Below are 72,089 nucleotides of genomic sequence, written 5' to 3' on the forward strand. Positions count from 1 at the left end.
CCCAAACTTTTCCTTTGAAGCTAAGCCTTTACAGCGGCTGACGCGAAAGGATGTAAGTGATCCGGTACCATGGGACGACGACTGTTTGAAATCATTTCTGAGGCTGAGAGAAGCCTTATGTAGCGCTCCTGCATTGGGAATGCCGGATTACAACAAGGCATTTGCATAATTCTGCTGCGAAAGAGAAGGTTGCGCATTAGCAGTGTTAACCCAGAATCATGGAGGTGTCCGTAGACCAGTTGCTTATTTCTCAGCTACTTTAGATCCAGTAGCTTCTGCGTTGCCCGGATGTCTCAGATCCGTTGCGGCAACAGGTGTCAGCATCGAGAGATGTGAGAGCATCGTGATGGGTCATCCTCTTACTGTACATGTGCCACACTCTGTTGAATTGTTGATGACTAGGACTAAAACACAGCACCTCACGAATAATAGGCTGACTCGTTATGAGCAAGTTATCCTTGCAGCCGATAATGTGACATTGAAGAGGTGTGCTGTTTTAAATCCTGCTACATTGTTACCTGTTCCAATTATAGATGATATTGAAGATTGTGAGGACCATGATTGTCTCGACGTTACGGAACTATGCACCAAACCGAGACCTGACATTGTCGATGAACCACTCCCAGTGTCAGATGAGATTTTCTTTGTGGACGGTTCATGTTTAAGAGACAGTGTCGGTCGACTGAGAGCAGCGTTTGCTGTATGCACCATTACGGGGGTGGTTGAAGCCGCTTGTCTAGAAGGAGTACACTCCGCGCAGGTGGCTGAGCTCATTGCCTTGACTCGTGCCTCTTTGGCAGCCGACAAGATCCGTGTAACTATTTACACGGACAGCCAGTATGGGTTTGGTGTGGTTCATGACTTCGGACAACTATGGTCCCAGAGAGGGTTTATGACGTCTTCAGGTTCTCCTATAAGAAATGGTGAACATGTACTGAAACTGTTAAAAGCATTACAAGGTCCTGATGAAATTGCTGTTGTTAAATGTGCTGCCCACACAAAGGGAAATGATTTCGTCTCGTTGGGAAATAACTACGCTGATGAAGTAGCCCGATTTTGTGCAGAACAGGGATGCAACTTCACTGAGACCTACATGGAGGCAACTGGGGAGGAGAGGGTGTATGGTCAGATGTTAGCTATGGCAGACTCATGGGAGGAACTGAAACAGCTTCAGGAAGGGGTCTCGGATCAGGAACGTGACAGCTGGATACGAGCGGGATGTGAGAAGGGAGATGTGGATATATGGGTTTCGAATGATGGACGAGCGGTGTTGCCGGAAAGTTTGTTGAATCCCATGGCGAGGTTGATACATGGTGCTGTACATCTGGGTAGGGATGCCATGATGAGAGTGTTTCGTCAGACTTGGTACAACCCGAAGTTTCGTGCAGTGGCTGAAACTGTGTGCCAGAGGTGTGTCACTTGTCAACAGATGAATGTAGGGAAAAGAACCGCTGTGACGTTGAGCCACATAGGGAGGTCAGGGGGACCTTTCAATAGGATGCAGTTGGATTTTGTCGAAATGCCGAAGTGTAATGGGTTGAGGTACATATTAGTGATAGTATGTGTCTTTTCCAGGTGGGTGGAGGCGTACCCTACACGCAGATGTGACACACTCACAGTAGCGAAACTATTATTGAGAGAACTCATTCCAAGGTACGGGTTCCCGACGTCCTTTGAATCGGACAGAGGAACTCATTTCCACAGCGAAGTTATGAAGTTGCTTTGTGCTGCTTTGAATATAGATCAGAAGTTACACTGTAGCTATAGACCAGAAGCTTCAGGGATAGTGGAGCAGGTGAATAGAACTCTGAAGGCTCGGATGGCGAAAGTGTGTTCGTCTACGTCTCTGAAATGGCCTGACGCATTACCTTTGGTCCTTATGAGCCTCCGAAGTGTGCCTGATAGAAGGACTGGGTTGTCTCCCCATGAAATCCTCATGGGAAGAGCGATGCGTTTGCCTGCAATACCTGCTACTGCCCTGATAAATATCACTGATGATATGATCCTGGACTATTGTAAAGGCCTTGCTGACGTGGTCCGTTCTGTGTCTCAGCAGGTGCAGACAGCAACGGTTCCAGCTGCGAGTGACCGGTGCCACGACTTGGACCCAGGCGATTGGGTCCTAGTCCGAAAGCACGTGAGGAAGAGTTGTTTGGATGCTAGGTGGCGCGGCCCTTTCCAAGTGATCCTTGTCACGAACACAGCTGTCAAGTGTGGAGGTTTACCGAACTGGGTGCATGCTTCTCATACCCGTAGAGTTCCAGCACCCTTGGAAGATACAGCCCCTCTCGAGAACAAAGATCCCGGTGAGCCGACCGAGCCTCCTGAGAGGGCCAGTCAAGCTGTAAGGGTTGCTGAAGCGGCTGATGGTGCACTGAATCGTACTGGGGAAGAGCGTGAAAGAAGTACTGACCCAGAAACCGGCGAAAGAGCAAGAGGTGCAGTGGGTAGTACAGAATCAAGTTCTGCCGAAGAAGAGGAGGTCAGTGCACAGGGTATCGAGGGGAAGACCGGAGGTGTTACCGAAGCAGAAAGGGTTTGGCCCGCAAGACAGAACCGGGTAGACCTGAGGTTGGCTCCGGACACAGATCTTGCACCAGTTTCGGAAGAGCCAGAAGAAGAATCAGGAGACGAGGAGAATCCTCAAGGTGGTGTGAGAAGGTCCAAGAGAACTCGAGTGCCAAGTCGGAAGTACGCTTCACCAGAGTGGGCATATCAAGTGACTGATGCCAGGGTTACCAAGCACGGGAAGGTTGAGGTCGATGACATTGGTCAACAGTGTCCCGCTCCAGAGGGTGGAAGTGTTGCTGAAGGTTCCGGGATTGGAGATCGAAGGAATTTTGACGATTCATATTCCGAGTCCGCCATTCCTGAGTGTCATTCGAGGTATGATCTTGGACAATTTGGAGTTCCCGACGTTCACGACTGTGCCAGACCCACAAGAACTGATCATTCTTAAGCTCGAAATATTGCAGGGAGTCTTGGAACTGTTGGGACCAGCGCTTATGTTAGATTGATTTGAGAAGGTTGCAAGCAAAGAAGAAGATAACCTAGGCCCGAGCGGAAGAAGAACAAAATTAGGGATTTTTCCGTTATAGAACGAAGAAAAGTTAGGGAGGTTTGCCTAAGTTCACAAAAGAGACACTGATGAGAAAGAGACTTACCCTTTCAGAGACTGTATTGGACACTGAGTATATTCCGAAGATGGCAGATCCTGCAAACCCACACCGTAGGGCTAAATTGATAATAGGCACATTGATAGGAGTTGTGGTAGTCACCATATTTGCGGTAGTGATAAGTTCATACATGGTGGCTCACAGGCAAGAGGGGAAGGTTCAGGGAGCACCCACACCTATTACCCCAGGGCAGAGTGGTGTCAGTATTAGAGAACAGGAAATATCGAAGTTGAGGGATGATCGCAGACTCCACATGGATTTGTCCAAGGGTGATTTCAAGCTTAATGCGTATGCAAGGTTGCTGTATGAGTATGTTGATGCGATGGATGTGAAGGATTGCTATGTGTGCATGCAGTTGCCTGCTTCAGTGGATGAGGGTATCAAGTATCATCATCTCCCATTGACATATGGGATTTCTTGTAGTTTATTACTCAGTTTATTTTATGACAGGAGACAGTTCGAGTATTTCTTTTCAAATTTTGACACGGTACTTCCTGAAGTTCCAGCAATCAAGCATTTGAACAAATATGATTCTAGCAAGAAAGAGGACAGACTCCTAAAGTATTTTAGACCGACTATGAAGTTGGATACGGCGCATGCTCACAGGAATAACCTGACATGTGCGTTATCTGAGATAGAGAAGAAATTCATAGACCAGGTAGAGGACAGATACAGACAGTTGACCCAGACACGACACACCGGAGATAGTTCAGTAGATTGGACAGACGAGGAGAGGGCTCACAGATCCAAGGGAAGTTATGGACCAATAGCGTTAGATGAGGTACAGAGAGGGAATTTGTGTATTGGACGGCCTCAATCCGATACGGATAAGGTCGCAGTCGGACATAGCACTTGTTCTCAGACCTTCACAGTGGAAGCTTCTGCTAAGAATTTTATGGTAGGTCCAGTAGAGGTAATTCCGACAGTATATTATGTATGTGGGAAGAATGCTTATGTCAGGCTACCTGCGAATTGGTATGGCATATGCTATTTGGCCATTATATTCCCGAAGATCTATCACACCGAGGACTTGGAGTTGTTAGAGACGAAGCGACAGTCTAGGAAACGTAGGGCTACGAACGCCGGTGCAGTGATTGGGGACATATACGGAGCAATGATACCTAGTATGGGTGTGGTGTTGAATGATGTGAAGATTAGGAGGTTGGCGACTGTGGTTGATGAGTTGTCTATGAATACGGCGAGATCTTTGTTGTTGGTGGCTGGAGAGATGTTGTCGATACGGAATATGGTTATGCAGAATCGCCTTGCTTTAGACGTGTTATTAGCCAAAGAGGGCGGAGTCTGCAAATTATTGAAGGTTCAGGAATGCTGCACATATATTCCAGACAACACGAAGGAGATAGGGAAGTACATAGATAACATCACGACTATTCACAAGGAGATTATGGATTTGACGGAGGAGAATGTGTGGGAGAAGATTGGATTAGGATTTGGAAGAGTGGGAACTTGGTTTGCGAATCTGGGAAGAGGATTTCTGGGATCAGTGTTGAAGCCAATTATCATTGCTGTGGTTTGCGTGATTTGTTTGTGGGGATGCGTGAAGGCATGGAAGTGGTATCAAGGAGGCAAGGTTGAAAGGGCTCTTAAGGCAAACGAGAAAAGGATGGCGAAGCTCCAGGAGCAGCAATATGAGAGTCTTAAGAGACTGGAGGGAGTTCGACATGGCAAAGTTATGACTAGCGCGGTCTAAATCAGTTCTAAAGAAGAGAAATGTAATGGTGTGATGACGGATGTCATCAAAGGGGGGAACTGATGTAGCGCTTAAAAGTTTGAAAATTGTAGGGGTGCGTTATATTCACTGTTAGTTGGCACCCGCATATAATCAAACGTGTACTCAGGTATTTTGTGTGCAATGTATTAAGAACTGTATAACCTATATCGATTTCCATAGAAGTGTTAGCTATGTACAAGCATCTTATGTATATATTGAAGCAATGCATAGAGCTTAGTCCTTTTTTTTTCGAACAATGTGATGTTAAAACGTGTAGATTAGAATTCGTGTCTGTAGACTGTTTAGTTTGACCACACATGAAAGAAAGACGTAAATGTCAATACTGTGATTTAAACCTGCTTGTGTAACCGAAGTAGTGGCCAGAATTCGCATATATCGTTGAGGCGAAAGGCCTGGTATTTTCTTATGTTAGCCAAGGGCAATAGGCCAAAAAGGATTTATTCCAGTAGGGGTTTTAGGCTGTAGTAAATTGTAACTTAAAAGATGTGAAGAATGTCTGCTTTGCATGATCTCACCCCAGGTGCAAGGACAGTTGCTCGTTAGTAGAGAAGCTCTTTGTTCACAAATTGACTTATGTAGTAAAAGCCAGACATGGGAGTGTATTGGAATGTGCCAATCGTAACTCCTAGTGCGGATGGCGTCTGGGACTCAAGGCCAAGCGATGGACGATGGAACTGGACAGCGCTCTGTGGAAATTTACTGAAAGACGACCCCGCAGAAGAGGAGGCGCAAAGGGCGTGTTCTGGGATTTGGGGTTCTGTATTAGGGACAGCGCCCCGAGGGTGGAGGCAGATCAGAGCAGCCCTGAGCAGAGGAAGGCTAGGCGAAGGGATAGAGGGGGCAACTTAGACCAAGCTCTCTAAGTGAAGTCTTCTTATGAAGTTTCACTCTGACACCTTTTATTCGATGAGGGTCTTAAGGGATTGCTAAGTAGGGATGTCATCTAGTGCAGAGTAGGGACAGAGATGGTATGGTTCAGTGTCCCTAGTATCGACATTTGCTTGGTGGTGTTCTACCTCATGCTTTTAGAGATTGTACTTTTAGTTATTTTTAGCCGTATGCGGATTCTCCGTAGAGTAGCTTTTGTGTTAGTGCCTATGTACTTGTTGTGCCTCGTATTGAGGACGTTGTATCTGCAAATCTTCATGCTGATAATAAAAACCAGAGAGCCAAGAGATTAAGTCTCGAGTCCGTGATTATGGCAATTTGTGGAAAGTAATTTTGATAATCGTGTTTTCCCTCCACGCTATTGGGCAAGTAAAAAGGTCCATCTGACCAGAGTGGGTTCCAGTAGATGATTGCGAGATACTAAAATGGGCCGGAGCACATCCTTAACTAGAACCATTGTCAACAATCCAGTTTTAAAGTCTCCTGCAGATTTGATAGCTGGCTTCAAGTAAACATATCTCTGCAGTCACCACATAGCATATACCTGTCCGACAGTCATGACACACAAATAATGTATGAAGAGAATTTTCTACAAAAGGTAAATGTGCCTAATGAAAGGAAGGAAAGAATGGAAAGTAGAAAAAAGTAAAAAGAAACAGATGAAGAAAGAATGGAAAAGAACAAGAGAGAAAAAAAAGAGAGACAAAGAACGAAATAGAAAAAGCGAAAACGAAAGAAAAGGATGAGGGAAGAAAAAGGGGGATCGAGGGAGGGAGGTAAAGAAGAGAAAGGAATGAGAGAAGAAAAAATATGGCAGTGGGATGCAGGTATGGGAAAGTAGGGAAGATTGGAAGAAAGGAAGGGTGAAAGCAAGGAAGGAGGAAATATGGAAATAGAAAGAAGGATGAAAGGAAGATGAGAGGAAGACACAAAAAGAAAGGAGATGATGAACCGAATAAAGCAAGGAAAAGTGGAAGAAAGAAATAAGAGGAAGGGAACAAAAACAGAGGCCTCAATCTTAATACTTACCAGTACACTGACCTGATTTCAGCTTTTTGGCATCTGCACTCATGTGTTCCCTCTGAGGTGCAGCCAGCCTTTCTAGAGACAAGGGCCTTCTAACCCAGCCCACAGCAGAGAGAACAGGGAGAATATTTCTGCAACTCCCTCAAAAGGACAAGTGAACAAGAGATGACACCCAAAAAGTACAGCATCCTTGCATCACACCTTGATTTACATGGAGCTTTCTCAGTTGGTTCTTTTACGTATTGTGATTTTATAATCAGTCCATGTAACCTCCGGGAGTCATCACCCAGGACAAAGAGTTTAAGGGCCACGTATGTCAAGCATTTAATGTGTCAAGTCTTAGAATCGGCCCAATTGCGAATGCAAAAAATGCTTTTCACATGTATCAAACCCTATTTCGCGATTCAGTAACCTGTTACCAAGTCGCAAAATGGGTTTGCCATTCGGTATTTGGAAGGGGCTTGTTTAAGGTGTCCCTTCCAAATACCGCATTGCTGCGTTATGTATGAACGTTTTGTGACTGCAGATGTGTTCGCAAAACATTTGCATTAACAACCAACTTCAAGTTGGTGGTAACCCATTCACAAACAGGAAGGGATCCCCAAGGGACCCCTTCCCCTTTTTTAATGTATGCAAACAAATTTAAGAGCAGGCAGAGGTCCCATGGATCACTGCCTGCCCATAAAAATGAAAAGTGTACAATTAATTTTTTTCTAAACACAACCCGTTTTCCTGTAAGGAAAACGGGTTGCGTTTAAATAAAAAGATTGCTTTATTTAAAAGCAATCATGGACATGGTGGTCTTCTGACCCCAGCAGGCCACCATTCCTGTGATTTTAGCAATTCCTCAGCACAGTACTCGGGCCCAAAAGCTCTGGATTAAATCCGAAGTAGGGCCCCTCTGTGTACGTGGCAGGGGGGGCCCCCTCAACTTTCGTTACACCACTGAAGGTAAGTTGTTTTGAGCTAAATTCCTGTCCCAGTCTGACTAGATGGTAGGATCCCCATTAGTCAAAGTGCCACTGAAAATTCCCATTAACTTTCTCATGCAGTAATTCCTTATATTTCAAATTGCTCTGTGCTACACTGCTACCCATAAAAAAGTTGTACCTATTGATATTGAATGGAAGCATTATATTCATGTATCCTTTATGTCATTTCAATGATTATTTGGTGGTAATTATATAACACATTTGTCCTTTTTAAGACTGTGATATGGATAATACAGTTTTTTAAGTTCAATGAAATTTTATTAGGGAATGAAAAAGGGAGAATCAATACACAATATCAGCAGGAAGGGGAGGGAAGAGGGAAGAGGGGGGAGGGGAAAGGAGGGGATAACAAATGCAATATGTAAGAGAGAAGAAAAATACCATAAAGCAGTGATCATGGGCATTTGAAAAGAAGCTATAAAAGGTATAAGAATCATAAGTTAAACAGCTAATCGTTAGAAGAATAAAAACAAAACAGTATGCTAGAAAATCTTGAATGTGGAAAGGGTATCATGGGGGTTTAGTAACTTCTTGTTGAGCAGGCATTGGACGGAAAGAACGGGCAACACAGTTATTTAAATATAGCGTAATGGGGAACCATAAGTCTGCACGTCTAGTTGCTAATTGAACAGGAAAAACAAAGGCATTATCAAGTCGATGATTATGGCAGACATTATACCACCACGCTTTGAAGGAAATATTGGATGCATTTTTCCAATTAACAGTAATCTGCTGAAAAGCTATAGCCAATAACAAATCAACAATGCGAACATGCATATCTACATTATCCCAGCTAGAAGATAAGCTACCCTAGAAAAGGTGAGTGAGAGAAAAAGGAATACAGGTATGGAAAATAACATTGACTTGAGCCCACACCTGTAACCAAAAATCATGCACATGTTTACAAAGAAATATCATGTGAAATAAGGTAGCATTAGGGGTACCACATGACCAGCATATGTCTGGGGTATTTGGAAATCGCTTGTTTAATGTAGAAGGTGTATGAAGTAATCTGTTATGAATAAAAAATAAGGATTGTGTCAAGGAGGCCGCTCTGGAAGTTTTACGGAGTTTTGCCCATAACTTATCCCATAGAGATATCGGCCAATCTATTCCGAGATCAGATTCCCACTGATGTTCAACCTTGGATTTAGGTCTGAGCAACTCATGTGTGTGGAGGTATTTATAGATAAGAGATGCCTTGGGGGTGTTGCGTAGAAGAGAGTGAAGTTGAGAAATGGGGACATGTGGAACAAGGGGAGGAGAAGAACCCGAGAGCCGTTCATAAGTCTCCAGGACAGCAGCTTTGAGTAGAAGATACTTGGGGAAAAAGGATAAGGGTAAACCAAAAGAAGAACAGAGATCAGGAAAAGAGAAAAAGGTGGAGCCAGAAAAAAGCTGCGAGAACCAAATCAAACCGCGGGTTCTCCGAGATTTCCAGTAAAAGGGCTTACGACCAATTAAAAGATATTTATTATGCCAAATGGTGGAAGAGAGGAAATCGTCGACGGTCAGAGGGAGACCAGGGGCAGCGGACATTAAGAGCTTGAGGGTATACTTGTGAATAGGAGTAGGAAGCGAAGAGGGTTTACGGGAGGAGGCAAGATATTCTGCAAAAGAAAACGGAGAGAGGAGAGTACGTTCAACCTTAATCCACAAAGGACAGGGGGAGGTGGGATCTTGCAGCCAGAGGGAAGCTTGACGTAACAAAAAGGCCTTCTGATATGCAGGAAAGTCAGGAAAGTTGACACCACCCTCAGAAGCAGGACGGATCAGTCTGGCAAGAGACATTCTGGATTTTTTTGAGTTCCATAAAAATGAGGATAACATTGAGTTAATCTTTTTAAAGAACCTCGTTGGGATGGATACTGGAATATTGGACAATGTATAGAGAATAATGGGGTAGATCATCATTTTAATAGTCTCTAGGCGACCCTACCAGGACAGGTATAAAGGATGCCACCTTGCACTGAGGTCCGCAATTTTTTGTGCGCACTTGGACATGCATAAAGAGACAGTGTCTGGAATGGAGGAAGTGATATATAATCCCAGATATTTAATGTGAGAGGGACACCAGGTGAACTGGGAGACGCAAAATTCTTGTTTGAAAGTGAATTTGGTCAGGGGTAGGATCTCACATTTATCATGATTAAGCTTATACCCAGAGATAGAGGAATAGTTTCGGACTTCGTCCAGAAAAGCGGGGATAGATTCTGCGGGGTTGGAAAGAAAAAGTAAAATGTCATCTGCATAAGCAGCGAGCTTAATTTGAGAGTCTGCAACCTGGAAACCATGGATAGCGGGATTATGACGTAGTCTGGACAAAAAAGGTTCTAAAGCAAGGTTAAAGAGAAAGGGGGAAAGGGGGCAACCCTGACGGACGCCTCTACCTAAATCAAAATAAGAAGAAATTTGACCATTCGCAAATACTGCAGCTCTGGGATGTGAGTATAGCAGGGAGACTAAAGAAATAAATCTAGGGCCAAAACCAAACCAAGTAAGGGTGCGAAAAAGATAGCGCCACTCAACCCGATCAAACGCCTTTTCGGCGTCAAGGGCAACCGCTGCAAGGGAGTGCTGACAGCGGGAAGATTTTGACAGTATGTTAAATAACAGTCTAGTGTTGTCCGTAATATGTCGGCCCTTAACAAATCCGGATTGCTCTTCACCTAGAAGATCGGGGAGAAGGTGATCCAGTCAAACCGCCAATGCTTTAGCGAAAAGTTTGTAGTCAATATTGACTAAGGATATAGGCCTATAATTTTTGCAATATTTAACGTCCTTCCCAGGTTTAGGTATTAAACAAATATGAGCATCAGAGAACGTCCCTGAGGAAGCACCTTGGGCAATAAAAGTATGAAGAAGGGAATGCAATCGTGGAATCAACAACTTAGAAAAATGAAGGTAAAATTCGACAGTAAACCCGTCAGGACCAGGAGCCTTATTGAGTTTGAGAAGTTGCAAAGCAGTGAGCAATTCCTTTTGTGTAACGTCAGATTCTAAAGAGGAAAGGTCGAGGGGGAAATTGGATGGTGTATGAATGGTAGAGAAAAAGCGAGCAAGGGAGTTGGGAGAGGGTTGAGTCTCAGGTGTGTACAAAGTCTCATAGAAACGTGAAAACTCAGCAAGAATGTCAGCATCCACATGTTTCAAGTTATCATCAGAGTCATAAATAGATTCAATATTTAACTTATTATGTTTAATCTTCAAATAGTTAGCTAAAAGCTTCCCTGCTTTGTTCCTTCCCCTATAAAATTTAGCAGTTGACTTCAACAAATACAAGGAGGCATCCTCTGTAGATTTCTCATTAAATTTCATTTTTGCTGCAACAAGGGCTGTCAAGCTATCAGCAGAATGGGAGGTGAAATATGCATGTTCCAATCTCTTAATATCTGAAAGGAGGTTTTTGGTGAACCGTCGAGCAGTTTTGCGTTTGTTTGCAACGTAACCAATAATAAAGTTACGTGCTGCTGCTTTAAAGGCATCCCAGATAGTATGTTCCGGAAGGGCGGTATTATCATCAATCAAAAAAAATTCATCAAAAAAGGAGGTGAAGGTAACTGTAAACTTGGAATCAGCAAGGAGGGAGTTATTAAATCGCCATCTTCTAGGGCCAGCAATCTTAGGGAATACATCAACACTTGTGAGAACAGGAGAATGATCTGAAAGCAGTATCGGGCCTATCTCGGAGTGTAAAAGTGATTGAGCAAGATTGTGGGAAACAAAGACATAATCTAGTCGTGACTGGGAGCGGTGACAGGGAGAGTAAAATGTGTACTCCCGTAATTTTGGATTACAAAGGCGCCAAGAGTCTACTAACTTATGCTGCGAAATAGCATGACTAAACAACTTGTGAGGTTTGTTAGGAATATAGGGGGTCTTGGAAGTCCTATCAATAAAGGGATCCAGAGGTTGATTACAATCTCCCGCCAAAATAAAATTGTAGTCCATAAATTTAGTTAGAAGTGGAGAGAAATTGGCCCAAAAAGAAGGTTCACCCGTGGTTGGGCCATAAACACTAAGGAGAGAGATTGGAACACCCCTGAGTGATAGCTTGGCATAAACCCACCTACCAAAAGCATCAGATTCTTGGGTAAGAACCTGAAAGGGGAGAGACTTACGACACAGGATTGCCACACCATTCCGTTTGCCGTCACCATGCGAATAAAAGAGTTCGCCCACCCATCCACGTTTGAGCTTAACGGATTCTATATCAGTTAAATGCGTTTCTTGGAGGAATGCAATGTCAACGTTCAATTTGGCTAGATGTGACAAAATCCTTTGACGTTTAATCAGGGAATTAATACCCTTCACATTCCATGACAATATATTTAATGACATAACAGTAATATTCCAACAAAAAATGTGGGAAACATGAGTAATGAATGAAAAACCCATGAAAAGAAGAGAAGACATAAAGAAAGAAGAAAAAATAGTGTAAAAATGCTGAAGGAGAAGAGGAGAAGAGGGCAGATAAGAGCATACGCGTTATCAAAAAAAGAAGAATATAAGGAAGCAATATAAAAATTTAAACAGAAAGCCACAAATAAGGAAACAGTTGAAAGACAAATGTACCTAAAGAGATAAGGAATACATCTCTTACACGAGCAAAAGGTTCCGATCAGGGGTAGGAAAGCAAGATAAATACAAATGGACAAAAATAAGAACAAGGGAAAAGGAAATAGGAAGGGACAGAAGGAAAGATCATCGGATACACAGGGAAGACAAATGAGGGAATAAAGAAAGAACATACCTACAAAGGAAGGGTGCGAGAAAGAGTGGAGGAGGGAAGGAACCACATGGGTGAGGCGGCACATCCAAGAGCAATGAAGCAGGGACCGGGAGACATCATTAAACACGAAAAAATTCCTGTAAGACGAAAAAAGAAGAACAGAGAATTAAGACATACCAGGAGATTATGAAGAAATCATGACTAACAAATAGCACAAGGGACAACCATCATGCATAAACAGTAAAACATCGGCAAAGTGAATAACCAGGAAATCAGAAGAACTCAGGGTAACTGCAACCTAGAGAAAGTCTCTAAACAAGAACAAGATAGAGAGAGAGAAAAAAAAAAACACAACAGCCATAAGAGAGTCATAAAAGCACCAGTCAACCAGGAGCAGAGGATGATGGTCCGGAGACATCCAAGGTAGAAGATTTGTGCGCATTGATGAAGCTTTGTAAGCGCACTGGATCTTCATAGGTTGTAGTCTTATTATTATAGGTAACTTTGAATAAACACGGGTGATATAGGCCATATCGTGCTCCCATCGCACGTAGATCTTCTCTTAGGCTCAGAAAAACCTTACGACGATTGGCGGTGGCCTTAGCATAATCCTGTGCAAAGAATAGGGATGATCCACACCAAGTCAGATTCGGAGAGGATTTGGCCGCCGTCAATACCATCAAGAGATCAGTATATTCCAAAAAGTAGATGATGACCCCTCTGGGCCTCTGTGAGGAAGAAGCAGAAGAAGGTGGCCGACCCAGTCTGTGAGCACGCTGAATGTTAAGAGCCTTGTCCTGTGGCAGATGCAGGAGCTTGGGGAGAAACGACTTGAAGAAAACGATTGGGTCAGACCCCTCAAGTCCTTCAACTAGGCCATAAATACGAAGATTGTTGCGTCTGTTTCTGTTTTCCAACTGCTCCACTTGTTGTTGAAGATCCGAGACTTGAGACTTCAGGTTCGAGACAACAGAGGATGTCTCTCGGAACGACTGAACAGATTTTTCGATCGATGTTACCCTTGTTTCCATTTGCGACCAATTGTCCGTAAGAACCTGGAGCTTACTATTAGTCTCTTCCATGAAAGGACGCAAGGATCTTATTTCTTCTAACAATAATGAGACTTCAGGTTCGAGACAACAATGGATGTCTCTCGGAACGACTGAACAGATTTTTCGATCGATGTTACCCTTGTTTCCATTTGCGACCAATTGTCCGTAAGAACCTGGAGCTTACTATTAGTCTCTTCCATGAAAGGACGCAAGGATCTTATTTCTTCTAACAATAATTCCATGGATACTGGACCAGAATGCTTTGGGGGTGAAAGGGAGTCCGACTTAAGCCTCTTCGTGTTAGATTTAGAATTGTCCTGCGAGTGCCTGGAAGGATGCATTGGTGAATCTGGGCCAGACGAATTAAGAGAGTCTTCCAATTGTGAAAGAGCAGAAAAAACCTTGGAGTTCTTCACAATCTGAGGTTTGGGCGGACGAGACGGATGCGACATTGACTTGAGCCTGCCCATGTGACAAAGCCGTGAAGTGGTTGACACAGTAGAGGTCACAGGAAGCTAAACCGAAGACAGCTCAAGAGAGAACACAGCAGGAGTACGAGGGTATTGAATACGTCAGGCAGGGAATGCAACCATCTCCATAATACTCAGATATAAATAGTCGCCAAGGCCCGTGAGGAAAAAACAGAAGAGCCGTCTGTGATATGACCAGGATGTTAGTCGTATGGCATTATACTACAGAATGTAGGCACCAACGCACTGCGTATTATGAAGTAATCTCAAACAGATTGGCAAGAGATGAAGTGGAATGTCCTCTCATATACCTCGCAGAAGCCTACAATAACTAGTAACATTGATAGCAGGGAAGCAACCAGGCGTGCACTCGCGAGGAAGGCAGAAGACAATCCAAATAGGGCGCTTATAGTATCATGGCTTGAAAAACAGCTCAATGGTAGTTATAGGCGAGAAGGGCGCTTCGTGAAGGAACCTTGTTGGTGCATTGTATAAGTAACAAGCGCTCCAAATAGAAGGCAAGCAGTGCCAAAATCGGTGCACAGAAGGAGAAGTAGTCAGGAAAGTAAATTATGAGCCACGAATAGTGTATAATGTCGTGCGCTCATAGCGCTGAGCTGATGATGCAATTACCTCAACACAACGCGCGTCATTCAACAAAGCTAAGATGGCGACCGCAGCGAGAGAATCCTGTCATAACTCACAAGCGGCAGTTGCAGCGTCGCGGAGACACGAAGAGACTTCAATCGATGTCGGGTGGGATCAGGGCATATTCCGACGCTCCCTCAGCCGTTCGTCTCCAGGATTGGGAAACAGGAACCGGCTCGTCTCACAGCGCCGCTCCGGAGCCTTACTCGGGCACCGCCATCACTCGCGGGCACCAAGCCACGCCCCCGATAATACAGTTTTTATTCTTTTAACTGTGATACTTCTTTGATCATTTGATCTTCAACATTAATTGAGGTGTCTCACAGGGTCAATCTTCTTGTCATTTCCATTGCTCATTCCTTTAATCAAGTAGGGTTACCAATTATATGTTGCTGATCATCTGCAACCTATCCAGTGCACAAGAGCCTCCTAATGAAAAGATGAGCCATTTAATCAAGACCTTCACTATTGTCATTGGATGGATGGCCAATAACTTCCTGAAGATTAACTCGACCCAAACGAAAATCTTCATTATGTACATTTTATTGGTAGGAGAATTGGATGCAAGCTCATGGCCTGATATAATAATCAGCCCAACGGATCCTTCAACAATGATGCAGAACTCAGGAGTTTTTTGGGGGCAGCACCCTGTCCCTGGTAGCCCAATGCAAAATTTGGCCCCCATCTTTTTCATCCACCTGATTGTCCATACAGAGATTTTACCTTTTATTGAACCCTATGTTAAACTCTAGCAATCAATCTTGACTTAGTTAAGTTACTTCAATCTACTTTGGATCTACAGACAAAATTTTACGCTGACTACAACTTGCTCAGAATTCTTCAGCAAGGACTAGTGGAGTCACTTATGGACACAAAGAATTTTCTACAGCAGCGGCCAAACTGGACCTCTCACCAGCTGCGGTTTTTTCATAGAAGCACAGGGCCTTGACCCCATACTGCTGCCAGCCAGTATGTACCAGGCTACTTTTGACAAATGAAATTACCCCTATATGGCCGTACCTCTATTCATTGTATTTCCTTATGGTAGGGCTACGGAGCTCAACGTGGGTGGGACCAGCAGCCGAGGCTGAAACTGAGCTGCGCATGCCAGACTGGCCTGTATTTTTGCTGTTGCCAATCTGACATGCACATTTCAGGCTTACACATTGAAGGCTACCATGGAGGTGCGTCAGCAAAGACACAGCCCCAACGGTCTTCAATGGAACATGGTGCTTGCATGCCTCAGCCAATCCTATCACTGCTCTTATGCTCCTTAGCATTATATGCAGCATAAGAGCAGTGCTTGGATTGGGTGGAGAGCCCTGGCTTATTATTCCTGGCTAAATTACAATTTTACAAGCAGGCAGTGCCAGGTGGCAGGATTAACCTCGGGACTCGGAGTGCTTGTATCATCAAGGTAAGTCTCTTTATAATATTCATATTTTTGCTCACCACTTTAAAAGTCAGCAGCCGCCACTGACTTCTCCCTTTGAGTCTGTGGACAAACGCAAATTTGCTTTGTGGTAGGTGCCAGCTGAAAACCTATTTCTTTAATAAATAAGTATCTTAAGGCCTTTTTTCCTGGTTACTGTTGGGTTTTAATGTTGTGTCTTCCTAAACCGCCAAGAACCATATGCCCTCTAGAAATAATTTGTAAAATAACATGACATCTGTGCCCACACTACAGTATCCCGCTTGGAGTAAGTCTGCAGCTTCATTCATGCTCCTTATCTTTAAGATAAGGATACTTTGAAGGAGCTTTTGTTTTGCCACTTAAAAGCCCTCTGCCTCTGAACAAGTTATTTTGGAAACTTAGCAACAGCTCACAGACACATTTCTGGTAACTCTCCTCAAGTTGCTTGAGGATTTAGAGCCTGGTCTAGAGTTTGGCAGGCAGGTACTCTATCACAAATAATATGGAGATCCTATCTGTCTTATTACAAGTGCATTAGGAGTAATCTTCCGACAAAATCAGGCCCTCAGTACTCAGTCTCTTTTACATGCATGTCTGAATGACACATGACAGGATCAATTAGTGTTGCCACGGCTTCATAAGTGATGAGATAATTGATTATGACATTGGGAAAGTCTTGCGCCCTGCGGTCATTGATGTGACTGAAGATGTTTTTTCAGCTTATATGATCTCAAAAGAGGGCATGACCAGCACATACATGGGAGTTAAGGCTGTGCTGCTTCCTTATCTGTCACTGTTTAAAAGCTCTTGGGGTTTTGTATCATTATGTTAACATTACTTCACCTAATACATTTTCAGTGAAGTTGTAATTTTTTTCACCCAAGAAAGTACCATCCCTTGGCCAGGCACAGAATCATGTGTGGATGTCTGCGCGTGTGTCTAGTGCGTGCTCACACATACATATATGTATAGTTGTGGTACCTACAGTCATTTAAAACTTTAAATTTCATGACAATGTGCATATGTGTAATCACTTGTAGTCGTGGCTATATTTACTCCATGCTCATACACATTTAATGCTTCAGGATAAAATGTAAAACAGACCCCTTTTCACAAAACAATATGCCATCTGTCTCCAATTCCTACTTGAAGAAAAGCTTTTAACATTCAGCCCTCGCTAATGTGACATGTTGAAACATTAATCACCCCCTAAGGCCGACATAATTGTAGCTCTATGTTAATTACCTAACAATTAACAGCAGTAATTTCCAAGGGAAAATCAATGAATTAGCTTGTGATTTTCCCACAGACTGCGGTCCCAAAATGCCAATCTAAATGCATTTCAAGCTCTGCAGCATGCTCATCAATGACACTTTTGGTGTATGAAGTACAAATTCATTTGCACCCTGGCTAATTAGGCTCAATTAGATCCCTGCGTGTAATACAAATGCCATTCACTTGCAAAGACTCTTTGCCACGGGCTTTTTTTCCTCGTTTAGAAATTCATTTTCTTTTAAATTAGAAGGTCACCTAGCAGGAAACTAACTAATCAAGATTTTATCACTAATGAATTAAAGGGGCTTAATAAGTATTTTTTAATTAAGTTATCCTAACAAGTGCCAACCAAGATCTACAATCTGTCGCTGTGTGCGAGACACACAACATTCACTAGGGCAACACTACAGACCATGCTACCAGACGTTTGCCCTATGTGCAAACTGAGCCAACAAAATGAAAATTAGGTGCGGTGTGAATACTTAAACCACAACGATAGAAGGAAACAGCAGAATACTGATATTACTCCTACATTTAGAGAAAATACTCAAGGTTTATATAATTTCGGAAGATTTTCATGGGGGTTGAAGGATATTTGTACATATGCGTGGGCACTCAAATGTGCAATCCTCTCTGAAAAGGACATGTAGCTGATGTACATTTACACATGAGGAGTGCAAAAATGAATAAATATGGTTTTCCCATTGAGAAACTCTTCCAATATAAGCACATCAATTGTGGGACTATCTTTCACTTTCTATTGCTTAAGTCCATTCATTATTCCATTTTCAGGGTGGTAAATTGACTGAAAACGTTTTGTAAATGCGAGCGCTTAAATCTTATATATATTTTACAAGTAGCTCAACTTTAAACTTACTAAGCGAACCTCCAATTTCCATGCTTCTTTGGATCGATGAATCTTTGCCTCTGTATTAGAATGGAGCACAAGCTAAATACATTTCTACATAATAAGCATCAACTAACAGCATTTAATGTTCAGTCAATGTTGAGAGGTTTGAAGAAGTTTTAAAAGATGTATTTCTCACTAAGAGATAAGTCAGTATTATTGTCTTTTTATTCCGATTAGTCAAATAAATCCATTTTCAGAAATATCTAGAAAAATTTAGTTAGCACAAGCATACAAAATAAAAGCGTGTTCCATAAAGGAATTGGTTCTTATGCTAAACTAAAGGGCCTAACCTATCAAAACAAGAACCCATAAAGAGTTCTTTTTGGAAAAGAGCAAGTAAGACTTTTGGGGCAAAAGACTGAGAACTATGGAAAGGTAGAACGCCCCATTAAGAGTAGTTCTAGAAACTCAGCAGAGTCTCCTAACAGCTGCAGTGGCAACCGTTAAAACAGGTATAACAAATGAATTACAGCAGTACCTATAATCAACATAAAAGATAGAAAGTCTCTTCATGAAGCATAGGAAAAGCAAAGAAATCACCATTAGCAGTAGCGTGTGGCAATTTGGGCTAGCACAATAAAGTGCTTAGGGACATGGCAGGGTAGGGGTGCATAGAATGCCGTAACTCTCTAGCTAGGAACATCTACTATAAAGAATGCATAAGACATGTTGCAAAAATAGGTGGTTATGTCAACTATAGCCAATGAGGAAGGACCTACCGACGGTCCGTCGTCTTCTCCCTTGATTTCCATGGTAAACGTACATGTCGACATGTAGGGACAAAGATGAGGTTTAAGGCCCAGCTCGATGGAGCATGGGGAAGATATACAGGTCGGAATCTCATTGTCAGAAAGTTACCTTCACATTTCTTACATTTTCAAGACTATAGTGTTCTCAGCGAGGCAGGCTGAAGGCTAGACTGGTTGGTGAAGGATGAGGTCTTGGTGATGCCATCGATAAATTTGAGAAAACATCTGAGTGGGATAAGTCTGGATTTTGTGCTCAAGAAGTTGTCGATGTTGATCGGATGCTGCTCGGCATCGGGCTTGTTGTAGTTTTCGGAATTAGTCTTGTGAAGTCAGAGTTCCTCAGTGGGCCAGGCTGCAGGCTGTAGCCAAAGAAATTTCAACATCTTTGAATGCCAGCTAGTGCTGGGCACACTGAAATAGATTTGGTGTTGTGGAGAACAATGCAGCAGATGCTGCTACGAAGTCAGGCCTACCGGCGATGCAGCCTCTGTGGATTGGCAGGTTAGTCCCAGTCCACCGGTAGTTCTCGAGAAAAAATATTTAAAAATGCTGATTTTAGGATAAAGCAGCACGACTACTTTCTGAGATGAGCCAAGGGTTCCTGGACCTCAGGAGCAGGACTTGGGGGGACTAAGACTAAGGGTGGGCCGTAAATTCTGTTCCGCTCACGGAATTTGTGAAATTTAGGCATTTTCACGTCCTGCGGAGAACGAGGACATGTTTTCCATGTTTGCACTTTAAAAATGCGTTCCTGCGCCCGCGGTTAACTTACCGGGATCCCTGCATTCGGCGACGAGTTTTCCGATCCGTTCGCGTGCGCCACAAGATGTTGGTAGCCGGTCGTGCTATCCTGTGAGAGTTTACGATCGCGAACACGTAATTCGCTGAGCCATCAGACACCGCAAGAGTCTGCGATCGCGAACACGTCATTCACCACCGCGAGAGAGAGCGTGTGATCGCGAACACGTCATTTGGAAATGACATCCGACATCCGGCGGAAGTGTGGTGAAGCTTACGATCCCAAACACGCAACATTTTCAATCTGGAGAAGAATACTATCTCAAGCAGCATAAAACCTTCTGTGAATGATAATTTGGATGAAAAAACTCCTCAGATTGACATTTGGCTGTCCTTTTTTGTGCAAGGAGTCCTTTTTTTGGGGAGAGAGAGGAAGTGCCACAGATTCTCCAACTTCCTGTTCCTGTCCACCAGGCTCCTCCCAGTGCTTTGTCCATCTCCTGTTCATTCAACCTTTGGGTTTTGAGCTGGAAGGATCACTCTTTGTGTCTGCTGCATGATTATTATTGGATTTGAGGATTTTTGAATTTGATATTTTACAAGTGAGTTGGTGTCGTTTGTTTGATTGGGACATTGCAGTTGCTGCAACTACAATTTTGGTACTTATCATAATTAGTTTTTTTAATTGTTGTGGGTAGCGAATAGGCCCAGAGCTCATCATGGGTGGGTGCATGATGAAGCAACTGTTCCTTTGGTGGGTGTTGAATTTATTTCAAACATCTTTTAGGGCATGGATGGCATTGGATTAAATTACAAAATTAGTTTTTTGGGGGGTATCTCTGTTTTTGGGTGTGTGCTAAATAAATGCCTTTGTTGTGTGTGTTGTGTTGCTGTGTACCTTGCAGACCTTGTTTAGCCCTGTGGATTTTCGTCTTTGCATTTTATTGCATTAGAGGCAAAGCAGTGTGGTTCAGCATGCATCCTTTACCTGGCTATTATAGACCTTTTGTCAGTACATTGTTTTCCAGGCCTCCTGCTTGTTGCTTGTGATTTGTGAGTGTCCATGTGGCTGGTGGCCATTTCCGTTGGGAGTTATTAGTGTGCTGCTTTTCCCATATAGGCCTGCATGTTAATCCTTTGTGGCCTAGGCTTCTTGTTGTTGTGGGCCTGGTCATGAGACTAGTGGCCATTTTGAAGACTTGCAGTGTGCTTTTTGCAATAAGCCTGCATTGTCTGTCTTCAGTTTCTTGTAGTTGTGTGGGCCTGGCCATGTGGCTGGTGGCCATTTTGAAGCCCGGTAGTGTGCTTTTGCCATAGGCCTGCAAGCTTGTGGCCTAGTCTGCCAACAGGCCTTTCATCCAGTAGGCTCAGAGGTAGTCGCAGGTGCATGAAACAACTGCTTCTGTGTGTTCTGTTGAATTTAGGCATCATTTAGGGCATGAATGGCATTGGATGAATTCCAAAATGTGTTTTTTGGGGGGTATTTCTGTTTTTGGGTGTGTGTTAAATAAATGCATTTGTTGTGTGTGTTGTGTTGTTGTGTACCTTGCAGACCTTGTTTAGCCCTGTGGATTTTCGTTTTTGCATTTTATTGCATTAGAGGCAAAGCAGTGTGGTTTAGCATGCATCCTTTGCCTGGCTATCATAGGTCTTTTGGCAGTACATTGTTTTCCAGGTCTCCTGCTTGTTGCTTGTGATTTGTGAGTGTCCATGTGGCTGGTGGCCATTTCTGGTGGGAGTAATTAGTGTGCTGCTTTTGCTATATAGGCCTGCATGGTTTTCCTCGTGGCTTACTGCTTCCATCCATCCCCTTTGCCAGCAGTAGCTCCCTGAATGATGTGATGAGCAAATAATTCAATGCCAAACAGGGTCCACTTCCATTACATTTGTATTTTTGTTGTTGTTCTTCTTCTTTCATATCTTTCATGAGAGTGTAGTGTACACAGTATACCATGAAAGCCCTTGTTGACAAAGTCTCACAAATGGCTACACTATATCTTTTATTTGTTTGTTTGTACTAGTAGTAATTGAACCACAACAACAAATGCAACATTTCACTGATGTTCTTCTCCTTGCTTCTTTGCTTTTAGGTGCAGAAAAAGACAGAGGAGGAGGTGTCATCATCATCACCGATTGTACTGCCAGACAGAAGTCCTGCTGCGCACCACATCACATCCACGTGTGGCCACAGACATCTCTGCAACTTGTGGACCTGCGTCCTGCTGACATCTGAAGAAGATGGGCCTAAAGAAAGGTAACTGGTCCTCCAGTACCAAGAAAGTTGTCAGTGAGAAGACGGAACGGAAAAAGGAAGTGGCACTTACCAAGACTGGTGTGCCGCCCCAGGTTTTTTTGGGGAAAAAGAAATTACGCCTGCAGCAGCGTTGTCCGGGGACCAAACTGGGAGCAGCACCTCCGCATCAGCGGGCCAGCCCCACCAACCTAGGCCCAAGCCCATGAGTGTCTCGGAGGAAGCCAGCCTACTAACAAGCAGCGATGTTGAAATGTCATTATCGCAAAGTAGTACACAATCAACACAGGCGGAAACTCCGCATATAAGTGTGCAGCAGCAGGCGCAGCAGCAGGCACAGCAGCAACAGTCACAAGAACAGCAGCAGCCGCAAGAACAGCAGCAGCCGCAAGTACAGCCGCAGCTGCAAGAACAGCAGCAAGAACAGCCACAACTACAGCCCACAATAGTAGTTGTTTCTCCTGAAGTAGGGGTATTTCAGGAAATCGAGCTTCCTGCAGAAAATGTGGAGCAAGCCACTGTTTCAGAAGATCCATTGTCTTCAAGAACTCCAGCAAGGAAAAGGAGGGTTAGTCCATCATCTTCTTCTTAAAGCCCCGCTTCTGATGATCAAGATGCCACTTGGATGCCACCAGCTCAGTCTGAGAGTGATGAATGCCACAAGACAAGGCTAGTGAAAAGGAAGGTTCCAGAAAGCCTTAGAGTTATGGAGGTAGATGTACAAGAGGGGGATGATGATGATGACGAGCCAGTCATCACGAACATCACTCCCATCCCAAAGGAGATGGAGACCAACATTATTACCCTATCCAAAATGGCTGCGAGGGATGTAGCACGGATACCACCAACACAGCTAACACCACCACGACCTCCAGCTTCCATATTTGCATTTGCAAAGGCCCGGCAGGGACCTTCATCCAGCTCAACCACCACCTCAGTAGGTAGTGGTAGTGTAGCTGTACAGAGTCACATTCCAAGCCCACCCTCCAGTTCATCTGGTATTGAAAGTGGCACATCCAGCAGCGCCAGAAAGTTCTCCTCCCCAGTTTGGGACTTCTTTTCGGTTAGCAGAAAGGAGGAGAACATTGCTATATGCTCAATTTGTTGACATGCTGTTAGGTGGGGTAAGCTTGGTACAAACTATGGTACAGGAGGCCAAACAAGTCATCTCAAAATACACCACAGTATCCAGTGGGAGGCTCACCTACTTCGCTTACAAAAAAGTAAAACTGAACCTATTGCTGTTGTTGAGGATGAAGAATTAGGGGAAGATATGATCGAGGTGGAAGGTGAGCAAGAGGGAGACATTTCTAGCCCTGTCCCCAGCAGTGTAGTGGTACCGCCCAAATCCTCAGCAACATCTCAGTGGCACCGCAGTAAGAGCCATACTCAGATTCATACTGAGACACCAAGGCGACCGAGTACTGCAATGAAAAAAAGTGCGTCGTTGAGCCTAACTGGGTTCAAGAAAACATCTGCACCACAAAGAAAAATAATCCAGCCTACCATTGAAAGCATGCTTAGGTTGGAGGGGCAGTACCAACGCAACCACCCAATGGCACGGTTGTACAATGCGAAGCTGGCTAAAATGTTAGCGCTGGGCCTTCTCCCTTTTTCATTTGTGGAAGGGGTGGGTTTATTTGAATTTGTGTCAGCCATCTGCCCTAAATGGAAGGCTCTCAGCCGGTCCTATTTTGCCAGAGTTGCTGTTCCAGCACTACATCACGATGTGCTGCAATTGGTTGGACAAGCTTTGCAGCATAGTGCTGTTCACAATAGCCACCTGACAACAGACATGTGGACTAGTTGCCGAGCCACTAATTACATGTGCATCACTGCATACTGGGTCTCTTTTGTGGGGGCTAGAGATAAGCTATCTGAAGTAGGTGCTGCTGACACAGCTGAGATTTTTAATGCTACTCTGAAATATGCAACTGTAGCCATGTTCGCCATGGAGAAATCTCATACTGCTGTAAACATTTTGGAAGAGTTTCACAGCAAGGTCTTTGAATGGCTGCGCCCAAGAGGGCTTAAGATTGGTTTTGTTTCCACAGATAATGACAGTAATGTACTTAAGGCCATGGAGCTTGGTTCCTATGTCAGGGTCCCGTGTTTGGCGCACTGCATTAACATTATAGTTCAAGACTTTCTGAAAAAATAAGCCATAGTTAGCAACTTACTGACCACCTGCCGAAGAATATGCGCTCATTTCAGCCATTCTTTTAAAGCTCGGAAGCAGCTGAGGATCATTCAACCTGACCATATAATGCCAGTCAAAGCACTCATCCCGGAGGTGGCAACACGTTGGAACTCAACTTATTACATGCTTGACCGTCTGTTTAAGCAGTACAGACCAATCAATGAATATGTCATGCAAAGAGGTGATGCTACTGTGAAAGGCATGGCCCTTCAGATGGACCAATGGTGCCTAGTTAAATGCCTGACTGAGATGCTTCTTCCTTTCAAGATCTTCACACGTGAAGTCCGCAAGGAGGACTGTAATATGGGTCAAGCTATCCCATTGTTGCACATGCTAGAGCAACAGCTGAAGGAGGTGTCTGAAGCGTACAAATGTGTAGAGGAAAAAAGAGAAGCATATGAGTTGGTGGAGAGCTTATCCCTTCGCTTAGCTGACAATACTAGGGTGCAAAATAAGATTCTGTCACAAGAACATTACATTTGTGCCACAATTCTGGATCCACGGTCCAAATCGGCACTGAAAAGTAAGACATTAATTCATTTTTCAGAGGTCGATTTTGCCAGGTACAAAACTTGGATAGCTGAGGCAGCCAGTAAGTTGGAAAATGAACGGCTGGTAATGAAAAGCCCGCTACATAAACACACAACAAGAACTGCAGCAGGGCATCCGGCATCAAGTTCAACTTTGAAGCCTGAGGGCAGTGCGTTTGGCACAGAACACTCACCAACACTACAGACAACAGCAAGAACTGGATTATCAGCCCCATTAAAATCGTTAAAGGATTGGTATTTACAGCAAGGACTTGCTAGGTCCAGTGCTGATGCAAAGACAAAAGAGGCCTAACAAAGTGTAGCACCCCTGAACATTGAGCTGATGGTCCAGGCCTATTTGGATGACCCAACAGAGGTGTACATTGATCAAAACCCATTGTGGTATTGGTATGGGAAAAGGGGCCAATGGCCACTGCTCAGCAGGCTGGTGATAAACTATCTCTCTTGCCCTGTCACAAGTTTTTCAGTGCTGCTGGTTCCATTGTAACAGTAAGAAGGACCAGTCTCTCGCCCAAAAACGTGGCGAGGTTAACCATGATCAAAACGAATCAGCACTTTATATCACCGAATTACACAATACATGAATCAACGCAGGAAGATGAGGACAGCGACTCAGGTGATGGAAGTAGCATGTTAGATGATGATTACCTACTTCTGGTTGAACCCCCAGAGTTTGAAGACGAGCTATACTTCCCTGACAACTACACGTCCACTTTTTACTGTCTTCCTACCTTATTTACTTTTATTTGTGTGTCTGTCTTTCTGGTTGGAAACTTCGAATCACAATAAATCCATCACCACCGTCTTCTAGTCTTTTATTGCCATATATGAGTTTCAGCTTTCTGCATTTCAGTCCACTCCTCCGAGTCCTGCTCCTTCATCCTCCTGAATCACCCTAAATCTATTGCCCTCAAGCTAGATGATTAGCATAATAGAAGAAAAAAGAAAATCTTGCCTCGTTGAGACCCTCCAAAAGAAGTGTAACATAATGAAGACTACTATAGCTATCCTCCTTTCCAAGCCGAGAGAGACTGCCCCTTAACTGAAGATGAGAAAGAACAGGTAATGAATGATGACATGCATTGGACGCTGACTGAGTGTTTTGTGTTGTTGTTGTTTGTAGTGCATGAAGTTAATTCATTTTGTACTATTATCTAATCTACATCCTAAAAGTAACTCAAGGCAATGTTTGTTTCCCTTCTTGTTTTTTAATAACAAATTTGTACTTCTACTGCAGGCTGAGCCATTGCATTTTGAACATGGAAAGGGGACTCAATCTGTACAATGCACAATGAGTTGGACAACATCATGATGATGACCACAGTGACATATTATCTTCGCAGTCACTCAGTAGGATCAAAGATGATTGATGGAATAACTCAGGGCGTTTCATGACTGGCATAAAATGTAAATAAGTCAACAACAACCACTGCAGACCTACATGTCTGTGTAATGGTGGAGTCGAGTGTGGTGGTATGACTGAGAGCGGTGCATTGATTTAGTCACTTAATTTGTAAAATGCTATGTTGCTGTATATGTGCTTTGTCTGCCTCTATCCAAAAAAAAAAAAGTACGCTAAATGGAGGATGGGTCACGGCGGGTGCCCTGGGCCTGCTCTGTCCTGTTATTGTTGGAGGTTAATGCTGGAAACAGACGAGAGTAGACATGATGTATCCATGCCACCTCTGAAAGTGTTCTTGTTGCACTCCACCGTAATTTATGTATTTTGTTTCTACTTGATTTTTCAATATCCCTTTTGTTTTTTCATCTACAATTACAGGCCGGCCCTTACCCTGTGCTATACTGGGAAAATCAACTCACACTTACCTTACCAATGAATCTACATCTGCCAGGCAGGCAGTGGCGTCACCCAAGATTGATGGCTGGAGCGTCCATGGAAGGGAGGACCAAGAGTAATGCTGAGATGCAACTCCCCATTTTGACCAGGATAACATACTGTAACAGTATCAACTTTCATCGGGCCCGATTCATAGAATTAACTTAAGACAAAATCCTAAGCTTACTACTTTTGGTATTCACAGAATGCACTTACTACTTTTGGTATTCACAGAATGCACTTACTACTTTTGGTATTCACAGAATGGTTTTACGACTACTAACTTTACGTCCGCACTCGGGCCGGAAATTCCGGCCCGGAGGCAGAGGTTCCGGCCCGGAGGCGGAGCTTCTGGGCCGGAGGCGGAGCTTCCGGCCCGGAGGTGGGGATTCCGGCCAGTGGCGGAGATTTAGCCATGGCCAAAATCTCCACCTCTGGGCCGGAGGCTCCACCTCCGGGCCGGAAGCTCGGCCTCCGGGCCCAAATTTCCGGCCCGAGTGCGGACGTAAAGTTAGTAGTCGTAAATCCATTCTGTGAATACCAAAAGTAGTAAGTGCATTCTGTGAATACCAAAAGCAGTAAGTGCATTCTGTGAATACCAAAATGGTAGTAAGTTTAGGATTTTGTCTTAAGTTAGTTCTGTGAATCAGGCCCAATATCTTTTAAATAATTTGATTCATTTTTTGTCTTCAATCATTACTACTGTGTGTTGTTGTTATTAGTATGTTTGCTCTCTGCTTATAATTCAAATTATCCCTACAGCTATTTTTGAATTCTCTTTGCTATCTTTAATAGTAAGCCCGGGTCGGTACAACAGAACAGAAACTGTATGTAATTTGAGAATCTTGGAGGGCAGACAGGCAAGACAAATTGCATAATATACTGCTGCCCTGTACTGTCTAATTGTCTAGTAGTAGTTAGTAAGTACTTCATTAACCATCAAGTTATCATCATCATGCATGCATTTCCTTTTTCTCCCTCAACAGATTTATGGATATGGTCGTCTGCCAAGATTGTGTTTTCTTTTGTTGTTGTCCATGCGTACTGTTTTTCTTTGTCAAACCATTCTGCAAACCCCCCTTCCCAACCATTCATCAAACCCTAACCCTCTTCCCCTGGGCTGTGTGACTTATTGAGGTGTGACTAAATTAAATGGACACCAATAATTTATCACACGCTTGCTGGGGCGGATGTGGCAAAAGCAACACTAATTCAATTTCAAGGCAGGGCGAGGATCTTCTTCTGCTTGCCCACCCATGAGCAGTATATTTGGGAGGTAATTTTTTTTACCAAAAGAACCTAATCCATCAGCATTAATTGCCATCTTTGATTGGATTTGTTGTCATCCTCCTACACAGCACTAACAGTTACACTTGTGCCGAGTGTACTGTAGGCCTAGTCGAGTGACTCGACACAACTAGTTTGTAACTCTATGCACTAGGCTATCCCCGCCACCATTATGTTTTATTGTATTTTTGCATATTATTGTTTGGCAGTAAGGTCAGTACTGTACTTCGTTCTACTACTCCTCCAACAGTCTCTCTCAGGCAACTGACTGTCTCATTTTCTTTTATTGCAAATGCTACTGCCAGTGTCTACCACTACAACCATGGCATGTTGGGAAAGAAAACCATCATCACCATGCAGCCATCCCTGTGCCTAAGTTAAACATCAAGCACAGGTAAGAGAAGAAGTTTGAGGGAGGCATAATTAATAATGGATATGTTTTCATTAATTCAATTTCACACACTCCTTTGAGTCCAGTTGCAGAATGCATAGACTAGGAGAAGAGACTGACAGTACTAGTAGGACAAGTCACTCAGTGGTGGGGTACCGCATCGATCTGTTTGTGTTAAAAAAAAGTCAGCCAATTATTTAAATTGAACACTGGCTGTGGCCCTGCACCAGCAAGGAAACAGTGTGACGTAAAATAGTAACCCCACCCACAAAACTTTAACAACATCGTATGTAAAGTATAAATATATAATTTAATCCCCTAACAAAAATAAACTATGTAAAAAATCCCACAACAACACCTGACCTACCCCTCTCCCTAACCCCAACCAATGTCCAGAACGAAAAAGTCCAACAAATTAAATGTCATATTGTCCAAATAATGTGAACCCCAACGCCTGATTCCCACCCACCAAAAGAAGAAATAAAAAAGGGGCAATTAACAGGGTCTGTTTATCGGTGGGCTCGCCTCTCCAGAAGGACATGAACTTGCTCCTCTAGACTGGCCATGCGGCGCTACAATGCTTGGGAATTGCATCCACGGGGGGGCAGCAGTGCTGTTAAAAGAGGAGGGGCGGCGGCGGGCGGCTGCCAGATGGTGGCGCTGTAACACTGGAGGGGGTGGCTAGGGCCTGGGGCAGTGGAGGAGGCTGCATCTGCTGAAGACTCATCCTCCTCCGCCAGAACCACCAGTCACCGGTATTCCGTTTGTATGGCCTCCAACTTCCGGCACTGGGCCTTCCTTCCTTCCTTTCTTCCTTCCTTCCTTCCTTCCTTCCTGTCCGGTTTCCCTTTAGAAGGAGTAGCTATGTCAAGAAGAAAAACCAAGACTATTGTAAAATATACTCTTAGCAAAGCAGTAAGACAAATTAATTCTACACATAGTGGCACGGTAGCACTAGCAAGCACAGTACATAACATTTGTGGTTTGTATCTATCCTCCCACTTCCTCAGCCTCTAACATTTGTGGGAGTTTCAGGCATTCAACCACCCATGCATCTGATTCCTATCAGCCACCTATGCATGCATGCAACCCACGTATCCTTTTCTGCCAGTCATAAATATTAAATCTCGCCTGCCCTTCTTCCTTCCACCCTTCTTTCCCTTTTCGTTCAACCGATCCATCAAGGTCATTTGATCTGACTTTTAGTGTTCTCCATAAAACTTTCACTGCTGAGTTGAAGTCAGATAGAAGAGGCCATTGGTTACTCTACACTCCCGCCGCTAATGCTTTTGCTAATGCTAAGTAAGGAGTGTCTTCTTCAACCGTTCACAACAACTTCTTACTTAATAAGTCTCAACAGTACAGTATACAGTACACCCTTGCAGTGAGTGTAATGTCAATCAGTAAGGATTGGGAATATAATTTACCACCGCCCACCACTGCTGCTGGCTCACCCCCTTCAGCTCCTCCTGCAACTGCCGCATCTTTTCCTGCCTCGGCAGCCGCGTCGCCTTCGCCGCTGGCCCCGGCACTAGTGGTCGGTAGTACGCCTAGAAAAAACATTACACATTTTTTAGATGCCATATACACCTCCCCCTATTTTTCACTAGCAAGATTGAAAAAAAAGTTAATACATACATATACAACATACATCACTAGTACAAATCAGGTAGTAGAGTGGACACTAGTAGTGTCATATGGTCCCTAGGGTCATTCTAGCCTTTGCTTAGTTAGCCCGAGCTATGCAACCATTTTAGCTTAGTGTCTTTTATTTTTGTGCACGTTACCTCGCAGCTTGTTGTATAACACGCCTTTGAGCTCACATGAACTCATACTGGTAATATCTGAGTGCTGCGTACGAGGTCAAAAAACAAGCCACTTTGTAATGGAGTTCTGGTGTTAGTCCATATTGCTTATCCATAAAAATGCTACACTTTTTGGCACGACTGAGAAATGCTTGCAAAATAATAACGCGCACCATTTTTCTCATAACAGACGGAAGATTCCATTCTACGAACCAGAGCTTTGCAGAGCTTATGATGTAACCAGTACTAGGTTCTTCTAAGGTGAGGGGTCCCCAGAATTCGCTCAGAGATCTTCATTCATAATTTTATATAACCTATATTCCTACCAAGGGGAGGGTGGTTCTTCCACCACTATTCAGTTATCATGATTTCGCCTTTTGTCTTCTATGGACTTGTAGTTGTTGTAAGTGTAACTAAGTGTAACAATGTTTATTGTTTTAATCTTATGCATTTTGCTGTTGGTGCTGCATTATAGAACAACATACAGAGCTTATCAGTTGAAAATGAACCTTTTGAACTTACATAGACTCAGTGGTATTTGGTGTGGACTTACACGAGTGAGTGAGCGAAAGGGTGTGCATTGCTTCCGCGACTGAGAGATCTGGAGTGTTATGTTCTGGGTTGTCTACTCATTGGGTATCTTGGGGGGGTTCGGAGAGCTAATAGTAATGAGACACTATAACCAGACAGTCAGGGGATTGTGGTGGGTTCTGATTGAGGTGTGAGGAAGGTCCAACCTCCCATCACCAACGTCCTATTTTCTTGTACAAAGTTCTGTATGTGAAGAATCCCTACAACAGTAGTAGCATGTCCTATCCTATCAAAAATAGTAAAATCTGGTTGGGCATTTTGTTGGTGGAAATTGTCGAAAAGCCTCAAGATTAGGAAGACTAGAAGTAGTAGAAGAGGACAACCCAAAGGACTGGACTCAATGGCTAGAGCTATTGGTGAATCTGAGTTTTATTTAAAACCTTTTAAATAAAGAGTGGCCAACTGGGCAAGCTTAGCTACAGACAGACTAATAGTAGTAGTACAGAGAGTCATAGCAGAGGCAGTTAGAGGCAGGGATAACAAGAATTTAGAAACAGATAGTCTAGATCGAAGAAGAATTGGTAAAAAATAGCATTAGGAAACGGAAACAATAGTTCAGAAAAAAAGGTGCAGTAAAAGTTAGGGAATAATAATTATTAATATTAACAACAGGAAAACTTACTGGGGCCAGCAGCAGAGCCCTCGATAGAAGAGTGGTCCTGGTCCTGTCCCTGGTGTTCTCCAGCTGCTCCCGCCGACTCCGACCCCATCTTCTTGCCCCTGGATGCTGATCATGAAAGATATAAAAAAGAAAGAGACAAACATTGATGATTGATGTGAAACAAATCAAATTTTTTTAAAACGGTCAAAAAACCATTTATGGAAACAACAATTGCAATAAAATTGACCTATCTAATCTGGTGGACTAGTAGTATCGGGGGATTCGTGGACCGACTAGTTATTATTTATCAACACTAATCCAGTGTTCCATTCTGATTCCAGAATACCAACTACCTAGCCCACCTATTCCAGACGGGCCAATTGTTCACTAAGTCTGCATTTCCATTTATTTCAGTCCTCAAAAATACATAGATGGAGAACACATGCTTAAATTTTTGCATACACCAAATTGTAGGTTGGTTGTTGCTGATGTTCTGCTAGTGCTAAGCCTATTACCACTCACTAAACAAACTACAAAAGGTTCTACTAAGGACTGGGGTAAGCAGCACTCAGCAGCACGTGACGTAACAGAGGGTGTGTTTATGTTTACTAGCCTGTGGGTGGCAGCGACTCCTGGTCCCTCCCTAGCCAATAGGGAAAAAATTCCCAGGGGTAACCCTATCCACTTTTGTAACAATTCCTGTGTGTCCTACTGCTACAAAAAAATCCCACATGGCACTCTCTTCTTTAAACCAAGGTGGCAGAAACCTTCCTCTATTGTGCATAGCTCCTGTGCCCACCCTAGAGGAGTGGCCAGGCAAATGAGCAGCCCGTCCTCTGTGATGACTCCAAACCAGTTCTGGGGGAGGCTCCTCACCCCCAGGGATTAGTTCATCCTATCTGAGGAGCAGAACACCTCCCCACACTCACGGTCTTGGTCTCAGCTCTGGGAATAATTTCACACCTCACCAAGGAGCTATTCAAATCCTGTGTGACTGCTGAAATCTCATGCAAATGGACATTTAAAGGCTTTAGGCACTCAAATTACATTTTTAGCTGGCTCCTAGGTGGATATAACATTATCTAACTTTAGTATTAGCTCCCAATGCTTTACTATGGAGCAACTAACCTTGCTACAATGAAAATAGCTTTTGGGCCCTGTCACTGTAAGGAGATGTATTACATTAAAGTTTCACCTGCTCCACCTTTAAATACAATGCATCATGCTTATTGGGCATTAACACAAATTTAGGAAGGCATTTTAATATTTAAAGAAAGGGCCTAGGACTCTCAAAAGGAGTTATTTTTATAGACAGAGTTTGCGGTTTAAACCTGCATAGTCAGGTACTGGTGGCAGGCCTGTAGTCATGTTTTGCACTGTCACTCTAGTGGTGGCACAATATGTGCTGCAATCTATTAGTGACAGTCAACATACAGGCCTGAGGCACACTTTGCAAGTTAAATATGCCAATTAAGAGTTTAGATAATTTCAATGTGTTTTAGGGATCAGAGCACATGCATTGGGGCCTGGTTAGCAGGGTCCAAGTGCACAGAGTCCAAAACAATCTAGAAGCCTCAGTCCTAAAATAATTTGGGAGATCATGAAAAAAGAGTCATTTTCCTGTCCCCCTCCAGATGAAAGGTGAGGAAAATCTCAGCAATGTTCTTGGTAGCTCTCATCACCTAAGCAGAAAAACCCAGAAGAAGCATCTGCATTGGCATGGTCATTCCCCGGTCTGTGCTCCACTGTAAAGTCCACGCTTTCTGGGAGATGGGCCACCTCAACAGTTTGGGGTTTTCCCATCTCATCTGCATGAGCCATCTGAGAGGCATGTGGTAATTTTGAGCCTGGAAGAAGGGAGGAACTCAGCTTTCTCCTGAACAATCCACAGCAAAGGGTTCCCTCTCTGTGGCACTCTGGCACTGCTTTTCAGGGAGTAGTCTCCTGCTGATAAAGGCAACTGGTTGATCCTGACCCTCATCATTTTTCTGTGATAACATTGCAACAATCCCATGTTCTGAAGCATCAGTTTGGACCGCAAACTCCTTTCTGAAATCAGGTGGTTTCAGTAAGGTTGCTGTACACACAGCCTCTTTCAGGGTGTCTGTGGTCTTCTGATACTCCTCAATCTATTTGACCTTCTTTGACTTCTTCTTTGAAGTCAGCTCTGTCAGGAGAGCTACAATGATGCCAAACCTGTTGACATATCTCTTGCAATAAAATGTCAGACACAGAAAAGCCCTGACCTAAGTCTGGGTTTGTGACACTCCCAAGCCATGATTGTTTTGATCTTGTGCTGGAGAGGATGCCCATGTCCCTTGCCAACTTGGTGGGCCAGGTACACTACAGACCCCTACTGTATCCGGCACTTTTTGGCCTTAATAGTCAAACCTACCTTTTTCAGCACCTGGAGCACCTCTCTGAAATAGGTGAGGGGTTTCTGCCAGTTGGAGTCAAAGACAGCAATGTCATCAATATATGGTGCACTAAAGGTCTCTAGTCCAGATAGTGCCCTATTCACAAGTCGCTAGAAGGTGGCAGTGGCATCCTTCAACACAAAGGGCACTGTTTCGAATTGAAAGTAGTCAGAAGATAGATCAAACAGACATGGAAGATCTTAACCGGGCAATGAGCTAATCAGCTGTGGGTTTGGGGTATGCAAATGTTTTGGCGACTGCATTTCGTCCTCTGTAGTCCACGCAGAATCTGCATTCTGGGACCCCCTTTTTGGATTGACATTGAGCACCAGTACCACTGGGCAGGCCCTGGGACTACCTGAGCACTTAAACCCCACCAGAGGCAACATTTTCCTTGATGCTGGCCGGTTAGACTTGTCACCCTTTGCCTTTCTCCTCCATTTTTGCTGAACTCATTTTTGCTGTCCGTAGGATTCTGCACCAGTTCTAGCCAGTGCTAAATTGCATGTGATTCCTCCTTAAAACATGATAACATTTATTTATCCCCAACTGGCATATTTAATTGACTTATAATTAAGTAAAGTGGTACTACTTGAACCCAGAGCCTGTAAATGAAATGTTACTAGTAAGCCTGCAGCACTGATTGTGCCAACCACATTAATAGCCCTTAAACATGTCTCAAGGGTTCCATTGCAGCCAGTGTGTGTGCAATTCTAAACTGCTATTTCGACCTTACAAAGTAAACCTTTTACTATGCTCAAATGTTTCTTTTTAAAGCATATAAGTCACCCCTAGGATAAGCCCTGGACAGCCCAGAGGGCAGGGTGCAGTGTATCAAAAATTAGTACACGTGCTTTGAAGTTTTACATGTAATGGTAGTGAATTACATTTGTTTTTTACTACTGCAATGCCTACATGTAACCAGTTCATGTTTGGTGTCTTTGGAATCCTAATTTAAAATTACAATTTAGAAAGATGAACTTTTCCTGCCTTAGCCATTTAGTGCCTGTAGCCTGTCTCTGGTCCCATGACGGGGTGTAGATGACTATTGGGCTTTGTGCATTCCACCTAGACAACCACACAATAGGGAGCATAGGTGTGACTGGATGGGCTATCACTCGCAGGATGGGAGGTAGAAGCTGGGCACAGCCCCACTTACACTTGAATGGGCTGTGTCCTGTCTCTACACAGGAGGCTGCATACCCCTTGTAGTTAGTCTGAAGCCAGGTCTAGTAAGGCAGTGCATCTGTGCACTTCAAAGGCATGTATCTAGAAGCTTCTCCCAACTTCAAAGGCACAACTATGTATAAAAGAAGGACCCCGGATACTAACTCTTCTGTACACTTATCGACTTTCGGATAATCTGCAGGAAGAAATACCGCTGTGCTACTAAAACTGCCGCTGGATTGCTGCTCTCAGGAACAGCAGCCCTGTTGTGCTGACCTGCTGCCCTCTTGCCTGGAGAGGTAGAACTGGACCTGCAACTTCATCTTGAACCTATGACACCATAGTGACTCAAATGACTACTCTTCTGGCCTCCTGGTCCGACCCTTGGGGACATAAAAGGCACCCCAACCAGCTCCTGGACCCAGCTGCAGCAAGTTCTTGACCACCAAGTAGCACCTCTCAGGTCTTGGCCCCTTGGTGTGGCTCATGAGCTCTTGAAATCAAGCTTTTGGACTCTTTATGACCCGAACGGACCAAGATCACGCCACTCGCACTGAAATTCAGCAGAAGATGCTGCCAGTTTGCCTCTTTGCATCACAGCATTGACAGCACATAACGGGCTGCCAGTGAAAGCTCCAGCCCACCCAACTGCGACACCCAGCCTGCTCTGCGCACCATACCGGCCTCTGCCTGCGACTCTCTCCTTGCTTCTCGCGACCCTCTCCAAAGCAAATGAGATTTATTGGCACAAAACTTGAGAAGGTAAATCTTCAGCTGGACTTATCTGGGGCTGTATCTGACAAGGTCTCCATCGCGGTCAGCCTTAACTTGTAACTTTGACCTGGTCAAGCATGACCAGATGGGTGTGGTTGGCGCTTTATGCTCTAAGGTGCTATTTTACAGTTTATTCTTTAAAAATTCATAACTCCGGGTTCACTTATTGGATTTTTGTTGTTTTGGGCCTGTTTTATTTTTTAAATGAAGCTCTATTGTTCTAACCTAGTGTGGGATCTTTTGTGTGGTGTTTTTACTGTTTTACTGTTTAAGTATTGCACAAATACCTTACACATTTCCTCTGATAGCGTGAAAAGAGTCCAAATTTACTCTCTGGTGTAAGTTCAACATTTTTACTTACAAGAATAGACTCCAACTACGCACTATATTTTCTTTCTTCAAGGCAACAGATCTTTGTCACCGCATATGAATGGAAACCAGTTCAAATCAAATCAATCATCAACATGATTTACAGTTTGAGTTCAGTATTCAAATTAGTAAATTCGATAATCTGTTTACAGAAAATATCAAGTAAAAATATGGTTAGAGTCAATCAATAATGTAAAATACTAGCATGTTCCATAAAGTATTAAGTCCTAATTCTATCTATAAGCAACCTAACCTAACAGAGCCCATGAAGAGTTCCTGGAAAAGAGCAAGATCAAAGGAGCATCAGTTGAATTCGAAAATAAGTCAAACTCCCCATAAAGAGTAGTTCTTGAAACTCAGCAGAGTCTCATCTCTCCATAAGCATTAGCATACAGTCACAGTAGCAGCTGCACAAAAATAAGTCTTGATCAGTAAAATAAGAAAACAGATACAGCATTAGCTTCACCCATCAGGGCAAAAGGGTAAAGAAATTATCTTCTACAAAGTGTCAGGCAACTAGACCTGGGCATGAAATTCCGCTATGCTTGTGGAGTTCCAAAAACTCCGCACAGTGTACCAGAGTGGAGTTTTATCCTAATTCATACTCACCAATGTTAAGTTGGTAAGTGCGAGCAAGGAAAATCTAACTCCAGACCACCTACCAGTGAGATTTCTCAACATGAGCGGCCACAAGTGGTCACTACCGCTCGTGTTGAGAAAACTTCCTTTCGTCTTGAGGAAGTTTCTGCTCGAGTAGAATATCTACTCGAGCAGCAGAAACAAGCAGAACCCTCTTGTGCTGCACGTGGTGCTGTTTGTGCTGATTTCACAGCACAGGGCAAACACCCAGTGCTAAAAATCAGCTTGAACGACACAATGTAGCACACGCCACCACTTGCGGAACTCCGTGTAGCGTGGCAGAGTTTTTGGGTCAATTCACGGAGTTCCGCATAGCGTAACTGTGTGAACGCCACCAAGTCATGTAGGCAACAGTAATCACTGTCAGCAGTAGCTCACAGCAAAAATCGCAAGTGTACAGGGGTAGGGCAAGAGAGGGAATAACAATGCTATGCACTAGCCAACTACAAACCATTATAAAAGACATTGGAACATGTTGTTACAAAGTTGCAGCTCCGATCGTTACCATCCACTGAGAAATCCTCTTCCACTGCATTTTTCCTTTCCCACGGCAAACATACGAGGCTCACCATCCAGTATCAGAAATTAATTTTACCATGCTAAAATTTTTACAACTGGGACCAGATAACTTTGTTCCCAGGGAAGACTATTGCAGTGTTCAGTCTGACATTTAATAAATGTTTCACTGAGCAACAATGAACTACGCTATAGACATCCTGTTAGGTAATGATATTCATATTTCTATAAACATACATTAATTGTTAAAACACAATTCTCTATTCAATATTATGTGAAAACATGACAGAAGGAAGTTTATAAACTCTGAATATTCTGCAGTTATGACAAAATCTAAGCAAGTCACATTAAGGTCAAGCTATTAAACTCACTTGTGCATAGTCCAGCATTTCCTAAAAGTATCTATTTTATAGAAAGGAGAGGGCTAGGTGAGGCCTATCAGTAGAAATGAAAGCCTGGTGCTTTTTGCACAATGTATCTACCTGTCATTTTTAAATGCATTTTTCATTTTAAAGCCTAAGGCAAGTTAGGGTTATCATCAGTTAGTTTATATGCAAATGTTCTACTTTTACAGTCTACTGTTTGATGGTTGTGTTAACATCACACTAAAGTCATTTCATATGTTAAATCCTTCAAAGAGCATTATCCTCATCTGTTTGAATCCTTTTCTCCTTTGACCTCTGTATTTGAGTGATTTCATATAATCGTCATTTATGATGCCATTTAGAGCCACATCTTTTGTAAATCTCTTTTGAGATTCCTTTTCCCTTCTTTTTCACAGCTCAATAATATTGTATAAAAAACAGCAAAGCCTATTATTATTATTGGCATTGGCACAGCTTTTAGAATTCCTCTTCCTGCAGTTGAAAACCAATTTCCAATCATTTGCACTCCCTTTCCAAAATGTCCAAATACACCAGGTGATTCTAATTTAGGTTTTAAATCTGAAATGTTTTTTGCAAAACCTTCAATCATCTTACTCTCATCAGGAATACATGAACAGCAATAGGATAATTTAAGCATCTTACAGACTCTGACTTTCTTTGTGAGTAAAATGTCTAAATGAAGATGATCCTGAAGTAACATGGACCAAATGGAGATTAGTTCAGTGTTAACTACTAGCAAAGCTCCAGAGGTGCTTTATTGCCATTTTGTTGACAGCTGTTGATGGCTTTCTAATCATTTCACCATTTAATATAACACCTTCATATGGTAAATTTTGGTAAATGTTTTTAATATGCATGATTAATTTAAACCTTTGCATACATTAAATAAATATAAGAATAAAAAGTCCTGAGTCTTAATAATGTACGTAAAACAACGATAAAAATCCACATTTGTACTGAGAATAAAGCAGCATTAAAATCCTCATAAGAAGGTGAACTCATGATTATTACAGTCTTCAAACACTAATAAGCTAGTGTGGCAGAAAGTTCAGCTACTAATAAATTGACAAATTGGGCTGCTGACCTATCCTTGTCCCCCCGCTATACTTGTTGACTATACTCCATACATTAAAGTTCCTAGGCAGCAATAAGGTGCTCTTAATAAGCTTGGCGGGATGAACATCGAATAGTGGCCGGTTTTAAAGTGCTTGTGCAGGCATGAAATGCACTTAAAAGGGTTTGCGGAACAAGTCTCAAGTTATGCCCAGTTCCACTGTATTGGGTTGACTCATGACCAGTGATGAAGAGTGTTTGAGTCTCTTTGCAATGATGTCCAAAAGGTTTGTGAGCCGGCAGTTTAGCTGCACGACAGCTGGGTTGAAGCACAGCTTTAATGCCTGCCTGCAGGTCCTGGTCCCATGCTCCTTAAATATTGGTTTTAATAAAGTACACCTTATATCCCTTAGATTGTGGCAAATACAGATGACTTAGATAAGGTCCTCAGGGCCGTGTCCGCACAGGCGGCAGGACTGCTTACCTCCTCTTCTTTCCCACAGTGGTAGAAATAGGGTAATTGGGACAACACCTAAGAGGAGCTTTAGAAATGTTTCCTTGGGTGCCGTTTTTATTCCTGTTTTAAAATAGGGTTGGGATTTAAGAGCTTCATAGTTGTTGAGCACTACTCAGCCGTGTGCTCGTTTAGCAAGTGTTTCTTTGTCCTCTAGGGCAGATATCAATCAAGATGCCTTTGTCACTATTTTTTTTAAATGATATATGCTCCATTGAAGTTTTCCAAAGGTCTGTCAGTCCCAGGAGATTGATGTAGTCTAGAAGATATTCTCTAGCTGGCGCTTTTCCTGGGTGAAACAGCTCAGTCCAGAGATGGAAGTTCAGGGATCCTTCCTAGGCTCTTCGGATTTTATGCCAGCATTTTATGTAAGCACCCCTTCTTTCCACCGATTGTTTTTGTAGCCCAAATTCCAACCATATTTGGGCCTGCAAAACATATCTGGGGAGATGATAAATCGTTCTGTAAGAATTAGAAATTATTGTATCCAGCACTGCAGCATCCTTTCCTTTCAAAGATTCACTCCCATAAGTTATCTTTGACTGTAGTTGAGCTCGCAGGACCTTTAGCAGGGGTTCGAATGATTGGAATGATTGCACCAAATATATCTCTTTCTAATTCAGCTCCAGTTTCAGCACTACATGTATGTCTATGTGCAGGTGTGATTCCTAATATGTCTAATCTTTGTACATAGTACATTTTAAGAACCAAAAGACATAAATATCAAATACCCTCCCAATCAGCAGGTAGTAGGAAAAGCATTTTGTCCACGAATAAAATAAACTCCAGGAATCATAGATTTTTCTCCCTATAACATTTACATGTCCCCCTATTAATTCAAAAGAGTGTTTGCAGCTACTAAACAGTACATGTCTATTTTGATTTGGAGTTCTTCTATAAATGCACATTTTCCCTTTGTGTTGACTGTCCAAACTTAATATTGGGTATTTCATTGTCTTTCTAAGTTCATCTTCTTTCTCCCATTTTCCAAAACATCACTATGTTTATCTTTCGTAGGTTTTATGTTCATGTATCTTTTTCTAAAGCAATAATGTAACTTGTCTCCAAGGGTTTTATCAACCAGGTTAAATTATTTGTGTAAGCCTCAACACTATCTATGGGCTTATGACTAAAGAAGTAATAACAACCAGTGTCAATTTCCTTTGCTTGGTTGTGTACATTCATGCATTCGATTAGAGGTACTCTTGAAAGAAGTAGATCAAATAATAAAAATATTCACAATGTTGTCATTTATACACAAGTAAAAACAGGATACTACGATGAATAGCATAAGATAATGGCATCTGATAATAGGTAACTTCTTCTGAAGCAGATGTAGGTAAATGAGCACAAATACAACAATCATTTGTATCTATATGATCTATATGGTGGTAAGTGTATTCTTGCACTAATCTAAAATAAACATTTGTAGAACAATTATCTTTCTTGTAACTAACAAAAGAAGCTCTCAGTTGATCTTCATCACTAAGGTATGAATGTGGCTTAGTAGTATTAATGTTTGTTTGTTCTGCTTCTGGGGACAAATAAAATCCTATTAATACTATTGTACTACCTAGTAGGTATCCTTCATCAAAATCTCCTTTTTTTTGTTGCTGGTATGTGCCACTGTGCCTAAAGATTTAAGATTCATGGGTACTCCCTGGATATTTGGCCACAATATCCATAGTGATGTTGTGTGCATTGCAGACAACCTGAATGTTTATGGCATGGGTGTTTTTATGGTTCCGGAATAAGTATCCAGGTGGGATGGGGGACATGTGGGCACATGGATCACGTCTATGCAACCTATTACCTGTGGAAATCTGGCCATCCGGTAGAACTACATTTTGGCATTTTGAATTTACACATCATCCCTGGGCAGGTAGTTGGTGTATATGGTGGATCATGGAATCCAAGAAATTGTAAACGAAATGTGATAGTGCACTCTGCAACACCCTTTCAGCCACTGCTATGGCATTTTGGTAACTACCACTGGCCAATAGATGGAGGGAGCACAACACCTGGATATGGATGGGGATTCCATTGTAGGTGTAGCTTTATGGCGGCTATTAGCTCCAGGATCACATTGCTAGTCAGCCTGTACTGCTCATATATCTCTTCCTCTGTTTTCTCAAACATGGTAGGTCTGACTCTGAAAATCCTCTTCTGTCTCCATCTCCTCTGCTGAGAAGCAAGAATCCTCATCCTCCTTGAAATCACATACAGGGCAGCAGATGTTGAAAAGTCTCTGATGCCTTCCGGACATGTTTTTATAGGTTGGGCACTGTTACATCCTGATTTGGATTGGTGGTAAATTGCATGTTCAAACATGCCGACTACTTGCACTTTGTGACTCGATTGTACATGCCGTTTTGCGATGTGCAGTTAGGTATTCTCTAATTGCGGCTTGCAAAACGAGCCGCTTGTTTTTACGAGTTGCGAATGCTTGTCATACTTCGGGCACAGCATGCGCAAACCGGATTGCGGTTGGTTTGAAACTCACAAAATGGTCGCACATCTAGCCCTTAGTCCCTATTCTATCTGTAAGGAACCTAACTTAACAGAACCCTTGCAGAGTGTGAGAGTCTGGCCTGGTATATGATGTCCACTAATGTGAGTGGGTACCCTGCAACAGTCCAGACAACCCTTATGGTGATTTAAGAGGTCTTAGACAACCTTAGAAAGCACTCAAAGTGGTAGCTGTGGAGAGCGACCTACAGGCTTAGTCCAGAAGGAGTGTAAAGCAGCTTGTTTTACCAGAATGCAAGCTTATAGTATAGATTAAATGAAAAAGAACAAAACAAGGTATTTATAAAAATATGTATTTATTATATAGTACTCTTTAACACGTTTATATATCTCCCACCTGGAGATAAACACAATGCACACAATCCTTTGCAAAGAAATACAGTAAATAGCACAGAATACACAGTGGATCAAAGGGGGGACCAAACCTATATACTAAGAAAGTGGTATAAGAACCACGACTCGGATAAAGACTGTGTCGAGAGAACGCAGAAGTGCTGGGGACCCAATGTGAGTAGATAGTGCCCCATGGAGAGTGTATGCAGTGTGGGAACATGATCGATTCTCCGTACAAGTCAATGTGTAAGTCGCAGTTGGATTTTTAAAGATTAAGGACCCTTCCCAGTGGACCCTGAAGAAAACAGATGGTTGGGGAGCCACCCCACCGTTGGATACCCTAGTACCCACGTTACCTACAGCAGGGGAACCGGGTGCGTAGGTGTGAAGTGGTGTCAGAAACTGCAGTCAAACCCAATGGAGGACTTCAGGAAAGTGCTGCTGCTGGAAAAGAAGAAAGTGTGCGGTGGAATCTGAAGGTTGATTCTAGTTGAGAGGTACCTGCAAGCAGAGGAGACAGAGTCTATGTCACTCAGGAGTGACTAGGAGATCTGGAAGACGAATGCCCGCCGATGTCAGGTGTTGCAGGAGAGTTGACAGTGATCTTGACTCTTGACTCTGCATCTGTGAGAACCGGTTGATGCTGAGGAAGACCAGGAGCTGTGTATGAGCTGTCCCATGTCAGATTTCGAATGCTGAGGGGTCGGTGTCCTTCGGAAGCCCCACCAGGCCATGGCAGCTGCAATCAAAGTGGATGTCAAAGAAGGTGCAATGTCGGGACCAGCAAGGTCCGGGGGACTCACCACAAGCAGGGGAGTCAGGCCAGGCCCGAGCAATCAGGGGAGCCCAAAAGAAACAAAGGTGACCCTCAACAGGACCCACAGGCCAGAGGCACTGGAGTCGCAAGAGGACCTTGAGCAGCTCAGCAAATTATGCAGACCACGGTGCAGGCAATGCAGTGTGGCTGAAGATTTTGGTCACTGGAGACGTTGAGCTTTGAGCCCGAAGATCTTGGTGGAAGGAAGCCAACAAGCCCTTGCAACAGCAAGTCAATGCGGTGCACAGGGGTTCGGTTCCTGTGGCTCCCACGAGAGATACTGGCCTCAAACTTGGTGAGAGGGCAGGGCAGGCCTCGAGAGCTGTAAAGAACCACCACATGTGTTGTTGAACCTTTCGGAGTCCATAGGAGCTCAGGATCAGCAGACCAGTCAGTTTGGTTGCGGTGTCTGCAGATGCAGGGAAGTGACTCCTTCACTTCAAGGGAGATTCCTTCAAGTGTCCTGGATGCCCACAGGCCTTGGGAGGTTCCTGTATGGTGCACAGGCACAGACGATGCAGCAGGCTGGAAGGGGGATGAAGTTGAGCCCAAACGAAGTTCAGCGAAGCCCAGAGTGCCCAGACAATAGAAGTCAAAGTGGTGTCAGAATTGAGTCTTGTCCTACGATGAATCTATGGACCCACCCACAGGTAAGCCCTTCAGTCCTCTAAGGAAAGGCTTGGGATGATTCATGGTACCCTCCCAAAGGGAGGGTTTGGAAAGGGGAGACGTTGACCCATGTCCTTTGTCCAGTTTCACACCAGAGCAGGAGCCAACAGCTCCCAGAGCAAGTTTGAATTGGACAATGCACGGGGACACCAAATGTGCCCCTCATGCAGACTGAGTGGCACTGGCAAGCACACCCACATGGCCCCAATACACTCAATCCTGTCTGGGAAGTGGTCACACCTTCCTGTGACAGGATACCTCTTGTTCTGTCTTTTCCTCCTCAAACCTGGCTCAGCAGCAGGAGGGCAGGATTGTGTCTCTGGTCAGCAGCAGCCATGTTGTGCTGTCCAGGTCTAGAAGACTGGTATCGTGAGCACTGAGAGCCAAAGGGAGGGCTCTTCCGGTGCTTGGAATCATACCTCTCACACTGTTTATGGTGTGGGGGATATGATTCCAAAATGTGTGCTACCAAACATGATAGGATTCGTTGCAGCCTATTTCGAGATGGTCATCACGTAATTACGTGATGCCCCTCTATATAGTATATGGCTGCTTCACTTACAACCTGGAAGTGTGCATTCCGCAGGCTGTAGGGGTGTCCTGTTCATGCAAGGGCACCCTCACCACTTAGAACCAAGCACCCTGCCGTCAGGATTGCAAAGGCCTGCAATTTGGGTGACGTATAGGTTTTAAGTGCAGTGATCCCACATATAGGAAACCTATATCTTTCATAAGTGGTGCAAGCACCAGTTTACACAGGCTGCAATGGCAGACCTGTAGTTACAGTTTGAATGGGCTCCCATGGGTGGCATAATACATACTTCAGCCTATGAGGGACCTCTAGCGTACCTATGCCCTGGGTACCCTATTACCATATACTAGGGACTGATAAGGGTACCTCAGTATCCAATCCGGGATGTACCTAAGTACAGAACATAACAATTGAAGGGAAAAAGCAGAGAGACTGTGGTCCTGATTAGCAGGATCCCAGTCAGACTAGTCAAAAACAGCTTAGCACAAGGCAAAAAGTAGGGGTAACCATGCAGAAGGATCTGACCTTCCTGTTCAGAGTTCCTGGAAAAGAGCAAGATCAAAGGAGAATCAATCAAGTTCTAAATTAAGTCAAACTTCCCATGAAGAGTAGTCCTTGAAACTCAGCCGAGTCTCATCTTTCCAAAAGCATTAGTATACAGTTGTAGAAGTAGCTGCACAAAAGCAAGTTTTGATCAGGAAAATACGATAACAGATACATCACAAGCTGCACCAGTCAGGGGACAAGAGTAAAACAATTGTTATCTACAAAGTGTCAGACAACAGCAATCACTGCCAGCCATAGCTCACAGCAAAAATTGCAAGTGGACAGGAGTGAGGCAAGAGGGAGAATAACAATGCTCTACTCTAGCTAACTAGAAACACACATCATTCTAAAAGACCTAGGAACATGTTATTACAAAGTTGCAGCTCCAACCGTTCCCATCCAACGAGAAGTCGCCTTTCACTTAATTCTTCCTTTCCCATGGCAAACATATGAGGCTCATGATCCATTATCAGAAATGTATCCTACCGTGCTAACATTTGTACAACTGGGTCCAGCTAACCTTGGTTCCCAGGGAAGACTATTGCAGTGTTCAGTCTAACATTTATTAAATGTTTCACTGAGGAACAATCAACTACGCTATAGACAGAAACATTCACTTGCAATTCTCCTGTTATGTAATGACATCCATATTTCTTTGAAATGTGTTGATTGTTAAAACACGGTTAGGAATGGGATTTCTGGTTGGCTGGGGCATGCGCCTAAGCCAGGCAGAAATCACCACTCTGGTCAGGGAAAGGGAGTTACACGCTGAAGATAACCCCTGATTCAGCCCCTTGGTAGCTTGGCACGAGCAGTCAGGCTTATCCCAGAAGCAATGTGTAAAGTGTTTGCGCAACACACTCACACAGCAGCAGCACACTAGGCACACTACAAAAGAAACTCCACACAAGGTTATATAAAAAATAACCTTTGTATTATGCAAAACACATTAGAATTATGCTCACACATATACACTGTGCCAACTGGCACTATGCAATATTTACAGGGGATTATATACACATGACAGGGCCAATAGGGTCACTGTCAGAACCTTTAGAAAGCACTAGTAACAAGTGTAAAACACAACCAGTAACTACTAGTACAACACTGTACTTAGCATTATCACCTGCAACATAAACGCATTATGTCTGCTTTACAGTAGGCATAAAACTCATAAGCATATTCACATTACTCAATCTCTGTAGACATAAACATATTATGCAATAGGCATCATAAGCATAAACACATTACGCATTCACATTAGGCGTAAAACACATGAGGCATCCACATTAGGCATAAACCACATTATGCAACAGTCATGGTGCAAAAATCACATTAAGGCCTTGCGCCCTCCTAGTACACTCAGGTACCAACCAGGACCCCAGGCCAACTGGCCTTTCTCTGAGGCTTAAAATGCCCTCTGTTCAAAATGTCAGGGCATTAATGTAGGGCCTCTCAAGTAGCCCTCTGGCTGCCAATGCAGCGAAGATACTGCGCAATGCACTGGGGGCGTGGGGTGCAACTCACCCCCTCCTCATCAGGAAAACAGAATACACCCATGTTGCAGCTGCCCGCGCTCTCGCGGTGCAATGGAGTGAATGACCTTTGGCTCTGCCGTGCATCCTTAGCCCCCTCTGGGACTCTAAAACAATATTGCCCAATAGAGAAATAAGCACTGGCACTACCGTGCCTCTGGGGCCCCACTCTGGGACTACTGCACAAAAATGCCAACTCGGTGCAGCTGCCCGCGCTCTCTCGGTGCAGCTGGGGGAATTGGCTTTGGCACCACTGTGCCTCTGGAGCCCCACTCGGGGACTACTATGATGAAAATACCCCCATATTGCAGCTGCCCTCCAACGGGCGGGTCATCTGGGAAAGGAAATCAGCTCCCAACAGCACTGGTACCAACCAAGTTGAGCACCACTCACCGGGGCTCTGCTGGGTCGTCTCCGATCTCCTCAACCTCTGGGGAAAAGCACTGACAATGTGCCTCGACCGTCCCCGTCTCCTCGCGTCGGCTCTGCTCACAGAGGGAGGGGCTGCAGGAATCAGCCAAGTGGAGCTCGCAAGGCTCCGGTCCCTTCCTCTGGCTTTGGAGCAACCTGGGAAGCTATGTCCTCCTCTTGCCGGTGCGCGGGACTCTCCACTGTGCCCGGGAGCCCCACCCACGCTCAGGGAAGAGATGCCTGACTTTCTACCGGCATTTTTTCTCTGCCGCAACTCTGCCCACAACCAGGCAGCTTTGCCTGACTTCTGGGTCATGTTGGCAGCAGCCCGGCGGCAAAACAATGCGGGGTAGGTTCCCACCTTTTTCTTGGAACGCCGCAGTGTGGGATGGGCTCCTGCTTTCTTCTTGGAATGCGGCAGTGCGGGGTGGGCTCTCACTTCCTTCATGGTGATGTGGGGGGATCCCCACGTCAGGATCCCCCCAAGATACTTTTGCAGCTCAGCGCTGCAGAGCATAATCGCTCCTTTTGACCTGGAGCAGCGCAGCAGGGGCCAGAAAAATGCAGCGCTCATGAGGTGCTAGACCCCTAGAGTTCAGAGGGGCAAAGCTGGGCCCAGGCAGGCCAGCACACAGGGCCCTCCAACAGGGAGGCAGTCCCTTGTGGTGGTTCCTCCTGGGGCCCAGCAGCAGCAGTATCCCCCTGTCACAAGGAAGCACAAAAAGCATAACATTTTCATGGGGTCACAGCCCCAATTTTTATACTACATTTCCTTTGTCTGCCCTTGGCACAGGGCTTGGGGGAACCTGCCTGAGCTGGTTCTGTGTTTTTTTGGAGCACTCTGTTTACAGGGCTCCTCTTCCCTATTGTCAGGTGGGGGCTCGTTATCAGACACATCACAGGGGGGCGGAGCCAGCATTCACCCAGGCAGGCACAGACCTATTCAGGGTCAGGGGACTACTCCTTTGACTACTCCAAATGCAGATCCCCTATTCAGCCTAGCGCTGACTATCTCTGCCCTCCCTGGAGCCACACACACCTCACCAGCCCCTGTCACCCCAAAGCCAGACATGCAATCCACATCAGGCAGGCAGACACATAGCACACAGAAATGCCAACTTAAAGAAGTGGCATTTCTAAAATAGTGATAATAAATCTGTGCACACCATTGCACAACATTTATTATTACTATTCCAACCGTACCAAACTTGACCACGCTGCTCCTCTCATATCAGGAATTACCACTGAAATACTTATCAGGGAATCCCCAATGCATTCCTATTAGAGGGGAGCCTCACAGCAGTGAGAAACCAAAATGGCGGTTTGTCACTACCAGGACATGTCACACTCTTAAGGTACATGTTCTACCTTTTACCTACAATGCACCCTGCCCATATGGCTAGCTAGGGCCTACCTTAGGGGTGACTGACATGTAGAAAAAGGGGGGTCACAGATGTGGTGTACATTTTAGGTGCCATTTCACAGCGGCAGTAACACTGCGTGCACAGTCCCTGCAATGGCAGAGGCCTGAGACAGGTTTGAAAGGCTACTTTGGTGGGTGGCGCAATCAGCGCTGCAAGCCCACCAGTAGCATTTAATTTACCAGTCCCGGGTATGTGAGATACCACTTTACAAGGGACTGACAGGTAAATTAAATATGCCAAACAGGTGTAGACAAATCTTTACCTTGTTTACCACAGAGAGCACACACACTTTACACTGGACAGCAGAGCTAACGTGCCCAGAGTCCTAAAACCACCAACACTATGTCCGAAAAAAGGCTAGGAGGAAAGCAAAAGGTTCAGGGATGACCCTGCAAAAAGGTCCAAGTCCAACAAACACAATTCTCTATTCAATATTATATGAACATATGACAAAAAAGGAAGTTTAGTTTTAGTTTATTGAGACTATGTAGCTGAAGAAAGTAATACATTTTATAAACTCTGCACATTCTGCAGATATGACAGAGGTCTAACCAAATCAGATAAAGGCTAAGTTATTGAATACTCTTGAGCATAGTTCAGCATTTCCTAAAAGCATCTCTAATAAAGAAAGGAGAGGCCTAGCTGAGGCTGAGTGGTAGAAATGTAAGCCTGGTAATTTTTGCACAATTTGTCTACCTGTCATTTTTAAATGAATTTTTGTTCTGAAGCCTAAGTCAAGTTAACATTGTTGTCAATTAGGCTATGTACAGATGTTCTATTTTTACATCTCTAAATTAAGCCTGACTGCTCTGTACCAAACTAACAGGGGGATGAGCATAGGTTAATTTGGGGTTTGCTTATGCCTTACCATGACTAGGATTGTGGTTGCTGCTTGACCAGTGCTCACACCCCAGATAGCTAGTAATAAAATGTCTAACTACCAAATGGAGGTCTCCACCCTGAGTGCTGATGTTCTACCATGAGTGCAGAAGTCCAGCCTCAAGTAAAACATGCTTGTAAATTACTTATAATGTCATAATGTAATTCTACACATTTGAGTTACTTTGAACTCTGGAAGGCGACTAGCCAAAAGTTGAAAAGTTACTCAAAACTGTAAAGTTACAAATGTAACTTATGCACAGGTGTATCTTACCTGAATCTTAATCTGCTGACGCTGCAATAAGTCATTCAGGACCCATTGTCATTGTATCTCTGGCAGACAGCATCACAGTGACTACTTGTTCCTTTGTAAATATTTCCACTTGTATCAGGGGTGTAACCATTGATAGTGCAGCACGCAAAGCAGCCTTGGGTCCAAGGATATGTAGAGCCAAATACATTATGGCAGAATGAATTCTGTGATTTGAATAATTACTGAAAAAATTGTGGTGACCTGCAGGTCACAACTTGGAATCCCAGCTTGCCCAGCTCGGCCTTCCATCCTTTCCAACGTAAGCAACTTTGGTAATAGTATAAAAAATGTAATATTGAGCATAGACACAGCAAATGTTAAGTATGAAGAGGCATATAAAACATTTAATACTGGGCTTCCCTCCTCTAGCCAAACATAAAGCAGTGGCCCGTTGAGGCCAGGACAACCTCAGTCACTCTTTTAATTCCATGCATACCTTGCGAGGATGGTCTCCTGTAAGCTGGCCTGGCTATAAAACAATGCAGTGGTGTCATAGGGTAGATTATGCAGAGGGGTCCAATCATGACTTTTCAGGAGAATATGTGTGTATTTCTTAACCTCGGACCCTCAGACCTTCTCCCCACTGCAGAATTTGGACCAAATCTGAAGAAAAAAAGGAAAGGTTCAGCGATCCATGTCTTTCTGTTTCATCTCTAATTCTCAAGAAAGGATCTTCATGAATCAAAATGCATAACCAGCAGCTAAACACCAGTACCCTACAATGAAAAGCATATCTTTACCTGCTTCTGTCTGGACACATCCCTGGCATTGTGGAGATGCTAATCTCAGGGTAATTGCGTTTTGCATGAGTTCAGGTCAAGAAAAAACATTAGAATACGTGTTATTGGTTTATTAAAATCATTTTTATTATCTTAGTTGAAATCGTGATCGTGAGAAGAAGCAAATATGTCTCACTTAATGTGTAGCTGTGCAAAGTGTAATGTGGAGATGCATGCCCCTGAAATGTTGTGAAGCTAAGAACAAAGGGGCATATTATCAAGACAAGCAATAAAATTATTGCCGCTTTAGTGGCAGAAAACTGCCGCTAAAACGGCGATAATGGGCTTGATAATATGCTCTATGGAACTCCAATTGAAGCTCAGGTTAGATGTCCTTCACATCTAACATCTAATATGCCCCAAAATTATTCGGTGTGACTGTTCTAGAAATAGGATTTTAACACAATTGCATATCATTAATAGAAATATTGCAGTTACAAGAATACATTAGATTTCTTACCAAGCCAGTACACTGAATATTCAAATAATGAAATGAAATTTTGGTTGACAACTACAGCACCAAAAGCTAAACAAAAAACTCACAGTTATATAAAGTTGTGATTTTATTTGCATTTACAATCATAGATTTTACAACAAAGCATGCTTTTTCATTTACATTACTTAAAAATGAATTGCAAAAATACATTCATGAAGCGTTTTAAAACATTAATGAAGTCAGATTACTTAAAATAAAGACAAAAGGTTGCCAGCAAAGACGGGACGAAAGAGAGAAGGTGGAAGAGAGAGAGAACTAGGGAGGCATTAAGAGATGAAGGAGTTCTGTGTGAAGGACTGTTATCTGAAGGGATTTCAGGGATTGCTTTTTTAACTCTTATGACGGGTGCCACCTGTTTTACAGTGGGTGCCAACATGACATTACTACGGTGTGGCTACTATGAAGCTGATCATTGATCTTTGGCATAATTCAATTTGCATCAGCAAGTTGAAGTTGACTTTTCAGGTAGTTACCATTATTCCTGCAAAGACTAGTGAGGAGAAATGACATGAATATTTTAAGGTTGCCACTATTGGAAGTCTGTCTCTTTGAGGGCCATGGACGGACATTATTTATAATAATAATAACATATAAGCTTCAATTATGTGATATGTTGATAGAAGCTTTGAGGCAACTCGCAAAATTATTATTGCTAGGTGGAACCAAGAGCCTACTACGCAAAGCATACCAGATGAACTTCTATATTAAATTCTGATAAACCCCATCTAGGAACACGTTCGTATGAAAAGGTTTCACAACCAGAGTTACCAAAGAAGACTTCATATTTTCCAAGGAGGAGCCCAAGCTGAGACAAAAAAAAATAAGTTGAGAATTAACCAAATCCTAGAGATTACAAATAGTAGGGCAGCGATTCCTAACTTGCTGTCTGTGGCCCTCTGGGGGTTGGCGATGCCTACTCAGGGGGTCCTTAGCTGTTGAGAAAATGAAATAATAGCAGATTAATAAACTACACATACATAAAAAAGCAACATTGAAAATGCTAAAACGCTCTGTAAATGTATAGGAATTTTACATTGGATGCTAAAAAAAGTTAGTGTCCTTAACATGATTTGTGGGAGAAACACAAGAACAGCAAAAGGAATTTAGTAGGGACATTGGGCGACCTCAAATGAAGTTATGATTGCAACTTGTTTATGAACTAGACAATTTTACATAATGTTTTAATTGGTCAAATCACTAATGTTGATTTTTAGTTTCATTAATACAAGCCAGAATGATCTTTTGAGTCTTCTCTTTCAATATGTTTTAATTAACTTATCAATAAAATCGAATTTAATTGAATCAAGGCGACCACTCAATAATGAGTTTTTAATTCCCCAGTCCCTTAGTGTATCCCATGTTAAGTATGGAGAATGCATAACTATGTCAATGGAAAATTCAAATCGTTTTCACTTCCTGCCAAAAGCATCTTGGTGCACTTCTAGTATCTTGTTAAAAGCATTGCAGTGTGATTAAAAGCCTGTTTTGTAAAACAACAGCAGGGCCTTTTCTACTATTCAATCCTAAAGATTGTGTAATAATATTCTGGCAAAGACTTTAGCCTGATTGTCTAACAGGGCTTAGAAACAACAGTTTGATCGCGATTCGGGATCTTTCTTGATTTCTGTCAATATACCTGCGCTATTTGTGTTTCAAGTTAAGTTTTCAACAAAGGAAACAAACTGGATGCCCAAAATGTGGAGTCTTCTTTACGGACACTCTTTGGAATACTATTTGGCGAGGGGCATCATGAGAGCTTTTAGACCTGGCATCATTGGGATGTTTTTCCCCTGCATTTTTTGCCTCTTACCTCCGGTATTTTGCTGTGTGTTGGACTTTGTTTTGCTGGTCTAGATGTTTTGGGCACTTTGACACTGCTGTTCACTGCCAAAGCGCAAGTGCTCCCTCTGTTAATTGTTGTTATGGATTGGTGATTCCATGATTGGTATATTTGGTTTATTATTAATTCCCTAGTACAGTGCACAATGTGTGCCCAGGGCCTATAAACCAAATGTTGCTAGTGGGCTTGCAGCACTGATTGTGCTTCCCACACAAGCTGCCTTTCAAAGGTAAATCAAACCTGCCACTGGAGTGTCTGTGTGCAGTCTAGTACTGCCATGTTGACTTGGCAAGTGCACCCACCCACTTGCCAGGGCCTAACCTTCACTTTTCTTACATGTGAGTCATCCCTAAAGTAGGTCTAATGTACCTCTGTGGGCAGGGTGCAGTGTAGGTAAAAGGTGAGACATGGCCTGATGTGTGTGGCATGTCCTGATAGTGAAATACTGCCAATTTAGTTTTTCACTATTGGAAGGCTATCTATCCCATAGGATAGAATGGGGAGCTCAATTATAACATCTTATAAGTATAACTGTCCATGGGAACAAGATGAGAAAATAAAGTTTAGTACTCAGAATATAAATCTGCATCTTTTAGTAAGGAGGATTTTAACATTCTGGGTTTGAAAATACCACTTTTAGAAAGTGGGTATTTTCTTGCTTAACCTTCCTGTGTGCCTCTGCCGGTTTGTGGTGTGACTGTCTGGCTTTTGAATTTAGAAGGGCTGGGGGTGGGCATTCTCTCAGATGGCCACCGGGGGGGGTTGATGTGTGTCCTGCCTTTCCTACCTGAGTCAGGGCTGAATAGACCTGGGCTGCATTCAGAGTAGGGGGAGGAGATTCCTTTCAAATCTGAATGGGCCTCGTCTGCCTTTGACAATGCTGTCTCCACCTCCTGCCAGGAAGCTGCACCAGAGAGAACACAATTGGTTTTGGCTGGGTAAAGAGCTTCTCTGCCACCAGAGAGCAAAGGATTTTGTGCTATAAAAAGTGGGACCCAGACCCCAGACTTTTAGATTACTTCGGACTTCAAGAGGAACCTCTGCCATGGAGAAGAACTGGAAGAAACTGGAGGAAGAGTACTGCCCTTTTGCTGTGTGCTGTCTGGGGTTGGCCTGCAGTAGCTGTTTCTGCCCAGGAGAGGAACTGTGTGTGTATCCTGCTTGAGAAGTATCTCCAAGGGCTTGGAAGTAGAGCTTGCCCCCTGTTCACGAGGTCTCAGGAACAGCAAAGACCTCACCATCCTTCTGGGCACCGTCTCTGCTGGTTTCAGTAGCCACAGAAGAAAAGGGCAACCGACTCTGTCACTGAGTCCGTCACAGGATTCCATGTCCTAAAGGCCCCGCAGAAGGCACCGATGCACTTTGCACCAGTCCCATGGTCTCACTGACGCCGTCTGAATGATTGTCACCAAGCCGTTGCTTGCACTGTGACCTGAGGGCAGTGCATTCTGCATCTCCTCGCTTCACCATGCCTGGACATCACCGACATCGCCGCCGCCACTCAAATGGTACATCGACCAGCTCCATCGCCTGCACCGCAGCCTGCCACCACCGTATCGAACACCAGCTCACCCTGCACCATAAGCCTTTGCCTCACTGACGCCGACTGGACGAGCATCACTGAACCGCTGCCTGCACCTCATCGTGAGGGCACTGCATCCTGCACCGCTTCCATTTTGCAACGCAACCGCGATGGTTCCCTCATACTAACTTGTCAGCCGTAATGAGAAAGGTACTGTTTTAGAGTCTGTCTTCGCTTTAGCTGACCCTGCAGTGAGCTGGAATTCTTAGCATGTCACTTTCAGCATCGCGGTAGCCCCAGACGGAGCGATCGACTCGGAGGAGCTGGGTTTTGTGGCTATTTCTACAATTTAAAGGTTATCGTGCAAAGTAACAATTTCTTCAGTATTGTGTTGTGGACTTTTGTCGTTTTTGGTCTTGTTTGGTTTAGATAAAGTTTGACTTATTTTTCTAAACTGGAGTGGTGTCCATTTGTAGTGTTTTCACTGTGTTACTGTATGCATGCGCAAATGCTTTGCACACTGCCTCTGAGATAAGCCTGTCTGCTCGTGCCAAGCTATTATTTTTGAAGTGTATCCCCCTTACCCTGACTAGGAAGGTGGGTCCCTACTTGGACAAAGGTGCAAACCATTGCCAACTAGAGACCCTCATTTCTAACAAGAGCATATTATTTGAATCAGGTCTACAATGTCCCCCTCCTTAAGGTGGTAAGTGCTATTGGTAAAAAGAATATTAGCCTTTCAACGAACTTAGGGGGATATGTACAAGGAAATGGAGGAGAGAGGAGTTAGCCTTCCTGGTTCAACACCTCTCTCCTCCACTTCTGAAACGCAAGGCTGCACCATATTTACAAGAATGTGGTGCAGCCTTGCGTTTCCCCCTGCGATGGCGCTAAGTTTAGCAAGTTAGCACCAATGCAGGCACCCTTGCACCAGAGTGCAAGACTGTCTGCGTGCAGGGGAGGATTGTTTATGTGTAGGAAGGTGCCCCTTCCTGCACATACACAATCCTAAAATGCCATTCTGTCACTTTCATGTGCACTGCTTTATGCAGCACACATGAAAGTAACAAAATTTCAATTTTTTTAAAGTTTGTTTATGTACAGGAAGGGATACCTTCCTGTACATAAACAAACCATGGCATTTTGCTTTTTCCATGTGTGCTGCACAGGGCAGCACACATGGAAAAAGCAAAAACGAGGAGAAATAATGCATTTCTCCTCGTTTTGCCAAATTAAGACTAGTTTACCTGGTCTTAATTTTGGCGCTGCCTGCTATGTAAGCCACCCTTGTACATAGGGGGCAGTGTCAAAATGAATGGGTGTTGCAGTAGAACACTCACCACAACACCCACTGCCAAGCCATATTTGAATCTTATGAGTGCATGGGGACCTATTTAAGGTCACTCATTTGTCGAGAGAGTGGTCCATTCAATTTTTCCAGGATCAAAGACTAGAGGATAGTTGCATATTGTGGAGGTTGGAAACTTGAAGATACTTCAGTCTACAAAGCCTTTGTTTCCGGAATTCCCTTCTGCAATTTAAGGACCTCGATTTGAGGTGGGTTCTCTTTAACCTTCTTTGGAAAATCCATTTCACCAATCATGCCAATGCTTTTAAAGCAGTTACACTCTCTAAGGAACATCTAATAATAATGCTCTGTGCCCCATGATCACTTTCACTTCTGTGAAATAATTTGAATTCTTTAACTAATGCAATGAGGAATTGGCCGGTTTTGAGCGTCAACCCTATTTAACCCACCTGAATGAGTGCTCATGGCTAGATTTAGTTTAAAATCCTCTGTTAATATCATAATAATTGAGAGATTGAAAGTGAAGGGAAGAGTAATAATTTATCAGTAACCTTCCGTTTTACTGAGACTTGTGGTGAACATCTGTGTTCATTAGTATACCTTTCGCCATGCTGGGGTTGCAATACGTATTTGCATACTCAATTGCAATTTTAATTGCTTCAATGTGTTTCACTGTCTGAGCCAGTCATTTTAGCACAGCAGAAGTGGAGCCAATTAGCCCCAAAATGGCTCAGCTCCGTTTAGCACAAACTCTCTCCTTCTTAAGTACATCAGGGATAAAATGTGCAGAGTAACCTGACAGTGTAACAATGACACCTACCAAGTATCCTGGAAACAGATGTTTCCATATTCAAGTAAAAAAAAAAAAAAAATTCCACCAGCCTCGATCTTCCTGAAAAATTACAAAAGAACCTATTGCCTTACATGAGATTATTTGAATTGACAAGATTGTCTCTAATGTACTCAGGATTATAGGCTGCTTATCACGGTTCTTGAGAACAGATGTCTTACCCTCAAAGTAGCTCGCCAAGATTTCATTGGGGGCAAGTTCTAGGGGAATATACATCTGATGACACCTGTATAAAGTCTTCATATCTGTGCCTAGAATGGTCCATGTCGGTTGTCTCTACATTCGTGCTTGATTTGAGTTCAGTTGCAGCCCTCTTGATTCCAACCTGTCTGGTGTGCATTGGAGGAGGGTAGAAAGAAGAATGGGAGTGATGCCTTGTGATTTTAGAAGGCAATTTGGATGGCGAGATGATCTGTGACTCAGGCTGCAGGTTGCTAACTAGTGGATTTTGGTGAGTGCACAATGCATTTTTACTAAACATAAAAAGGCTGAAATTTGGAAAAGTACCTTTCATTCACCCTCCAGCACTCTGGTAGACAACACAATGCAGATGCAAGTTGAACATCTCATGAGCAATGTGCTTGTTGCAGTTGTGCTGCCATCACGCTGCTCTGGTGTGTGTAAGGTATGAAGTAGGGGCACACTTCCAATGAGCCCTCTTCCTTATTAAAGCTCCTCACATCTCCTCACGTTTCACTGCCCTCCAGGCACCAGGCGACTTGAAGCCGAGTTGGCGATGCAGCGAGCGGAAGGTAAATTGTTTTTTAAATGTATTTATTTACCTACTTTACTCCTCCCCGTCGTATGTCTGACTCCACTATTCCCCCACCCAGCCCCTTCCCGCCCCACCCCACTGCCCCGCAGCCTTCCCTCTGCAAGCTGCCACTAATCTCTTAGAGCTCCTCTTAGTTTGCTTTGATTCCACTTGCATGTTTCATGTTCTGCAGGCACTATAGCTGTGAAGCTTTACACCAAGTAGCACCGGCAGTCTGGATAAGCTGCTGACCTCCTCTGCAGTGGAAGACTGAAGCATGATTGAAGTCTGGAGGAGCGGGTTTCTATGTCTGCCTGCCATACAGAGGTAGGCTCAGGCCACAGATCATGCCAGTACTCAGAATCCACACTCCCCAAAGAGCTGAGTGTGATATTGTATTGGTTTTACCTCCAGCATTACTTCACATGGAACTTCCATATGGAATCACTTTGCGCATTCTTTAGAGAACGTTTGCTTAAGAATCTCTGTGTTAGATTATATTTCTTGTCAGTTGACTTTGGCTGTTGATGGATGAGGTGAATAAAACTTTACCTGCGTTTTCATCATCCTGTGTTCCTGTCTCATGATTATCGGAAAACACCACATTTTCTTGGCGACTAGCGAGGGCTTATCTTCACCTCAACATCCAGTGACATATGTTATCCCCTCGATAACTAAGACAATCCTCCTCCAGCGGCAGTTAGTACATTTGGAAGAGAAGGTTTCACTTCTCCAGTGGCAGAATTGAGTGTCCGTCTCCCGGCGCTCCAAGACTTCGCACAGGAATTACCTGGTGAGGAGTATAGAGGGAGGGGTGAGTGGTGACACGCATTGCGTTCCACTGAAATTTATGGTCTAGTCACGGCCTGTTCTACGTTGCGTTCCAGTCAGGGATATGCTTTTGCTGTGACGTACGAGGGATTTTCACAGCTGAAGCAGGGATTGGATGTTGGATGTGCGTTGTCACGCACTGCATCCATCTTAAGAGTTTGGGAAGAATTACCTTTTTACAGGCCTGGTATTTGGAAAATACACGTTCACACAAATTTTTGACTGGCGCATTAGTGACTGGATGTTAAAAGTGCGTCGTCACGCACTGCATCCATTTTGTTAGGTTGGGGAGAATTTAATCTCTTTACGTGGATATCAGGCAAATTGTGAAGTGCTTCTCTGGATTATATTATTCAGCTTTTACTTTCTCAACCATGCCGAGTCATTTCTTTCTTGGAGTTTCTGGTTCTCGAGTTTCAAGCTGACTTTCTTCTTACTACATGAATAGCCAACGCTGCCGGTGACTGGCACAACTTTGAAGAAAAAAGGGTTTGAATTGCCAGCTCTTCCGGTGACTGGCACACCTTTGGAAAGAAAAGGTTTGAATAGCCAGCGCTGCCGGTGACTGGCACATCTTTAAAAAAAAAGTGTTTGAATAGCCAGCGCTGCCTGTGACTGGCACACCTTTGGCCTATAAAAAAAAATAAAGGAGGAGGTAACGAGACTCTATATACACTTTTGTGACAGCACATTCTTTGGTTGTGTGAGATATTTATGCTTATCTTTTCAAGATTTGGGCGGTGGATGGGTGTGATCTCATCTAATTGTTAGTAAACATATATAATATTATTTCTACATTTGTGACTTAATTTCCTTAACGAGTTAGTTTGTTGTTTGCTTTCAGTTTACTTTTTTTATGCAGAATGTGACGCAACCTCCATTTTTTCTGACCAGTCCAGGTGAACCTAATATAAAATGGCAGAAATGGAAAAAGATTTTTGTGAATTACGCAAGAGTTTGTGGGACAAATTTAAGTGCTGAACGTAAACATTCTTTATTGTTGCATTGTCTTGAGGGGGAAGGGCAGGAAGTTCTCGAACATCTACCTGAGCTCAGTGCAGCCGATCAAAGAAATCTCAATGAGTATGAGATATGTTTAATGCAGTTAGATCGTCATTACCTTCCACGGTTGAGCACAATAATGGAAAGGTATCATTTTGGTCTTCAGGAACAAAAGAAGGATGAATCAGTTGAGGAATTTGTTTCAGCTCTAAGAAAACTGGCATCCTCTTGCAAGTTTGGTGCTGCCGAAGAGGAGAGAATTAGAGATCAATTTGTTTTGAAGTGTGCTCACGACAATATTAGAAAAGAACTGTGGTTGAAGGACAAACCTCCTTTAGAGGAGGTCATAACAATTGCAAAACAAGTAGAACATATGATGAAATGTGTTGAGGAACTTAGTGTTGATAAAAGTAAACCCATCACAACCAGTACGAGGGTTGCGGAAGTTGTATGTCAAGTGAAAAACAAAAGTACAATGGATAAAGATAAAAATGTATCCATGACTGCTACTGCGGGTACCACTGTGAGTACCTCTACATTTGATGGGAAACCAACTTGTTTTAGATGTGGGAGATTAGGACATCTTGCAAATGCCTCGTTCTGTCCTGCTTTACAGGTTGTGTGTAACACCTGTGGTAGGAGAGATCATTTTGCAAGATGTTATAAAAGCAAAGTTAAGAGAGGAGATCAATCAGTAACAAAAAAACAACCACAGACGAAAGTAGTTACTTTTCAGGTCAATGAACAAAAAGCTACTCATCCCACTCACATTGTTGAAATTGAAGGTGTACAACTTCAGTTAAATTTGATTCTTGTTCTGATTTGACCATGATAAGTGAAGACACCTTTAGACAACACTTCTGTAATAAAGTCAAGCTAGTTAAAAGTGATGTTTCTCCATCTGGTTATGGGGGAATACCCATTAGGATGTCAGGGTATTTTTTGGCTACAATTGAATTGTGTGGGCGGATGATTGCTGGGAAAGTGTATGTAGCCAAGCATGGGGATGCTCTTTTAGGGTGGCCCCATCAATGCCTGCTTGGTGTTCGGCTTAATCCCAATGCAGTACCACAAGTACAGGTTCAGGAAATAGATGATCCAGCCTCCATGTTTGCAGAACAATTTGCTGATGTGTTTAGGGACAATCTTGGCTGTCTCAAAGGCTATAAACACAAGATTAGGTTGAGAGAAGGAGCTGTCCCTGTAGGTGCAAGAGTTAGGAGGATCCCTTTGAATGAACAAGCAGGTGTTCAAAAAGAAATTGAGAGATTAATAGACATAGGTGTCATTGAGCCTGTTGAAGCAACAGAATGGTTGGCGCCCATAGTAGTGGCCAAGAAGGCCAGTGGAGAATTACGTCTCTGCATAGATTTACGCTCCTTGAACAAGGAAGTTGTTGTAGACAGATTCCCTTTGCCAAATATTGATGAGATGGTTAGCACCTTGATAGGCGCTAAATATTTCACCACTCTTGATTTGGCGTCAGCCTATCATCAGGTTGAGCTTGATGAATCTTCACAGGAGTTGACAGCCTTTGTGACGCCAATGGGTACCTACAAGTTTCGTGGGATGCCATTTGGACTTATTTCGGCTGCCTCGGTTTTTCAACGCATCATGTCGAGAATTTTAAAGGGTCTTACAGGTATGAGGTGCTACCAAGATGACTTATTGATTTTTGGCAGCTCAAAGAAGGAACATAACATTTGTGTGTGTGCTGTGTTGGAACGTCTTAGAGAGGCGGGTTTATCTCTTAAGAAGGAGAAATGTAAGTTTGATGTAGAAGAGGTGCATTATCCTGGTCATCGCATCACTGGTCATGGTGTTTTCCCTAAGAAGGAACTAGTTGATTCTATTGTCAATATTTGTGAACCAGTCAATAAGGAGGAGCTTCTGTCTTTTTTAGGTATGGTTGAATGTTATAGTAAATTTATTCCAGGATATGCTGACAAGACTCAAAACTTAAGGAGACTCACTGGTAAAAGTGTGGTTTTTCAATGGTCTGTTGATTGTATGAAAGAATTTTCTTCCATTAAGGAGGAGTTGAGGAAAGCTCCTTCGTTACAAGCATTTGTGCCGGGTGACACAACCTACATTTTGACAGATGCAAGTGCAAAGGGGTTAGGTGCTGTTTTACTTCAAAAAAATGATGGTGTGGAACGTTTAATTGCCTGTGCCTCCAGATGTCTAAGAGGTTCGGAACTCAACTATTCAGTTATTGAAAAAGAGTCTTTGGCCATATTTTGTGCTTTAAGAAAGTTTAAAAATCTGATTTGGGGCACAAAGGTAAAGGTGTTATCTGACCATAAACCCCTTAAAGAAGTATTTTCAAAAAAAGGTCTTGATTCAATTTCCTCTAGAATTAAGAAATGGGTTATCTCTCTTCAAGAATATGAATTTGATGTTGAATATATTCCGGGTGCTATCAACAAATCCGCTGCTTGTCTTTCTCATTTGGTTAATGTCAATGAACTTGACGCGGATAGAGAGAATGTTGATGATGATATTATCAATGTTTGTGAAATCACTGATGATGCTGTTAGTGAAGTTGATTGGAAGGATGAAATTGAGAAGGATCAAGAAATCAAGAAAGTGATTGATATGTTGATGAATAACAAACGCCTTGAGAAGCCTTGGAGTTTGGTTAGTGAAGAACTTTCAGTTGTAGATGGTGTACTTGCTCATGGTATGAAATTAGTTCCTCCGATAGGCATTAAGAACAAATTGCTTTGTCTTGCCCACACTGGTCACCCTGGTATAGTTAAGACCAAAGAGCTGCTGAGGTTGCAATTCTGATGGCCTGGCATGGACTTGGAGATAGAAAGGTTGGTTCGGGAGTGTGTGGAATGTTTTGCCAGTGATAAGATCTTGAAGACTAAACAAATGCCCATGGTTTGCAGAAAATTGCAAAATCATCCCTGGGATGAGGTTGCCATATCATTGTAGGTTCGCTACACGGTGTGAGCGAAACTCCTTACCTAATTGTCGTTTTGGACTTGTACTCCAGGTGGATTGAGGTGGGTGCTGTCAGAGATATTTCTACAGATTGTGTCATCAAATTTTTTAAGGAAATATTTAAGAGGGAGAGTTTTCCTAACAGTAGTCTCTCTGACAATGGTCCTCAGTTCTGTTCTAAGGAGTTTAAATGCTTTCTCAATAACTGTGGTATTGTTCAAAAGAGGAGTGCTATCTATCATCCAGAAACCAATGGAGCTGTAAAAAGAGTTAATAAAACCCTCAAAGAGAGCATGCAGTTAGCCAGAGTCAATGGTTTGAATTGGAAAAATGCTCTTCAGGACAGGATTACAGCGTATCGTTTGTCTCCACACTTGACCACTGGGAGGTCTCCCTTTGAACCTTTTAGAGGTAGGAGTCCCAACTCTAAATTGTGTCCAGGTTTGATGAGGTTAAACAAAGGTTTAGTTCAGTTAGGAGATTGGAGGAGAAGAGAACTGAACAAATAACTCAATAGGAAGTTATACTTTGATGAAAAGAAATGTGCTCAATCCAATGAGGTAAAAGTTGGCGATCTTGTAAAGATAAAAACTCCTGTTGGATGTCAACCCTGGTCCAAGTATTCCAATGTTAGATCTGAGGTTAAAATATTTAGGAATGCTGTCAAAACTGAAGACGGAAGAATTTGGAATAAGAGTCGTGTGGTGGTAGTCAATTCCAATTTTCCGTTAACTGAGATATGTGGAGGTAATAATGACTCTTATTTCAAATCGACAGATACCATTTGTTCTCCCACTTTTTCTTCTAGATTACCAATTAAGGTTCGAGAGAGGAGTCAAAGGGTGTGCAGACTGCCTGAATACATGAAAGATTATGTATGACATGTTTGTTATTTCTCTTATATTTCCTTTGTTTTTTTTGTGTTTTTCTCTTCATTCTGCGTTGTTTTAATGTTAAGGAGGGAGATGTGTTATATTGTATTGGTTTTACCTCCAGCATTACTTCACAGGGAACTTCCATATGGAATCACTTTGCGCATTCTTTAGAGAACGTTTGCTTAAGAATCTCTGTGTTAGATTCTATTTCTTGTTAGTTGACTTTGGCTGTTGATGGATGAGGTGAATAAAACCTTACCTGCGTTTTCATCATCCTGTGTTCCTGTCTCATGATTATTGAAAAACACCACACTGAGGTCCCTGCGTATGACTCCATAATTAACTGAATGATCTCCATAGAACTCTTAGTATAAACGTGGAGCAATCAGATTAGATCAGATTACCAACTGTGACCCCTCATCCACTAAATATTGAATTTGCCTTCTACCAATTCATGAATCTAAGATCATATGTATTTCATATTTATTTTCAGTATTTACTTCAGGAGAAGATTATTTGTAGAAACGTGTTTCTTCACAGAAGACGGCTTTAAAAAACATACATAAAACAGAGAATGAATCTTCATTAATGGTGGTAATGTTAATCACACCATTACATGATTCACAATTTGCTCAAGGGTAATAGGACCAAGAAACTTGGGTTATGACTTAAAAGCTTTTTCCAATAGAAATTATTTGTGAATAACTACTTTTTCAGTCATAGTATACCTAGGTGTTGGAATGATCTTTCTTTCAGCATAGAACCTATAAGTAGCTTTGGCTTTCTCAATAGATTCTCATGCAGACTTTTGGAGTCCCTGACATTCAGTTAAATACTCCTGCACTGCAAGAACAGATGCAAATAAAGGTCCTGATGAAGGCTCATAGATTTAATGACATACTCTAGGATGTTAGAGTTACGTACAGAATAAACATGGCATTCTTATAGCAGAGTGCCGATTATTTCTATGACACTCTATTGAGTAGCTGTGCGCGTTATAAATCCCTTAACATAACATATCATAACATAGGTCAAATATGCTAACCATAATTTTTTACTCAAATCTTCTTCCTACAATATTGTTTGATACCTCAAATATTGTTCAACTCACTGATTAAATCATTCTATGTGTCCTTTTTTTTTACGATGGCAGCAATAGAGAGATTAACATCCATATCCAATTATTTACACAATGCAGACAAAAAACTTATGATAATTACAGATTCACTATCAATTATCAAAACTTGAAATACACCATGCAATCTAATGATAATCTATGCAAAAAAAGTGGGCTAACTCTTTGAGCGAGGACAACCAAGGCAATGCAACAAGATGACTCATTTTAGACAGTTGGTTATCAGTCACAAGAATGACAGTACAATTTTGACTCTTTGATAATTCAAAAACAAAAAACAAAGTGCATGGATACAGTGTGTAATAGTGTGGAAGGAATGGGTGCTGGCTACTAGTTAGCATGTGTGTAGTAAAAATGTTTATTGTATTCATTTTAAAATTCATTACAATATATCATATTTTAAACAAGCATAATAAACTGAAATTGATAAAATATTGAATATCTACTCAAAACAGATTATCATACATAGGGATCATAATTAATTAAGAAAAAAGGTGTCCAGCCGTTTTCAGCGCATAACATTTACACTGCCACCTTTGCATAGTCATTAGTTATGCTGTGTTTTGGTTTTAGTCTATCGTAAGTTATGTACAAAAATGTTATCCATTTCCCGATAAAGGAGTTTGATTGTAACTGAAACAAGCTGTGATAGCCTCATTTAAAGTGTGTAAAGATATCTGCATGAAGGAAGCTAACTAATATTTTCCATGGGCATCACTCAGCCCGAGTAGAGACAGACAATATGATCTAAAGATTAATTTAGATAATTGCAAAGTCTGCAGTTAAGACTGTTGGATATTCAATAAGTGGTATACCAGGAATTGTTGTTTTATTGTTGCTTCCAGATAAGAGTCAATATAAGTTTGGTTAGCTTATAGATAAGATTCCATTAGTAACTCTGTATGTTTGTAGGTTGATGTTTTTAGTAAGTCTCTCATGTGAAACGAGTCCTGCAGGCTTTCCCTGATAACTTTCTCGCAAGTAAACTGAGACAATGCCAAAAGACCCTTAATAGATGGCAAATTATGATCCTGGAGAGCGGCTGTGATTTGATCTGGGAAAAGAAAAGAGCTATTAGAGGAATTCTGTTTCAGATATATCAGGCCTCTCAAGGAATCCACATAACCACAAAAATAATTGCTTTTCTGAGTCAGGTAGACTGCCTTAATTGATGGTAGGTTTAGTTCCAGTCTAATCATTGCATATGGGGTTACATTTTGTAGGTTAAATAAACAGCGAGCATTTTGGATGAAAATAGTTTCTATTTTCTTTACTTTATTTCCATTTAGAACTATCCACAAGTAAGTCAAGAGTTGAATCAGTTTTGCCCTGAAGACTGTTATTGTGGGCTAATCCCATGCCCACCTCATGATTGCGCAAACTGTTTTGCGGCGGGTTGGCCTTTGTTTTTAGAGAATATAGGTGTAGTGCATGTGGTAAGTGCCTATCCAAATGAAATCCCAGGTAAACATATGAGTTTACTGACTCCACTGTATTGTTTCCTAGCTTCCAATTGAATTTGTGTATATTTCTCCTGAAGGATATGATTTTTGTCTTGCTAATATTGGCTGTTAAACCATTTACCTGGTTATATTCATTAAGAGATGTAAGTTGATACTGTAATCTATTGGAGTTTGAGAACAAATCATAAGGTTCTCTGCTAATGTCAAATAACTAATGAGAGAATTTTCCTGTTTTGGTGGTAAAAGGTCTGGTTTCTGGATATAATTAATTACCATATCTGAGATATATAGTGAAAAATGAGAGGGGGCTAAATCACAGCCTTGCATAAATCCATCCTCAATTGTAATATTTAGAGAGACATGCAATCTATCTGATAACTTGATTCATTCCCAAGATTTCGAATGTAATGCAATAATAAGGTGCAGCAGATTGGCACCTATTCCCCTTTTTTGGAGCTTTGACCATAGGCGGTTGCAATTTACCTTGTGAAAGCCAAATGAATAATCCACAAAACAGACATAGAATGGTCTTCTATGGTGCACTGCCTTTTCTATTAGATATGTCAGTGCTGGGGGCGTGGCTAGCCGAGCTGCGGAATGGCCGCTGCCTAAGCGAGCTCCGCCAGCCGGAACTTAATCCTGTACCAAATCCTGCACATTTGGGCGCACTGGGGCCGCCGAGATCTGCGGAGACGTGAGCGCATGGAGCGAGGCACCCGCAGGTGAAATTTTGGAGGCCGGGAGGCTTTGACGGCGGCGATACGGCCCTGCGACCGCTGCGGCAGAGAGAGAGACTGCTGCTGCCGGGACCTGGAGGCGGCGTCACGTAAATTGAGGCCGGGGCGCCCGCGTGGCGGAAGGCCCGCCGTCTCTGACCAGTGGATCGCCCGGGACCCTGGATGCGGCAGCGGATGGGGGACTGACGCCGCAGATGCCCTACCGGATTGGAGTGCCATGTGTGTGCGGTCTGGCGGCAACGGATTGGCGTCCTAGACGGTGAGTGCTCCGAGTGGGGGAGGTGCACCGCAGCCTTGGTTGAACGCAGGCCCCGAGGAGGAAGAAATTGCGGGCGCTGCTTCCCTGGTGATCTGGGAAATCTGGCTGAGGTGCTGCCATCCGCTAAAGCCCGAGCCTTGACAAGCTGACGCGGTGAGCGGCCGTAACTGCTGCAGAGCGATACCTGGGTGAAGTGAACACTGGCAGCTGCCCTGGGCGGACTGTCGGCGTGCGGAGAGGCCGTTACTCTGTGTGGCTGGGCCGGGGGACTGCGGCGGCGCATCTGTGGCATTGTGCGGAGGTGGGCAGTGACCCAGATGAGGGGAGCGTCGTGTGGCCTGGGATATTGTGAAGGAGCCTGACCGGGGACGACGTTACTGGAACTGTGGAGCTGTAACCGAGCTGTGGAGAGAGGGAGGCAGGAGCCGTGGGCGGCCTGTGGTCTGCTGGAGTCTGTACGGCGGTTGTTGCTCTGACCCCGGGGCACGACCCGCAAACAATCCTGCCATCTTGGGTCCTGTAGCTGACCAGCACCTGCTTGGGATTCTGCGGCGGGGAGCGCAAGGCCTTGTGCATTGCCTGAGAGGGCCGCCCTCGGTCTGGTGGTTCGGGCAGGATCTCCAGGGCGGCAGCCATGGGGAAGCACGATGCAAAACAATCGAAGATAACCTTCGACAGCAAGCGGGCTACGCGGCAGATCGACCCGGGAACGGAGGCGCAGGCAGAGGGCAAGCCTGACCAGGTGGTGGAAGATCAAGGGGAGGATTTGAGGACCTTAATGCTAGAGATGAGATCCAGCCTTCGCAACATAGACACTAAGCTGGACACCCTGACATCACAGCTCGAGTCGGTCAAGACGCAGGTCACCGCCCACGAAACGCACCTGGACACGCTGGAAGGTCGGGCTGAGGACTTCCATGAGTTTCAGGTCGAGACTAAGGAGCAGCTCCTGCACATGGACAGGCTGCTGAGCGTTATCAGGGCCAAGAATGATGATTTAGAGGCTCGATCGCGCCGCAGCAACCTCCGAGTCACGGGGGTCCCGGAGACGACCGCCATCTCCAAAATGGAGAAGTACATCACAGACCTGCTGCACGAGCTGTTTGACCCACATCTATCTGCGGTCTTTGTGGTGGAGAGGGCACATAGGTCGCTGGGCCAAAAGCCGCCGGTTGGAGCAACTCCGAGGCCCATTATTACTAAACTCCTTAACTACCAGGATAGAGACGTTATCCTTAGACTTGCGAGAGAGGGGAAAGATAACGCATCAGGGAAATGCAATATCCTTTTATCCAGACTTTACTCCAGCAGTGCAAGCGGCGCGAAGGGAGTTCGCACCGGCTAAGAGACTTCTCCTGCAGGCGCAGATCCCGTATTCGTTGCTATAACCGGCAAAACTCAAAGTGTCGTTTGAAGGCACCACACACTTCTTTGCGGAAGCTAAAGAGGCGATGAAGTTTGCCAAACATGTGGGCGGAAAGAAGCAAAAACGGCAGACGGGGGAAGCGGAGAAGGCGGCTGGACACCTGAGTGACAATGACTGATATGGGTATCGTATTAATGGGAAGTACTTTAACTGCCTCTGCCGCTTGGTAGTAGTTCTGATGTGGGTTTGTAAAAGTCCGCTCCCTATTCTACAAATTTCTGCCGAGCTGCCATGTACCCCTATTTTGTACGTATGATCTCGTGCGGGCCGGGTTGCCTGCAGATCTTCTGGCCGCCCTGTTCTAACCGGGGTGAGACGCTGGCTTTGGCACGTCCCCATGGGAAGGTTCCCGACTATGTTGGAGGTTCTTGACTCTGGGGTGGGTAATACACGACCTATTTGGGGGGTTGGAGTGGGCGGGGGGTGGATGTTGGGATGTTTTTGTTTAGCCTTTGGTTCCAGCTTACATGTAATTTGCTCTGTGGTCGCTAGAGTGCATAGAAATGTGGGGAACACTGGGTGCATCGTTAGGCTATGGACATGACACAAAAGTCGCCTAACGTCTTAAACTGTGTAATATGGAATGTGCGGGGTCTGAATGACTGCAGAAAGGCCAGGCTAGTGCATGCATATTTAGTCCGTCATAAGATAGACATTTGCCTCCTACAGGAGACGCACCTGGGCTCCTCCCCGTCTCCCCGACTTTGCCATGCTCGCTGGGGCCATGTGTACTCTGCTACGTACTCCACTTATGCCCGAGGGGTGGCCATTCTAGTTCGCCGCGGGTTGGATTGGAGGGAAGAACTAACGCACTGTGACCCAGAGGGCCGTTATGTCTTAGTCCGGGGTCTTTTATGTGGCATACTGGTGACAATTGTGGCCGTTTACGGCCTGAATGTAGACTCCCCTGGTTTTTTTCAGGATGTCTGGGCGAGGGTGAGGGCGGCTGGATGCAACACCGTTATTTGGGGGGAGGGATTTCAACGCAGTGTTAAATGATGATTTGGATAGGCAGGGTGCCGTCCGCAGCCTACACCCTGCGGCAGGGGCTGCTCTGGGGGCGATGGTTGAGGAGGAGGGCCTGGTGGATGTGTGGAGAACTAGACATGGTGAGCTGAGGGAGGGTACTTGCATCACTGACCACCGCTGCACCTGGTCCCGATTGGACTATTGGCTGCTGTCTAGAGACGCGGCTTTGTGGACAGTGGAGGCCGAACATATGACGCGCTCGCTCTCAGACCATGCGCCCTGTTTGTTGAGACTGTCGCTGCCCGGCTTGCCTCCGCGGGGCTTTTCATGGCGCCTTCCGCGACATGCCCTGCTGGACGAGGCGTTTAAGGAGGAGATAAGGGAGGACGTTATTGACTATTTCGCGCTGAATGCGGGCTCGGTGAGCACTGAGGCATCCCTGTGGGAGGCCTTTAAAGTGGTGATCCGCGGAAAGTGTATTGCGCGTCAGGCCGGGGTGCTGAAGGCTATACGAGGTACGCTCGCGTCGCTGGAAGTAGACATTAAAGATTTGGAACGCCGCTTCTATGCTGAGAGCACCCCGGGCATCCTGGGGTTGCTGAAGGCTAAGTTACTAGCGTATGATGAGGAGGCACAGCGGGAAGTTAAATTTCTGGGTAAACATGCAGAGGCCAGGAGATACGGGGAGGGAGATGGACCGGGACGCACCCTGGCGAATATGATGAGGCCGTCCAGATCTGCGACGTTTGTCCATGAGCTTCGCTCGCGGACGGGGGACACTATCAGGGGACAAGAGGACATATTGCATGCCTTCTTGGGCTTTTACACCGATTTATACGCTACCACCCAGGGGGGATGCCCGGAGGGGCTGGACTCCTTTCTAGAGTCTATAGCACTGGTCTGGTTTAATAATAAACATAGAGAATATATGGACCTCCCGATCACGGCCGCAGATGTGGCCCAAGTGATCAAAAGCTTGCCCCTTGACAAGGCCCCTGGCCCAGATGGCCTGACTACGGCCTTTTACAAGGCATACGCGGAGGAACTGGCCCCTCGGCTGTTGGCGGTGTATGAGGAGGCTTTACAGGTGGGAATGCTTCCCAAAACGATGCGTGAGGCGTCGGTTATTACCCTGTTAAAGCTGGACAAACCAGAAGATGAGATGGACTCTTACAGACCTCTATCCTTAATAAATGTGGATGTAAAAATTCTGGCTAAATTACTTGCTAATAGAATACAACCAATGCTGCCCCTGATAGCTTTGCCGGACCACTCGGGGTTCATCCCAGGGCAGTCAACGTCGCATAACCTCCGTACGATTTTTTCCATACTGCATTACTTGCATCCGGATGTACATGCTGCGGTGGTATTCTTGGATGCCACCAAAGCTTTCGATACTCTGGAGTGGCCATATCTGTTCGCGATTTTGGCTCGTATGGGGTTTAGCCAGCTCTTAATAAATAAAATCCGCCTGCTTTACACTATGCCCTGTGCCAGAGTTAGGGTGAATGGTATGATCTCAGACCCGTTTCCGATCTCACGTGGTACGCGCCAGGGATGCCCGCTGTCCCCGCTCCTTTTCGCCATTGCGATGGAGCCGCTTGCGGCTCGCATTCACCAACATCACACGGCACGTGGCATAGGACTCAGCGCATGGAGTCTGCTGATATCGCTCTATGCGGACGACGTAACACTCTATCTCACTAGGCCCGAGGAAAACCTAGACGTAGTGCTGCGGGAATTCATTCGCTTTGAGGGGCTTGCCGGTATAGCGATTAATTGGTCCAAATTGGTGGTCTTCCCATTGATGGAGAGCACCCCGAGGATGCGGTCGGAGTACCCCTTACGGTGGGAAATGGATGCTGTTAAATATCTCGGCATCTGGGTGAGTCGAGTGCCTCAGGACATTTGGACCCTTAACTTTGGGAGGGCGGTCGCGTGGCTGGAGGAAAGGATAAAGATATGGGTGAGGCTGCCCCTGTCGCTAACGGGCAGGATAGCTCTGGTTAAGATGGTGGTTTTGCCTAAATTCTTGTATCTATTTGCGAATATACCAATCCCTTTGATGTCGCAGTTTTTCGGCACACTAAGGTCGCACTTGATCGAACTGGTGTGGGCTGGGGGCCAGGCGCGCGCATCCTGGGACATGCTGACTTTACCGTTGGTGCAGGGAGGGCTGGGGGTGCCGGATATGCGCTTATACGCCCTATGCGCGCAGGCCCAATTTTTGCATTTCTGGGTACATCCGACGCCCTACCAGCCGCATGTGGCTGTGGAGCAGGATGCTGTAGCGCCGATCCTGCTAAAAGTAGCAATTTGTGCGAAAGCGCGCCACCCCCAAGGAGACGTGGACACCGCGGAGATGCTGCGCTGGGTCTGGGTAGAACTTAGACGCAGGGCGGGTGTGCCACTCCTGTATGCACCGTCTTTATCCTTGGAGCGAAACGCGCTCTTGCCCTGTATCGGGGACGGAATTAGCCCGCCTCTACTGCGTAGGATGCACCTACATACATTTGCGGATCTCTTCCCGGATGAGACCTTCCTGAAACCGCCGGTGGCAGAGGAGGGGCAGGCGGTACATTTTTCTGAGCTGTTCTTATATCACATACTGCGGGAGACATGCCGAGCGCTGAGCGAGAGCTTCCCGGCGGCCCCCCTGGTATTCCAGGCGCTGGAGGGCGTGGTGGGTTCCCCGTCTCCTCGAAGATTAGTTACCAGACTCCATAGATCCATGCAGAGTGAAGCGCCGGTGGTGCAGCCTGGGTCCTTACAGAGCTGGAATGAGGAACTTGACCCTCCCCTGTCGGAAGAGCAGTGGACCTTCTGCTGCGGACAGCTAGCTGAACTCTCCCCAAACTATAAACTGAGGCTCATACACTTCAAGTATCTGCATAGATTCTACAGAACACCGATTGCTTTAAATAGAATGGGCTTGAGGGAGGGGGTTGGTTGTTGGAGGTGCGGAGGTGAGCCTGCCTCGTTCTTGCATATGGCGTGGTCTTGCCCCAAGCTTCAGGATTTTTGGTCCCTGGTGTTCGCGATAGTCAACCAGATGTTGGGTCGCACTGATGCCCCCTCCCCCGAGGTGGGGATATTGGGATATGTCAAGCACACACCACCTAAGGAACGTAAACTGCATGCCATGCTTCTACTGTTTGCAAAAAGGCGGGTGGCGATTCACTGGGGTAGAAGTCGGGTGAAGGAATGGCTGGCGGACATCACTTATGGTCATGAGCAGCTCAGCATGTTCTGGGACTTGATGCCATCCACCTCTCGCCCGCGAGACATTTGGGAACCATTTGTGCGGTGGACTCAGGAACAACGAGAGCTAGAGGCTACACTGGATGAATGAGTGTGGGGGTCCGGGGTGTGCCCCGTGGACGTGGCGGGGAGGGGGGGGGGGGATTTGGCGGGGAAAGAGGGGAGGCAATCGGGGCGGTCGATTTGCATAGCGGTAGCCCACTTGGACACGGGGAGGTCTGGGTCTGATAGTGTGTATTACTGGATGGGAGAACTGACAGGTCTGATCTGGCCCTGCGTGGATGGGTTCTTGCAGTGACGGTAAAGCACGTTGACAGGAGCACCCAAAGTTATGGATACATATACGTAAATGCATTGGCATGTACCACAGATGTAATGAGGATGTAATATTGCTGGCTTGTGTTGTTGGTTACTGTTTGTAACGTTGTGTAACTTCAATAAAATTTGTAAAAAAAAAAAAAAAAAAAGA

At 44.1% G+C, this 72,089-nt stretch overlaps 1 protein-coding gene across 1 annotated transcript; it reads right to left on the bottom strand.

Annotated features, from left to right (window-relative positions):
• Positions 1–28,691: 28,691 nt before the first annotated feature.
• Positions 28,692–57,511, bottom strand: LOC146831158 (uncharacterized). The gene is made up of 5 exons (XM_085604109.1): positions 57,263–57,511; positions 49,597–49,763; positions 31,359–31,463; positions 29,795–29,890; positions 28,692–29,202 (listed from the first exon to the last, which is right to left on the bottom strand). The coding sequence occupies exons 2-5, from the start codon at positions 49,682–49,684 to the stop codon at positions 29,090–29,092; spliced, it is 402 nt and encodes a 133-aa protein (XP_085460235.1). The 5' UTR covers positions 49,685–49,763; positions 57,263–57,511; the 3' UTR covers positions 28,692–29,089.
• Between the last annotated feature and the right edge of the window lie 14,578 nt (positions 57,512–72,089).

This window comes from Triturus cristatus, chromosome 5_1 (genome assembly GCF_964204655.1).
Source record: "Triturus cristatus chromosome 5_1, aTriCri1.1, whole genome shotgun sequence".
In the NCBI taxonomy this organism is placed as follows: Eukaryota; Metazoa; Chordata; class Amphibia; order Caudata; family Salamandridae; genus Triturus; species Triturus cristatus.

Coding starts and splice junctions, on each gene's coding strand:
- LOC146831158 (XM_085604109.1), bottom strand. CDS start 49,684: ATGATTGGACCCCTCTGCATAATCTACCCTATGACACCACTGCATTGT. Junction 31,464..49,596: donor CAGGAGACCATCCTCGCAAG/GTATGCATGGAA, acceptor TTTCATGATCAG/CATCCAGGGGCAAGAAGATG. Junction 29,891..31,358: donor GGGCTCTGCTGCTGGCCCCA/GTAAGTTTTCCT, acceptor TGTTTTTTCTAG/GCGTACTACCGACCACTAGT.